The following is a 72,089-nucleotide window of genomic DNA, read 5'->3' as shown; positions in this document are numbered from 1 at the left end:
TCTAGGAGGCTGGAAAACTCAATAACATGTTTTAGGTTATCACTTTCTCCCCTAGCTTGAGGCATTTCTTCTCTTCCACTGACACGCCATGCTTAGTTTATTTTTCTCACTACCAGCTTTTATCTGAATTTTCTCTGCATATGAATGTTTCCTCCATGCTGTCCTTTTCAGTGTTCATCCCAGATTTATACTCCTAAAAGTTATTATTTTGCCTCCAGAAGTGAACTGATTCTCTTTCTTCTCTTTCTTTCTCTCTTTCCATATATATACACACACACACGGTATACACAATAAATATGTTTGTATATATAAATAATATTACATATGCATTTTATATATACAATCGTATATAATGTACAAACATACAAATATATATAACATACAAATGTGTGTATATATATGTACAAATATATATATAGGGAGTGTATATGTAGAGAGTGTGTATATATATATATATACTATATGTGTGTTTGTATATTTAAATACATATGTATTTCTCTTTATATCATGTTAGGATATATATATATATATATATATATATATATATATTGTTATATATTATTATATCCTGGCAGAAAATGGTGCTTAAAAATCTTTCTTGAGGGGCACCTGGGTGGTTCAGTCAGTTAAGTGTCCGACTCAGTTTCAGTTCAGGTAATGATCTCAGGGTTGTGAGATCAAGTCTCACATTGGGGTTTGTGCTAGGCGTGGAGCCTGCTTAAGATTCTCTCTCTCCCTCTTCCCCTCCCCTCCAAAATATAAACATAAAAATACTTGTTAATGGAGGCAGACCATATCCTTGACTATTTATAATTTTGCTAAAAACAAACTATATCTCATATCTTATTATTCTAAGACAAAACTTTGTATGTCATTTCTTTACATGTGTCTTATGACCCAGCTTGAGGAGTCAGCATGTATCACCATATCCCTAGATGGTGTGCCAAATTGGTCAAGAAGATCTTAACTTCCAGGGAATTCCTTCATGCCTTTAGCAGAGGTCTCATTCCAAAGCTAAATGGTTGTCCTACTATTCCTGAATAAGCACAGGGCAAGGCAAAATAGAAGTCCTATCTTGGAAAATGTCCCTAAGTCCCATAAGATTGACACCTAATAAAGCAGCTTACATATTATAGCCAATATCTATCACAATGAGTAATGAACCATACACAGCTCACTCATTACCTACTCAAATGAGGCTGCCAGTTGTAATTTCTGGTCTTTCACCTTGTAGCTCAAACTGGCATATAGCACTATGAGTCTCCTGGGCAAATAACATTGTTTAATTCATTAATCCCCCTCCTGAACAATGTTGTTCATCCTCCAACTGAACTATGAGCAAATAACCTGGGACTGAAAGACCTTCCACAGAGCTCCTCTGCTCTTTCTCAGCCTGGCACATATAACAAAGGTTTATGGTGCACACATGAGACTGTTTATTGAGTGTTATAAGGAGAACATTTTCAGTGTAACCTGATAGGGAAACTAATATAGTAGATATGTTTAGCTTGATGTGGTTACCAAATCATGTGTGATGTCAGGAAAATAATTCTATAACTTCCTTGTAAGGAATGAAAAGATACACATATTCTTTAGTTCTTTCTCAGGGAGTTTGAAATTAGTACATGAAAATCCACATAACTTATCAGTGTGTAGGTTAACATAACTTGAGAACTGGTCTATAATACACACTGGGATATTTAAATCATTTAAAACATTGCTTGGCAAATGGTTACATTGACTTGACAAATTAGGATTTCTTATTAGTTTCAATGTTGCTTTTGGCTCCAAGCTCCTCGACCCCCCCCTTTACTCCCAATTTCAAACTGGATAATACCGCCTTGGACATATTGAAAAGGTTGTGTGGTGGAAGTAGGGGGTAGGGTAAGATAAACTATTGTGGTATATTAAGTGTTTGAAAGTATATTTTAAATACTCTCTTTGAATAGTATAGACTATGCCTGATCTGAACGTAATTTCACTTTTCTGGAATTCTTGAAACATGAATTTGGATTACATATTAAGAGGGAGTTGTGGACAATGGAGTTCTGCCTTTCCTAAGGGATGGAATAGACATCTATGAGCAAGTCATACAGAAATCCTCTAAATATGGCCTGCCCTGAGGACACTCAACCACAGGGATGGGACTTGGCAGTGACAACCATCCCATTATCAACCAAGGCAGGTTCTGACATCAGCAAGTCAATTATGGTCAACCATAATTGGAGACTTTCTAGAGAACTGAAAGGAGAGAATTTTAGTATGGAGGAGATCTTTAGAAATCATGGTGTCCAGACCTTTTATCTTGTAGATATGGAAATATAAACTAAATGACATTAAGTAACGCCCAAAGCCAGAAAACTATGTGAAATACATGTAAGAGTCTTTAAAAAAAATGTTAATTAGTTTGAGGTAAGCTTTTCTGGGACTGGAGTTCAGACCTCTTAATGACAATATACTGATTTTCCTTACATAACAGAGTTTCCAAGGATTAGAAGGCAAATGATTTCTGAGACATAATACAACATGGCTTTCTATTATTTTTCCCCATGTGTCCTACTTAGATATTCTACTAAAATTAACAATCAGCTTAATGTAGATCATAGTACTGTTAATTGTACATTAGCCACAAGAAAGTGTAGAAAGAATCATACTCCTGGAATGCTAAAAATCTTAAAAAAAGAAACAGATTTTTTAAATTATAGGGCAAAAGTCTATGGGATTAAATTATTCAATCTACTCAGCATCTTGTAAAGACAGGGATGTATACTGAAAGGCCGCTGGAAGGAAAGTAGACAAATAGAGATGTACCTGGAGGAATTTGTGGAAAGTGACTATGTAATGATGGTCTGAAGAGAGTAAATATGCCATTAACCTTTTAAATAGCTGACAGAAGAGAGGAAAAAATACATGAAAGGTTTATTTTAAACTCAGAGTACATTGGCCATTTAAGCATAGAAGGAAAACAGATGGATAGAGGAACTTGAAGGCTTTGAATAGTCATTCTTCTCTCTCTCTCTCTCTCTTTTTTTTTTTTAGGTTAGACTGTTTGGGGAAAGTGGTAAACTTGTATGAAGAGCTTATACGCTTGGAATGTTTAATATAATGATTTTCACTGTTACTCCTCAAACAAAAGCTAATCAAGAAAATAGTGGAGGCTGTGGAATGCACACAGCTGTGGTTGGATTTGTTGAAGTATACAACAGGTAAGACAAGGAGAAGGAGACAGATTCCACTTGATCATAAGTGAACAGATTGAATGCTATGTGTATAGTAAAGATTCAGCTTTCCAGGTGGACCATGGAGGTAATATGCATGGCTGATTGCACAGAGATGGTGGTGGTGGTGCATGTGAGGGATGTAGTTGGGAGAACAATGGAGAAGATGGCTAGACCTTAAATCTCTTTGTCAACACTCTTAAAAAAAAACAAAAGAAAACACACATTCAGGAAGTTAGACTTCTGAGTAAGGAACTTGGTAGACCCTCTACTCAACCAAAATAGCGATTTAAATAGTGAAGATTATTTTAAAGCAATCACTTAAAATCCAAATTTCCTACATAGAGAAACATTCATCCAAGGAAATCTATGAAATCTTTATTTATCTATTATTTATTTATTTATTAATAAATTATTTAAAGTTTAATTTTTTTAAATAATTTTTGACCTCTCTATGCCTGGTGTATCCCCAATCTGGGTATGTAAGTATTACTAATAAATTTCATGTTTGTTTAAAAAAAACTGGAGTACCCTTCCAACATTATAATTCATTATGTCATCATAAGGAGAAATATGGGGGGGTAGGGGAAAAATAAAGGTGGGATACAAGATATAAGGAAGAAGAAAAAATAAGGAGGAAAGGCAGAAACCCAACTTATAGCTATTTAGAATTTTTCAAGTTTCAAGTCACAAAACACTTCAAAACTCTTTGTTCTTAGGTATGTGTCTCTACTGTGGTCTTCTCTGAAAAAGAAGCCCTGACCTGCTTCCTTCATACTTATTTTAAATTGCCTCACTGATAAGAACTATTCCTAGGGGTATTGCTGACCTTTTCTAATTTGCTACTGAAGATCAACTTAGCCAAAATATCTGAATCATCCAAAGCTTATTTTTAATGCATATTCATCTTCCCCATTCTGTATCCTCTTGTCTTTTTCTGTCCCTGGCCCCAGATGCCCACTACACTGTTGCAGACCAACCACCATCATTTAGAGCCACCACTGAACTACTAGACATTTTTCCAGGTTCAGTTTTTCTGTTCTTAATCCAAATATGCCTGTTTTCTTATATTTGTTGTACTCATGTTGCCCTTTGGGGGATAACTGGACCCCAGACAAACGAAGTGCAGACCACTCTAGTCTTCAGATAGTTGTTGATGTAGCTCTAGCATCTCATGGTGTGGTTTGAATATATTTCAGAAGATATATTTCAGATGGAGAAAACCCTTTCCACCCCACCCTTCCCACTAGGAAGGTGGTCTCCTGTGATATTCAGGAGTAGGTGGTTTCTGGAATTTTTGTGGTTGTTAAAATTTAAAGAAGAAATGAAAAAAATATATATGTAGATGGATGAATATAAATTATATATAAACTATATATCCATACATGAGATATTTATGGAATTTATATACTCCCATATTTTATATATATATATATATATATATGAAATTATATCTATCCCTATATCTACACAAAAAAATGCCTGGATTTACTAATACAGCTTTTAAAAGCATATCTAGGATCTCTATAAAAATTAGGTATGACTTAACTAAGGAGTTATTAGCTAAACAAACCTTAAAGAGTTCCCCTTTTGCTCAGGTGAAGCTTTTGAACCTTTGGAGGGATAATTAATAGCTTAATAAAAGAAGAGAGGAATAGTAGCAGGATTTTTTTGTGTATAGATCAGCACTCTACCTGCTTCTTGGGGCTCCAAGTGACCCCTCTGCAGTACAGATCAGTGCAGGGTTAGTAAATGTTTTTATATACACCCCAGTGGAAGAACAAACCCTAAGCCCCAGCACAGCAAGCAACCTTTTAGAATCTGAGGCTGTGGACATTTACAAGCTGAGTCGATGTCCCTGGATGACCAATAGGGAGATTCCACGTGATGAAGTACGTTTAGTACCTGGCAGTCTCCTCCCAACATTCTTTGTGGTTGTGTGTAATCGTCATGCTCAACCTATGTACTCTATTTCTCTATAGCATACAGAATGCTCAGTATAGACCTACCATTTTTTTTAAACATGTATATGTTAAAGAAAAGTTGAAGGAACAGTGCAGACAATTCTCTTCACTGAGCTCTCCCAATCGTTAGACATTTACTGCATATAAAATATACATATATATATATAACATATAAATACATAAAATATACTATATATAGTATACATACACACATACACATATAAAGAAGTCAGGGCTTCTTTCCAGAGAATATATAATATGCTCTGGCATTAATCTAACTACTGAAGTTTCCTTGCCATCAATTTACCTCTCCCCTACTCCCTAAAGTTTTAAGAATAGAAAATAAAATGCACTATGAGGCTTCAAGCTGTAATTTCCACTGAAACTGTTGAAATTATAAATTGCAAATGGGAACCAAAAGTTGAAATTACAACTTTTCTAATACTTCATCCAGGTACCTTATATTTTTAGATAATGGATGTTTCTGCCAACTCCACCAACACCAAATTTGTACACAATTGGCATTAAAAATAACTTTTTTCCCACTTTATATAAAGAAACAGACAAGAACAAGCACTAAGTTAAAAACTGTTACCACTTTCAAAAATCATTGTGAGCACAAACATTAGTTAAAAAAAGGAATCAATAACAATAAAAGAATCAATAACAAGAAACACCCCTCTATATCAAATAGTTATTCATTTGCCACATGGGAGATGGTCTAAGTAGATGTTTCTTTATTATTTTTGGTTCAGGGAAATCCTCTCTTAATGACAGTGTAAGATGAAAAAAGGAGATATCAAATGTAAATGATTTGAAAGAATATTTTTAAAGAAACTATTTTAAACATCTTATAATAGACCTAATATGAGTATTATTTACTCACTAAAGATGACAATACTTTTAACATCATGATTGCAGAGAGCCTTTAACAACACAATAGAAATATTCTATCACTTGACATGTTTTGTTTTAGTTAATATTCTAGCAAGTATTCCCCAAAACTGGGCTACACAGGAGGTTGAGAATGAAGATACTTAAGCCACTCCAGTATAAATTATAATTATACTTTGATTATAGGTAAACTGATCAAAGGACACATTATATTGAAAATGGTAAGAAAAGGACATTGGAGAACATCCATATTTAAAAGGGATATACAAAGTTGGGATTCATAGGTGTCTAGAAGATAAATGAAAGCCTATGTTAACACAAAGACTTGTATGTGATGTTCACAGTAACATTCATATTAGCAAAAGAAATGTGGAAACAACCCAAATGTCCATCAGTTAGTGAATGTATACACTCAATGCTGTGTCCATACAACAGAATACTATTCAGTAATAAAAAGAAAAGAGAACGATGCATGCTTCTACATGAGGAGACTCCTGCCCATATATAGCTGAAATAAATCAGTCATAAGAGACCACTTACTATATGAATCAATTTATATAAAATGTTCAGAAAATGCAAATGTATATATAGAGAAAGTACACGGGTAGTTGCCTCAGGTCAGAGGTAGAAATAAGGAGTGGGTGCTAATGATTCCTTTTGGAGTGATGAAGTTGTTCTAAAACTGGGTTGTAGTGTTGCTGGGCAACTCTCTGAACTTACAGAAATGATTAAACTACACACGTTGAATAAGTCAATATTGTAATATACATGTTATGATCCGCAAAGTGGAAATAAGTTCAGTTGGGATTCAAAAGAGAGAAAAATCAGTTGTTCTTACAGGCAGACTCCATGGAAGAGAAGGTATTTCAGAGATATTTTAAAGCTTAGGCATGATTTCATTTTATGTATTCATTTATCATAACTATCTCTTTATGAAAAGAACAAAAATAAAAGTTATATTTGAAATTAAATTAAATATCAATATAATATGAGAGATAAATGTCTAATTATAAGGAATGAGGTAAATAAAAAGTACTAAAAATATCTAAATTTCAGTTGCAAATCTTTGCCTTTGGATTATAGGATCCTAAGGACAATGTGGGACATCGCAAGTTTATATAATTCTCACTATCTAAGCAGGGCAGGACTTGATTATGTAAAGTTGTGAAGGATTAGCAATCATAAAAACTGATGCAATTCATAATGGCATCCAACTTCTCAAGAACAAGACTGGAAGCCAGAAGATAGCAGATTGAATTTCTTTAAAATTCGGTGAAGCGACAACATACCTAGCTAGACTATGAATAAAGTATGTTAGAGGGGTGCCTGGATGGCTCAGTCGGTAAAAGTCTGCTTTTGGCTCAGGTCATGATCCCAGGTTCCCGGGATTGAGCCCCACCTGGAGTTCCCTGCTCAGCTAGGAGACTGTTTCTCCCTCTCCTTCTCTCTCTGCCCCTCTCCCCCTGCTTATGCTCTCTCTGTCAAAATAAATAAAACCCTAAAAAAAAAAAGTCTGTTAGAACTTTTTTTTTTTTAATTTTACCCCAGTGATGTGTCTTTTCTTAGAAAGCTACTAGAGTTTCTAATTCTGAAACGTGAACTCAAACCAAGAAACAAAAAGATAAGTTGTCCAGGAAATATAATGTAACACAACACAGAGATTTCTGATTAAAACAACCAGATAAGCAATTGTGCACATGGACCAGCAGCCAGCAACTGAATAGTGAGGCTAGCCTGGAGCAGAATAAGGTCCTAAGGAGGGAGATCACTTCCTAAAAGGGAGGGAAGGAGGGAGAGAGAAATTTCAGAGATAGAAATATCTGGAGTTATGTTCAAGTATGCAGAAAACTGATGGTTGACCTAAAAATAATATAATCACTGACTCTTGATTTAACCAAGCAGGAAATAGAGAAAAAGAGAGAATATGGAAAAGGGAAGCAGAATGTGATGGAGCAAGTGTAAGAAAGCTGAGTTATCAACTGCCAAAAAGGAAGTCAACAAATAACCTCCAAACTTGACAATCAAGAAATAGCAGTGTGTATGGGGTAACCAGGTGATAGGTATTAAGGCAGGCATGTGATGTGATGAGCACTGGGTGTTATATGCAACTAATGAATTATTGAGCACTACATCAAAAACTAATGATGTACTATACATTGGCTAATTGAACTTAATAAAAAGAAAAATGGAAAAAAAAAAGAAATAGTATAGACATCTATTTAATGACATAGAGGTGAGGATTAGAAAAACATATCTAAGAGCATTGGAAGTCATTTCTTGAGACCTGAATTTGGACAACAGGGAGAATTGAGCAGCTGTATATTTTACTATAGGACTGATAGTGCTATTTAATTTTACTTTATATCAGATATATAATTTTCTTTGATAATAAATAAAAATTAATTATAAGGAATTAAAAGTACTCTATAAGAAATCTCAGTTTTGTTAACTGTATTGCAAGCAAAAGATGCATCGACAGTATGGATCAGCTGTTTTCATTAACATTTGTGTAAAACTTCCACACCAATACTAATAATGAAAAATCAAAGAGGAAAATAGCTTAGCACTACAAGAATTGACACTGTTTCATTTAAATAAGTGAGAAAGTTCTGGATGGACAAGAATAAATTCCACTATATTTTAATGATACAGAATATACTCTCAATAATAATATGACCTTAAAATTATATAAGCTATATAGTTAAACAACATATATATGTTTATACATACATTTATATATTTCTATATGACACAGATAAAGACATAGAGTAATTTACTGAGGGAGCTTCATTAAAACCCTGTGAAGTGACTTGGGATAAGAATTTGGCATGGTACTATCAGAGATATAAAAATCCAACTTAGAGAGGCTGAAGGTCCCTATTAAATGTACCCAAATGATCAGGATATAATCAACACTTATGTCTCGATTTTTCTACTTATATCAAGTTCATAGATCTTCTACCTTAATACCAAATAAGAAAAGTGAATTGTATCTAAAAATTTTTAAATGATTAAACTATAAAAGATGTAGCATAACTTGCTCTGAAATTTATTTTTTTCTCTGATGTTATAAGATATCTGGTCTGCAGAAAAAGAGAATTTCAGTCTTTTATCATGTTGGTGCTACAAATTTAGATAAAAGTACAGACATTTTATATTACCAATTTTATATTGCTTATTATTACTAAGATACATTCTTTTGTATTTTATATAGGTCATGCAGTCTCATTAATAAATGTTGAAAATACAGAAAGAGAATGGTTTCCATGATGTATATAATTGATTTTGTGTTTCTTTGGAAAAAAAAGTAAAGAAATAATGTTCACAGCTTAAAAACAAACAAACAAACTGTAGGACAGTCCTTTACTCCTTTCCACATCTCTCTTCTGAAACAACAACCACAAAAATCATCCACTATTGTACATTTCACACGCACACACATACATACACTTTATGTTTTGGTTAAAGCAAGAAGAAAAGATGAAACTCTCACTTCATTCCCATTCTTTGTAGTACAACATCCCAATGATATTTCATATTTTTCTGTATGCTTGTGTTTGTCAAGAGGTTTAGCTGAAGCATTTGTTATATAAACTTGTTCCCGCCAGATTAAACAATTCTATTAAATATTGGAGTTGACACATGCTACATTTATTTGAGAAAGAAATAAGTGATGGTTATACATAACATAAAAAAGAAAACTTGACCAACCATTCTCCTAAAGCATATCTATAAATAAATATGCATCTATCTTTCAAAAGTGAGAACTCCAATATCACATAGATAACAACTTCTGGAGTTTGAATTTGTATCTCCTACACAAAATACTGAAGTATGTAATCGACATGCATATATTAAGACTGTTTTAGGGGCACCTGAGTGGCTCAGGTGGTTAAGTGTCTGCCTTTGTTTCTGGTTGTGATCTCAGGATCCTGGGATCCAGCCCTGAGTCATAGCTGGGCTCCCTGCTTAGCAGTAAGGCTGCTTCTCCCTCTCCCTCTGCTGCTCCCCACACCACTCATACTCTCTCTCTCTCAAATAAATTAAAAAAAAAAAAAATTTTTAAAGAGTGTTTTTGTTTTGCACTTTAGAATTAAACAGAAGATAATGTCATATATCTAAGATATATATTTCTATCAGATTAAAACTTTCAAGGATACCCACTGTTTTCTTGTCAGGACAATCTTTTTCCTGCTGGAACATCCTTTTCTGTTTCATATCAACTACTTAAACATTTCAAAACAAACATATTAAAACAAAACATTTTTATTAAAGGCAAATTCGTGCACCTGGCCAAAAGATATTTTCATTCAAAGGGGAAATTGTTATTTTATGCTACTTGTATTGTCTCAGAAAGCAAACACAAATATTGTTACCATAACAACATCTGTGCTCCTGATTTATTTATTATTAGCTTTTTAGTAAATACTGTAAAATGAGCACAGTAGTTGGATTTATATCTCCAAAGAGTAATAAACAGGAGACAATTAACTGGTAATTATTTCCACCTGCTGAACTCCATTTTGAGGCAATTTGATTAATTAACAGCAAAGATCTGTCATCATTAGATCTGGAGCCTTTTATTTTTCTTTCTCAAAACACCAAAATACTGTTAATATTAGTTTGGAGTAGAGTCTCCTGTCCATTTTCTGGGTCGTTGCTCCTGAACTCATTACCCACATAATTGGAAAATGTGGCTACCGTTAATCAATGTGAAAATGTGGTTTCCTTTGAAAACTTTATAGTAATTTTGAAAAATGGAAAACGTATTCAAAAAAAAAAGAGGAAAGTAGCATTTGAGATGGTTATACCAAATGTTTTTGACTTGTTATGCATGGATGGGGGTACTTTTATTAAAATCAAATATATATTTTTTAATCAGTAAACTCTATCATGAAACTAATATTAAAAAAATAAAATGCATTTTCTTTGGAAGGAAATTTAACAATGTATTGAAATTTGCTTTTATCCTGCATGGACTTTTAATCTTGCTTCTTTTGTTATATGAATGGTACGAGGCAGTCTTTTAGGTCAATTAGATCTGGAGTTCTTCCTGATTTAAGATTGTGTAAAAACTAATAGTTGTCTCTTGGTTTGCCTTTCTTTCTTCACAGATTAATGCATTGCAATACTGTATGAACTTCCTAATCAGAGCATACTACTGGGGCCTCTCCTATCTTTAATCTTCATTATGTATGTTAGGCAATAAACAAAGGCCAGCATGAATGTTGAAAAGTAACAAAAATGCAAAGGATTGTTTCTTCTTAAAAAATTCATGAACATGCTGGCACAGTAGCCTAACTGTGAGTGTTAGGAAATTTCATAAATTTCATAAATCCAAATTGACAAGTTCAATCTCACAAATGCTATGTGAATTAAGTCGAAGGAATTCATCATGCTTTCCATGTCATTGGGAGAAAAAAAAATCATACTCTGAAAAGGTAGAAACTATACTGTAATGAGCATTTGCATTTCTGAAAGCTTAATTTCCTTACTTTTGGATTCAGAGCATAAAACTTGCCTTTTGTCATTATAAGTGCTGGCTGGAGGAGAGGAAGCATAGATTTCTCCAATCCTTCTTATGATTTACTTGCTATATTTTATCAGAATTCATGCTCTGCTTACCACAAGTACGTCATTTTGATACGTATTTAGCTAGCCTTCTGGGAGGGCAGTTCGGGAGACAGAAGGGAAATAACCCATAGCTCAGGTGTGCTGTAGGTGTGATGCAATCTTGTAATCTCAAACAAGCATGAGACAATTTTTCAAATAAATTAAAATATATAGAAGGGCCACATGCACCCCAGTGTTCATAGCAGCAATGTCCATGATAGCCAAACTGTGGAAGGAGCCGAGATGCCCTTCAACAGACGACTGGATAAGGAAGATGTGGTCCATATATACAATGGAATATTATTCAGTCATCAGAATTGACGAATACTCACCATTTGCATTGATATGGATGAACTGGAGGAGATTATGTTAAGTGAAGTAAGTCAAACAGAGAAAAACAATTATCATATACTTTCACTCATATGTGGAACATAAGCAACAGCACAGAGGACTACAGGGGAAGGCAGGAAAATCTGAAGGGGGAGAAATCAGAAAGGGAGATGAACCATGAGAGATAATTTAAAAGTGATCATTTTAAGCCAACCACCTCCAGATAGTGTCATCCTGTTCTTCATTTTCGCCTAAACGAGGAATGTTCAGAACTGAATAAATGTTTAAATTTAATATGATTACCTCCCAATAAAGGAAGTGATAGTATTGTTATCTGAATTTGGAATATACATACATAAGCCATTTAAGTCACGATTTAAAGAGAAATGAACAAGTGATGAGGTTAAATGTTCCTGAATTTCACAGATCGATTGTTGGAAAACTTTCCTGAAGCTTCCTGAAGCTAATTACTGAACTGAAAAAAAATCGGTCACTAATTTATTTTAGACATTAACTTTGCAAAACGGATCTGGGCCCATCTAAAATTAGAGTCCCCTCTCTTTCACCACCTTTCCTCCCCGCCTTATTTTTGCTTGTTTGTGTCAATTATCACTCTTTCTCCAAAATGTTTATTTCTTTCAACGATATCATATTCAGGATTTTTTTTTTAATTTATTTTCTGCAAATAAGTAGGAGAAGAGGGAAGAGGGGAAAGAAAAAGGGGGAAAGAGAAAGAAAGGAAGGTCCTTAGGTACCTAAGCAATAAGGTCTTTAGTGTTTGAAAGTGTAGGATGTGGGATCTAACCACTTGGGTTTAAATCCAGATGTTGCTGGATTAGAGGTGCCTAATCTCTGGAAAATTACTTATCTCAGTCTGTGGCTCAGTTTCCACATATGAAAAAGTCGTTTAAAAAAAAAAAGAAGAAGAAGAAGTAAAAGGAGTTAATTATCTACTTTTTGAACTTTCTGTGAAAATAATACGGATTAATTCCATTCAAACTTCTTATCACAGAATCTGGTATATAATAAACTCAGTGACTCTTAGCTCTTAAGCAACAGTGACTCCATGGTCCTTACAACTAACCTTGGTCAGGTTTAAATCTAGACCAAACTGAATTCAAAACTGGATATTCCATAAGGAAATAAGCCATCGGATATTAATACACTTTGTTGCTGTGGAATCTGGGCTCAAGATGAAGCAATTTTAATTTAGTAGTCACATTCTAAACTCATAACTTAATTAAATTCAGTACTCAAGGTGCCTGGATGACACATCTGGAAAAAATGGAATTCTTTGGCACAGAAACCATTTCACATACAGTAATGTCTGATTCGTGATACTGTTGTTTGGCCTCACAGTTGATGTTGTGATAGAACAATCCAGATGTGCAGCAAGCCCTAAGTCCAATGCAGTCTTGCTAATGCACACAGTGATGGAGCCAGTCCGGGTGATGTTATGGATAACCAGAACAGAAGAGTGAGACAATGCAGATGGTGAGCCAGATTGTATGTCTGCAGAATAAAAATGACTGCAGAACCTATATGCTTGGCAGTTGTGTTCTGTGGCCTTTCCATAATATTTTAACAAGGTGGTTGTGAATAAGCTAAGCATAAGTAATCTATATCCACCAGGTGCACCTACATCTGAGATTGGAAATTGAATCTGAACAAGAAAACATTTTTGGTGGGAAAATGCCAGCGGAGCTTTGGGAGTGGGTTAAACAGCAGGTATCGCTGGAACCACCTAACTGTTAAGGACTTTTGATGTCCTACTTCAAAGTCCACTTGTGGTGGGACTTGGAAAACTTAAAATTTTCTGTGTTTCAATTTTCTCCTCTGTGAGAAGGGGATGGCGTTGTACCCAGACACAGAGGTAGTACAAGAATTTAACGAGTCCCTGTATGTAAAACTACTCAGGATGATGCATGGTATGTGATAAACTCCAAACGACATCCAGAGCAGATACAAAATGCACATGAAGTATGTGGAGATTAGGAAGAATGGAGATGTAAAATCTACCCTCTGGTTTGTACTAAGAACTTGGCATAGTATCATATCTAACTCTGTTTCCTAGTCCCACCCTGCCAAATCAGGCCTACATTATGACTTCTATGGGTCCTTCTTCCACAATTAAAAAAAAAATTATAAAAAATAAATTATATAATTATAGTTATATAATTTTATATATATAATATAATTATAAATTTTTTTAAATTATGCTTTATGAGAATATTGATAGAAAGACTAATATACTAATATGGATGAAAACATTGTTTTTCAACCTGAAAGTTCAGCTTCTTTTTCTGACTGATTTTAAAAGAAATTAAAACGTGTTTGTTAGCCCCTGAAAGTACTGTGGGCCCTCGCCACTGTGCCTACTGGAGAAGTCAGCCTTGTACCAAATACTACCATTGCCATTTAACCATTGAAAATCAGAAAGGTTAAGAAACTGAATGCAGATTTACATATTTATTTATTTATTTAAAAGATTTTATTCACTTATTTGAGAGAGACAGAGTGAGCAAGAGAGAGAACATTAAGTGAGGGGAGGGAAAGAGGGGGAGGGAGAAGCCAACTCCTTGCTGAGGAGGGAGCCCAGTGCTGCCTGGATCCCAGGACACCAGGATCATGACCTGAGCCAAAGGCAGACTCTTAACCAACTGAGATACCCAAGCATCCCAAGACTTAAATATTTAATATGTGGCGGAACCAAGATTTTAAACTTGAATTGAATTCTAAAGTTCATGTTCTTTTTCCCTTCTCACTGAATGCTTCCCCAGGGGAGGTGTATCTGAAATGGTCCATGTTTGTCTTTGACCACTGTCCCTCATTCCACTCCCAGGGCCACCTTCTTCCTGTTGGCTGTCTGTTGCTGGCATCCCACTTCCTTCTTCCTGTTTCTGATCTCTTCCTTTAACATCTCCCCCAAATGTCCTTCTTTTCCCAGTAGCAAAACTTTCATTCTCTCCTAGTTAGTAAACAGTTACTGAATTTTTTTCAAAACAATCTAGTAGATTGCATTCTAAAAAGATATTAATGACTTGATAAAGACACATGTTCCTCATTGAAAAATAGTCTCATTAATAACAGAAGAATCCTGAAGTCGAAGGATTTTTAGGTAAAAGATTGCTTTAATAGTAGTAGTATTCTACTCAGGCTGCCATAGCCAAGTACTATAAAATGGGTGGCTTCCACAACAGAAATTTATTTTCTCACAGATCTGGAGGCTAGAATTCCACAATCAAAATGTTGGCAGGGTTCATATCTACTGATGGCTCTGAGAGAAGGACCTGTTATGGGCTTTTCTTCTTAGCCCATAGATAACTGTCTTTTTTCTCTGTGTCACCTCACATCATTTTCCCTCTATGTGTGTCTACGAATCCAGTTGTCCCTTTTTGTATAATGGGAAGTCATATTGGATTAGGGCCCATCCTATTGACCTCATTTTAACCTGATTACATCTGTAAAGATCCGGTCTCCAAATAAAGGAACATTCTAAGGTCCTAGGGATTAAGTCTTTGACATAAGAATTTGGGGTGACCCCATTCAACCCATACAAAATGTTACAGATTGAAATATAATAAAACCAATTGTGGAGAAAGTTTGATCAGAAGACAGAGCCTGGGTGGCTTGGTATGTGAAGTATCGGACTCGTGAGTTTGGCTCAGGTCACAATCTCAAGGTCGTGAGATGGAGCCTGGCAACAGCATCCACTCCAGGCTGGGCATGGAGCCCGCTTAAGATTCTCTCTCTCCCTCTGTCCCTTCCCTTCCCTCGCACCTCCTCGTGCGCACTCACTATCTCACTCTCTCTCTCTTTAAAAAAAAAAAAAAAAAAGTCTTTTCTAACCTCCCTAATACCACTTTGTGAAAAAAGGTCCCCTCATTCCCATGGGCAATGCATTCATTCAGACCCATACCTTCTTCTCCCAGACTGCCATAAAAGATACTTTCTTGTCTTTTTGTTTAACTCTATCACCACCTTTTATCAATAGATAAGCACCTATTAATACCTTTAGGCAATAGATAATAATGCACCTAAACCAGAATTTTACAACCTTGACAATATTGGGATCTGGGGCCAGAAACATTTTAATCATGGGCCATTGTCCTGTACATTGCAATATATTTAACCACATTCTTGGCTTCTGATGACCAGTTGCCAGAAGTATCCCCTCCCTGCACCCCTCCCCCAAGTTCTGACAACAGAAGTCTTCCACAAATATTAGAAATGTCCTCTTGAAGGAAGGAGGGACAAAATCACCCCCAGGTGAGAACCACTGCTTTAAACAAATACAACTGAAATACTTAGGCCAACAAGGTCTTAACAGCTACTTTATAGAAAAATTCTAATAATTAATAATGATAAACTTTAAAGAATTTTAAGATCTTTTAGAACAAATTTATTTTTTCCTTTAAAACAAAGTAGGAGGGATGTCTGAGTGGCTCAGATGTTTAAGCATCTGCCTTCAGCTCAGGTTGTGATCCCAGGGTCCTGAGATGGAGCCCCACATCGGGCTCCCTGCTCAGCAGTCTGCTTTCCCCTCTGCCCCTCTCCCCTGCTCATGCTCTCTCTCTCTCTCTCTCTCTCTCTCATGAATAAATAAACTCTTTTAAGAAACAAATAAGTAAATAAAACAAAGTAGGAGCTAAAAGAGATTGACCATTACTACCTGGTAATGAAGGCAAGGATAGAGACTTTGTGGTAATTAAGCAAAAAAGCTGACTGAAAGTAATGATTGATAAAGTGGGAATTATCTCTTGGCCTTGCTCCTTACACTGGGAGGCTAAATTTTCTGCCTCTTTGCACCTCAATGATCTTTTAGAAATTGCACATGCTTATAGCCTGGATGAATAATTCATTAGAATGTATTTGTTTGTGTCAAGTGTCAAGGAAATTGTACCATTTTGGAAGCCAGAAGGCCTTAGGTCTCTTGCTTCTATCCCCTGTCTGTCATCATTTATGACATTTATTTTTACTCACATCCATTCATGTGTTCATTCATTCATTCATTCATTCACTCATTCACTCATTTGTCACATTTGGTTAGTATCTACTAATACCAGATGCTATGCTTGACATCATGAAAGCCAAGCCATTATAGCTATTGATACATTTGTTATGTGGGATTATTTAGGACTACAAAGAATGTAGAGAGATCTGAGAATTTGTCTAGTAAGATCACTAATGCTGCAGCAGTTGGTTCAGAGAAGAAGGAAATGTAACCCATGCTTATTCAATATGAGTGTAAGTCAAGATTTTTGTCTGATGATTGAGAGAACACTTTTGTTCCTGATGGACATACATGAGGGTCCTAATGGCCTTGGTTGTCATAGGTAGCTGACTCACAACCACAGAGAGGGTAGGTCTTGGGTTAAGGAAATCAGAACTGCAGAGCAGAGAGATGAAAGGAAGCTTTGTACTTGATGGTATCATTAAGTAACCAAATACACCCTTTTTAGAAGCTTAAAATGCTGCTGCTATTTTCCAATTCTATGTCAATTGTCTCTCTTTAAAAAAAAAAAATGTATGGAGTGTTTATAACTTGCTACTAAAAGTATCTATCCAATTCAGTCCTCCTTAGACAAAGATAGCAACTTGGAGGTGGTAATGTCTTTTTTTTTTTTTTTTAACATTTCATGAAGCTCTTTATTGAAGCAGGCTAAACATCTCGTCTTGGTTGGTGTGAAGAATTAAAAAGTTTATATGTGCCCTTTAGAGTAGAAACCACACTGAGGTGTTATGGGTGGAACTAATCCCTTTCTCATCTGCTATCAGAGCAGAATTCTGTGAGTTCTGTGCAGTTTTCTCTCACTAGTGTAAAATGAAGATGCACCTTTGAACTTGCCTGATAGACTTTAACTGCACCATACTGGTGGTCCAATCATTCTGATCCACAACTTATCCTTTCCATATCTCTTCCATTAACACCTCAGCTCTCACACATCAGAATGGTTTGGGTTGTAGGTTTTCTCTGAGCTAAGGAATAGAAACTTTCTTTAGAAATAAAATGTGGGGCGCCTGGGTAGCTCAGTCATTAAGCATCTGCCTTCAGCTCAGGTCATGATCCCAGGGTCCTGGGATCGAGCCCCGTCCTACTTGGCAGGAGACCTGCTTCTCCCTTTCCCACTCCTCCTGCTTGTGATCCCTCTCTTGATGTGTCTCTTGCTATCAAATAAAATCTTTAAAAAATAAAATAAAAAATAAATGTAAATAAAAATAAAATGCATTTTTTTGGCCTGGAAAATATTTCTTACAGATTAAAATTCAGACTTCAAGACTTTGAAGAAATTATAATAAAAAAAGATTCCTGCTTTTCCTTTATGTCTGGTCTGTCTTATGATAGCCGTGGAATTGATCCTGTCCCAAGCAGGACCCTGTGGGCCTCTATATGCTCATATGTTCCCACTTCATCTGTGTTCTTATCTTTCTTTCAATTAATCTTTGGAGTCTGTGAAAACTTCTTCCTCTTGTCTTTCAGCCAACCTAATGAATGATTTTTCAAACATTTCCATATCATCCCCGATGCATCAATTTTCAGATCAGCAAGCTCTGCAAATGGTTTATTGTGATCAAATATATCAATGTAGAAGACTGCATTTGTTAGAAGAAGGTGTGAATTGTAAATTCCTAAAAAAATTGTCACATTTTTCATTGAAGGTATTTGTTGACAAAATACAAATGTCAATAAAACCAATTCCCAGGGTTTGTCTCTATAGAGTATCTATCTATCTATTTATCTATCTATCATCTATCATCTATCTATTGACTTATCTATCTAAATGTCTGAAAGAACCTTTAGCTCTCAATCATCTCACTAAACCAGTATCAAGTGAGCTATGCTTTGCTATGTGCCTGATGGCAGTGTCTTTGACGTGTTGATGAGCAAACCAAAGATATAAATTATGTTTGTGCTGTAAGTAGCTTTGAGTCTGGATAAAAAAATAATATTTGCCGATGTAATCATTTGTATGAAACGTGATTCTGATTCAACAACCTGCATCTGATGAGGGATAAAGAAGTCAGGAAAAGCCTAGTGAAGAAGGAGGAATTAAAGCAGGGTCAGAAATGAAATGATAATTCCAAATGAGTAAGAAGGATGGCCGGTATTATTAATCAGAGTGGGGAAGTGGGAACCCGACCAGACAGCGCCGTTAGAATAAGCACAAGATAGACGCATAAAGATAAAAGTAATATTAATTGTAATGGAGATTTTTAGGGGTTCTGCTCCTGTGCCAATCTATAAGGCACTTTGCATATTGTATATCAGACAGAAAGGTCATATTATCCATAAGTCTTCCACAATAAAAGATGTCGTTTTCTAAAGTGTAAATGATAATGTTCATTGTGAAAAAGCTGTGACTCTATATAAATACACAATATGTATATACATATGGAAATATACATTTTATATTATATGTCTATGTATAGATAGAAATACAAAATTACCTAAAGTCTCACCCTTGTAACTACTTAGCATTTTTACACTCAATGTGTTCATGCATCCTTGTAAAGTATAAACAATGTATAAACTCATTTGTACTCAAGCAAATTTATAAACTTAAGCAAATATGCACATGGAAGTGTGTGTGTGTGTGTGTGTGTGTGTGTATCTTTTGCAAAAGCAACATTTTGGGGGGGCTAGGGAGGGACACAGTACTGTAAGAGTGGTTTGATCTCCCTGCCCCACTCCGACCCTACTCCCTGCCCAGGTAATTTCTGCTAAAATGTCTGATGGATTACTTTTCAAACCTTCCTTTATGTTCATATAAACACACACACACACACACACACGCACATAAACTCACAAACCCACAAACATGTAGAAGATAAGGGAAGATCATTTTAGATTTTACTAAAAACCAATCATATACTATAAACACAACATCTTGCTGTAATATGTGCACCTTGGAAATCTACTTCAGCTTCTACAGATGGATTTCATATATTCATGGCTGTATTCAATGGTATGGATGAACCACAGTTTTTTAAAACCATTATCGTACTAATAGGTATCACATTGTTCCTTTTTTTTTTTTTAAATTTGGTACAAATAGTACTATGAAAAAACATCCTTATATTTGAATTCTTTCATGTTGGTGATTTCTGTTTAAATATTAAACTATATACTGACAGATTATATTCCAAGAATGTTTTAACAATTCATATTGTCATTAGCCAGCAATATTTTACCATTTTTAAAAATTTCATTGAAACTAATGTGTATAAATGAATATAGTATGATTATTCTAAGTTGCATTTCTCTGATTTTGGGGGGTTGTTCAACATGTTTTTGTTTGCTTAATTAATATTTAAATGAATTTTATGTAATAAATATTTCTGTTTATTCATTAATCAATATTTATTTGTTTATCATCATTCAAAATCTTCAACTGATAGTGGATGTATTTCCTGTGTTGCTCACCTCTGAAAGACTTTTTCCCAGCCTATAAAACAGTATTGTTAGCTAGTCACCCTGCCCATGTACTAGATCCCAAGAACTTACTTGCCTTACCTAAATGAAACTTTTTACCCTATGACCACCATTTCCCCAACCCACAGTTCCGGGGAAGGTATAGCAGCTGAGATCTACACTGGCAGAGACCATGGGTGGATGCTCCACTTCTGCGAGGTGTCTGCTGTCACAGTAGTGGTTAAGGCTACTGTTTTCCTCGGTGGTGGAGGCTGTTGGGTTCTCCAATTCTTCTGTGGACCCATGGGGTAAAGCTCTAGTCTGGCGCATCCCTTTTCAACCCAGATCCATTGTACAGACATGTAGAGAGCATCAGTGGAACTGGAATTCTGGGCTGGGGTAGAATCACCAGGGGCCTGGAGCCTAGAATACAGGTATACTTCCTCAATGGTGGAGTTTTTGTCTGAGGTGTGGGCATAGGCAGATCACCCACAGCACTGGGGTCTGGGTCTCTAGGGCTGACTTTGGTTACTCTGCCCCAGAGAGCCATGAGATGCAGTATCAGCACATGCCTAGGGATCATGGCACAGCAGCAGCATGGCCCTGGAGATGGCTGGTCAGCCTCCTGACCGAAGCCCCAGGGTTCAGGGTGCAGAGTAGCAGCAATGAAGGCCTGTGACTCAGGACCCAGAGGACATAGCAAAGCATCAACATGGCCTCAGTAATAGGGAGTCAAAGGTGTGACTTAGTGCCCATGGAGGGAGGCACAATGCCATTGGCAGCTCTGGTCCTGTAGATGGCCAGAGAAGTCCTCATCTGCCGGGGGAGGGTCAGCATCAACCAAGGTCCACGGGGACAGTTCTCACTGCAGCAAGAGCTCCAGCCTGGGGACTCCATGCAGTTTTGTCAGCCAGACTCAACATTGGTGAAGACTAGAGGGGTACTTAGTAGCAAAGACTGCGGATGTTCATGGCAGCAATGAGTTTTTGTGGGGTGGTCCCATTCTCCTTTCCCCTAGGAGGTGAAATCCCTCCAAGGGGATCCTTCTGCCAAAATTGACAAAGAAGAACCACAGTGGGATGTTGCTTCACACCTGTTAGGATGGCTATTATCCAAAAGACAAGAGATAACAGATGTTAATAAAGATGTGGGAAAAGAGAACCCTCCTGCACTGTTGGTGGGTATGTAAACTGGTGCAGCCACTGTAGTGAACAGCACTGAGAGAGGGTAAAATCCTTTCTACACGTTTCTATGGGGCCCTCCTGGATTTCTGGGCCCCAAAAGGCTCCTGATGCTTCTTTGTTGTAATCCAGAGCCTTCCCAAAGTTAGTTTTGTCAGTGTATAGTTGTATATTCATTGCTTTTGTTGTTTTTTGGGGGGAGAAGATGAGTGTTGTGACCTTCTAGCCTACCACGTTGATGATGTCACCTAGGGTCTTCTTTTCAAAGTGATCTTTCTCTTTAGTAGAAGAATCCAGCAGATTTTTATTTATGTGAAACATAATGTGTTTATACTTTCATCTTATAATCTTAATATTATACTTGTTCATACTTCCTTTACCCTATTTTTCCTCTTTTCCTGTTGCTTATGTTGATTTGAACAAGTTATTTTGTAATTCAGTTTTTTCCTTGTCAATTTAGATGTTCTATTGCACATACACTAATATGCACATTTCTTTTACCCTTACAATCACTCAAACATGTCTATGCACTATTGTATGAAAATAAGTAAGTGTAAGTGTTTTCTTTTCCAATTCACTAAATTCCCTCACGATCCTACATTTAACTGAATAAGATAAAACCATTAGAATTATTTTATTGCTGTGTTAATGTCAGATGCAACTTTTAGAATATTATATTCACCTCCATTAAATTAAAAAAAAATCAGCATATAGTAAAGAAGGACCCAATGATAAATCTGAAAATACCTTATACAAACAAGTGAGAAAGGGCTCATGCAAATACAAAAGAAGAGGTAAAAGAACCAAGCAGAAGTACTTATGATCAAATGTGTAAATTTATTTTTAAAAATAAAACATTTATTTAGGAATATAGAATTAAAAAGTGATTCATTCAAGTCATCAAAATCTGAATAACACAGATGAAATAAGCAACTACTATTTGTAAAAATAAAAATGTGGCTTTAGATAATAAAAATAAGTCTATATCAAATTGGACCCTTCCACTATGTGTTACGTGATTACTCTACTTCACCAGCCAGAGGTACAAACGAGTCACAGTCACTTATATTTTTAATTAGGGTCCAAGTTCTAACCATTTAACCTATTAAATAATTCAGAGTCTCTATGTCAAGGGTTTGTTCCACTATCCTGGCCTCAGCCATCTCCTCATCTACATTTATAAATGGCTCTAGATGCTTACTCATACTTGATTCCCATTTCCAGGGAGTGTGACAAATGGAGAGTCTAATAAGTTCACTATTGGTTTCCTCTCTTCTGTTACCCCTCTAGTTTTACCGTTGAATAATAGTGGTGACATTCATGAAGAACACCAGTCTACTAGTAGAAGGGGATTTGTTCATTCTGATACCTGTGAATAATGATGATCAGCCCTTGCATCTTGTTTATGCATTGTTTACTTCCTACTGATGTAGTCAACAACTGTTTTGATTACACTGTAATTATCCCAAGCGGTCAGATTGAAGGGAATTCTATTCTCCACATGCGCTGGAACTTGTTCTGTGATGGACTATACCTGCCTGTGCGCACACTTGCACACACACACACACACACACACTCTTTCACTGTCCATCTACTCATACCTGTTCCTGTTCCCCTTCTCTTTGTCTACTTTCCCTTCTCAGGATCCCCTACCCCCAAAGTTTTCATAACCAAACTTCACTTCTTACCACAAGTTCAGACATCATTCCCTGAGCAAAATTTCTTCACTCGGGTTTTCTTTAGCTTTTCCATATTAGAAAATCTTGGGAGGTATTATCCTGTTTTATAACAAAGTTTCTAATAATACTGAATCTCAAAAGGAAAAGGGTCAGAGAAACCATCCCTTGCCTCCCAAGAGGTAACAATTCCATGCAAACACACCAATGGCCTTCCCAGGGATCAGCTCTACTCCCAAAGGTCTTTGGTGAGTGACCTTCATTAGATCATGGCATGTCTGTAAGAGGAGGCTCACTTACCTTACCTTTGCATAATGTTGAGGAGCCATTCAAGAATTCTAGAAACAGTAAAGGGAATTCTGGCTAGGCCCCATCTGAATTATTAAGAATTAAATAATTTGCTCTCTTCTCAAGCCAAAATATTTTAAGTACTACCTTCCCAGACAAGGGGATGGTGACCTAGGGTGAGTTTTCTTCAGAATTCTTACAAGGGTTAACATTCATGAACACATGAAAATATATCATTCATGAATGGAGGATAGGACTAGGAATAGCTTTTAGATGACATATGATTTCCAACTTGTGGTTAACAAAAACAGGAAATAATTTATGATCTGTTATATGATATTTGTTTTATCTAATCTTAATTTGTGAATTTTGGTGATACGGGTTTTTTATAAAAGAAAAATTTGTAAATGTTTCTTCTTCCACGCTAGTCCTAAATAAGGACTGAATGAAGCCGAACAACATAACTAGTTCTGGGATACATTCTTAGAGTAATTTGAGGTTATATTTACTGCTCAGAAGAGAACTAGTTTCTAGAAGCTATTTAAACATCAGGGTTTGAAAATAACTGTAATGATCAGGAACAGAAGTTATCTTTGTGTGTCTTCATAACTGTTAGGAAAAATAACTTCTAGAGATTTAATTGCAGGTCCATTCTCCTCCAATACATAAAGGAAAATATTTCAATATCTAGAGGGATATAACTGAATACTTAAGTGGTACCTATGATGAGACAGTACCATCCTTTAAAGAGATGTGAAACAAAACCCCTAAAGACTGCTTGAGTTTACTGATGACTTACAAGGTCATGACTTCTTGGAAATAAAACCCAGTATTTTGGTTCCTAGCTTTCATTAATCTGTTTTTCATATGCTAACATGAGACATCTTTTTCTTAATGCTATAAGATGATTTAGAGGAAAGAAATGGGTTTCGGTAGATGATTCTGGATTCAAAAGCTGTGAAAGTCACTTAATATCTCTAAGCCTTGGTTTTCTCTTTTAAAAACATAGGGATTATAATCCTATTTGCTGTGTGATTGTGAAGGATAAATTATACCAATTATGTGCAAATATCTAACACAATCCCTGTCACATAGGTGACATTTGACAAATGATTTCCCTGACATCTTTCTTGCCACATAATTATCTGATTTCAAAAATCTAAGAGTACAATTAGCTATCTCATCTTTTTCACTTTAAATGTAAACAGAGTTCCCTGAAAAGGTAAAATAAAACAACATTTAATTTACTTTGTGAGTGTCTGTCCAAGAATCAGCAATTGCAAGGAAAAGAAAGCAACTCCAAATAGTTAAAAAAAAAAAAAAAAAAGACAGAGAATGTGGTCAGGCCTAGGAGGGTAGGAGGGGCTGGTCACAGCAACTGGCCTACCACTGGATAAAAAGGTAATGTTGTTTATCCTCACCCTCTTCAGATCAGTATGTTCTCTTCACTTATGACTTGACCTGGCTGCCCCAGTTAGTTTCATTTTTCAGTGCCCCTAATTATGTGGACATGCTGACCAGAGACCACAGCTAATTTATCTAGTTGCTTCTGGTACAATTTGTCTGCCTGATTCAGACTTTCTAGGTGAAAAGTCCACCCCTCTGGTTTCATTTTTTCCTGAGGGAGTTGGGGAGTTGAGAGGGAGGGATAGGAAGGAGTTAGCATCAGGTTACCTGGTCCAGGAACCCCCTCTCCAAGACAGTGAGTTGGTCAAGTTCTCTATGAAGGGATTTTGAGACAAGGAGAAAATGTTGACCCTTTCACACACAGTCACCTCATGAGAGGATGAGAGGTACACAGGAGGGCTGCCAACCACTCATTCACCTTTTCAGAAGAAATAGAGTGGTTACTACTTTATATCACAGATCACTAAGCTTGTATCTCAGGGTATGAAGCAAAATGATTGGAAACCCTTGGAGGTTGTGGTCCAGCTCATGTCTCAGTCATAACACTCCCTTTTTTCCCCCCAATGTTTCTTTATATTCAGTTCGTTTACATCCAAACCCAATTTATCTATTTCTTCTTTCAATAATTAGCAGATGCAAAATATAAATGGCATGGTTGGTAAAAGTATTCACCTGAGCCCAGTGAGCTATCTGGAAAATGACTAAGGAAATACAAATCCACTCCTATAATACTAAGGCCCTTTTCTCCCTCTAAAAAAATAAATTTAAATATCTTATCTCTATTTATATTTAAATAAGGGTATATTAAAATGCACATTATGAGGTGGGATAACCAGGACATCCCAGATTGCACAAATCATGCATTTTCTATGTCATTTCAAGTATATTAATTCAAAACCTAATAAAAGAATTTTTTTTTCCCTCTTGCACCTCCGTGAAGAGCTAATCTGTGAAAAAAAAAAAAAAAAAGGCAACATCTGCTAGAGCTATAAAACAAATGAAAAATTAATTAGGTATTTGAAGGTCTCCTTTTGAGACAATGGAGTTTAGTCGTGTCTTAAATCCTCTTACAGCTTAAACTGTGTGTTCAGTCTGGAAAAGATCTTTCCTTGTTTCCTGATCATTGTGTTTTCAGATCATTTTGTTCATCTTAGCTGGCCTGGGAGTTTTGGTTGGAGGAGCTGCAATGTCCTTCATTAAGTTACAAGTGCTTCCTCAGCATTCTGAAAGCCAGCTAAGAACATCTCCACATCTTTAATAACTTTCTTGTTTTTAACCTTTCAGTACTAAGATAGTTTGTGGAGGAAAATGTATATAAATATAAATATTATATATATATATAATTATTATATTTATATACATAAATAAAATAAAAAATATTTATATATATGGTTAAGTGGTAAGTATCTATTTTGTGCCCTGCTTATGGCTACTTCTTAAACTTCCTTTTGCCTTCCTGTTGGTTTTCTTAATTCTGATGTATCACATTTCAAGATACTTCCTCATGCACAAGTCAAAATACATATTATAAATATTTTTAAGTATCAAGTCACATTCTAGGTACCAGGATTATAGAAATAGATTTAAAGAACATCAGTCCCCACCTTCTAGGAAGTTTGCACAGTAAAACTTAATATAAAAATCCATTGTGTTGAACATTTTGATGAAAGTTTGTTACAATCCATGGAGGCTTTTATCTCCAGGGTCGTTAACTCGTTTGTAGATATAGCAAAGTTTTCTAAGAGGGGAAGACTCCCTGTATGTGTTTGGAAAAAGGAGGAGAAGTTCATTTGTCAGAGTGGGTGGGAAAGGTTCCAGGTACTAAAAGAGAATGGATAAACATCTGTGTTGTGAATGCCAGGAGACATCTTTGAGCATCAGAGTACTTTATATTTGGAGCCTAAATGGTGGCTATGATACAGTGAGCTTGCTCTCTCTCTCTCTCTCTTTCTCTCCCTCCCTCTATCTCTCTTTCACACACACACATGCACGCAAAGCAAGAGCAGTGAAGAAAAAATAAAGGCGTTTGAACGTTATACTGATAGAATTTCTCAACATATATTTGTGGGCTGGGAGAGGGAAGATTAACTTTCCCGACTGTCTTAAGAAGAAGAACCTTTCTTCATTCAGGAGTCTGGAGGTATGTTCCTCAAACTCTGTAACACTTTCTTCCTTCCAAAACTGTAACCACAGTGGAACACACCTCAGGGGTGTTTGTCTCAAAGACCAGTAGACCTTCCCTGGGCCTGGAATAATCTTCAAACCAAGAACCGCATGAGCCTTAATGCTGGAGAAATAAGAAAACACGTGTCATACGGTGGGACAACTGCTGTACAGTTTTCGGGTTCATAATTAAAAAAAAAAAAAAAAGATTGATTACATTCCATAAACTCATCTCCTGTGGTTAGTCAGCACAGAAAGGTACCTGACAAAGCACCGAAAGATTGTCACAAAATTCACATTTGTTTCTTTCCCTACCTCTGGTAACCCCACAGTGTTATTCCTCAAGTTAGTCCTAGAATCCCTTCCTTCCTGTATTGTATCAAAAGGGAGATATTGGAAATAACTGAGTTGGCAGGTAGTAATCTTCTATGAGGCTGAGCCCATGAGATTTAAAGACTGTTTCAAGCACTCGCTCTTGAATGAGATGTTTTGCCCTTATGGCTGATCTTCCTTGCCAAGCCCAGAAAAGTTTCAAGATTTAGGTTTTGTACAATTTGGTATCTGAAAAATATTCTTTTATGTAACATATGTTATATAATCGTATGCTCTCATTATAGAAAATTTAGAAATTATAGAAAATTACACAGAAGTAAACATAAATCAGGCATAATCATTCAGCCCCCTAGTGTTTCACCGCTCTGAGACTTTTGCTGCATTATTTCTAATATTTTACCTATATATTAGTTTCCTAGACTGTTGTAAAAAAGTACTGTAGTTAGGTGCCCCACACAATAGAAATGTATTGTCTCATAGTTCTGGAGGCCGAAAGTTCAGAATATTGGCAGAATCGGTTCCCTCTGAGAGCTGTGAGAGAAGTCTGTCTGTGGTCTCTCTCCTGGGCTTGCAGATGGCTGTTTTCTATCTGTGTCTTCGCATCATCTTCTTTCTGTGAGTGTTTCTGTGTCCAAATTTCCTCCTTCCATAAAGACACCAGGCATATTGGATTAGGGCCCACCCTGATGACCTCATTTTAACTTGATTACCTCTGTAAAGACCCTATCTCCAGATAAGTCACATTCTGAGGTAATGGGGGTTAGGACTTCAACATATAAATTTGAAAGGGACACAATTCAACCCATAACAACCTAATTGAGATCAAAAGGCAGTTTGACATTCTCTGCTTATTTTTTATCGAACATTATAATGAGAACATTTTTCCGTATTATTAACAGATCTCTAAAAGGAGATACTTAAAAGAATATGTGAAAGAAAACAAAATGTTTGTGATGAGTTAAGTAAAGGGCTTAGAATGATATCATGCCAGTTGTAAATAAGTTTAGAAATATATTTATTATATACATATACATATATATGTGTATACACACACACACACACTCTCTTTTTAAGTATGTGTGTGTGTGCATATGTGTGTGTGTTTGTGTGTGTATGTATATCCGACTGCTTGTCTCTCTATGTGGAGAACTGTGATGGAACAGGCTTGGATGGATCAGCATATGGGCATGTGTGTGATTCTAGAACTGGATGGGTTAGAGCACAGTTCCCACAAAGCTGAGAGAAAAACTTTCATTCTTTTCGCTTGTTTCCTCCCCACATCCAGGAAGAAAATAAAGTGGGGTGAAAGGGGGCACATGAGGGATCAAAGGGTTCTCCTCTTTCTCTGAGATTGTCTGTGCTGTCTTGTTCTGGAATACTGAGAGATGACCAACATTAAGAATCTGTTCCCAATTCATCTTCAATGCTGATGAACTTGATTAAAGAAAATTACCTTCTGTCTTCAACACAGTGTTTTTAGCTGAAGTTTAACTCATGGGCCTTTAATACAGTAATTTTCACTTTATAGTTTGGTGGGAATATTGTTCAGCTTTCTTTGCATTATGTTGCAATGAGAAACAACCCCCAGATTTTAGAGACATTAAATACAAAGATTTATGGATCAGTTGCTGTTACATGTTCTTCATGTTCCTGTGACTTCATTATATATCATCTTTGCTTAGAGACCTAGGCTGAGGAAGAAATCCCTACCTGAACATACCACTCCTGTGAAAGATGGACAAGACAGGTAGAGAGGGAGGGAGGGAGAGAGAAAGAGAGAGAGGTGTGGAGGAGAAAGAGTGAGCAAACAGACCTTTGTGATCTTAAAGCTCTGCTAGGCATGTCGCCCATCACCCATCACTTGCATTCATAGTGCACTGACCAAAGTTTATGGCCAAGACTTATATTCATCATAAGGAAATATAATCATCTTACAGGGAGATATTGCAATTCAGATGGTGTTGGGTGAGAATATGTTAGTTAACCTTTCACATGGATGACAGAATTTGGAAATAATAATAATAATAATAATACAATCTACCACAGTCCACCGTCTATTTATTTATTTATTTATTTATCTATCTATTTATTTATTTTGGTCATAGAGATCCCTTTGCTCTTGGACATAAAATAGTATTCTTTTTTTTTTTCAGTGTTCCAAAATTCATTGTTTATGCACCACACCCAGTGCTCCAGGTAATGCGTGCCCTCCACAATACCCACCACCAGGCTCACACCACCCTCCCCCAAAACCCTCAGTTTGATTCTCATAGTCCACAGTCACTCATGTATTCTTGAAGAGAAACCTTGCAAGGATCTCACCCCATCATAGCATTAGGCCCAAAGCCCAGAAACTTGTACTTTCCACATAACATGCAGGTAAGTCTCCTGTTGATGAAGAAATTGATGACCTATAAAGGTAAAGTATCTGTTCTCTCCCCACAGACACATTCAATGTAGCATAGTGGATAAAAGGCAACGTAAACACAAGGAACGTTCCTACTCAGAAAGAGGGATAATGGGAGGCCCACCGAGGCCTTTGGGCCAAAGCAGTTCTGACACCCTGCTGTGCCGAGGTTTGAGAGACTTGGTTGGTTAGGTTCTGGCTCTCCTCCCTGGAAAGAGCAACTTAGTATTTTGCAATTCATAGTTCTTACGCCAAAGGGAAAAGAGAGAAATGGCAGAACCATGATTTGGGTCTTAAAGTTTCTGCATAGACCGCCTTGTGCTCACTGAATCCACCAAAGCAAATCGCATGGACAAGCTTAGCATTAACCGGATGGAGATGTCTTCTCCTCTCACAGGGAAATTCGCAAGTCACACAGCAATATTTGGGGTGTAAGATCCTCTGGAATGGGGGTAGAGGAGGGAGGAAACAAAAAAAAAAAATGAATGGAATCTATGCCAGTGAATATCTTAATACAAAGTTAGGGACAACTTGGTCTTTTGCTCAAAGAGTCACACAATCTTAAATTATTAATTTATAAACTTCAAAAGTGAATAGTAACTTATGGCATAGAGAAATGGACACATCTTCCTTACTTCTGAACAGCTAATACTATACTTTGGTGCCTTTTTCCTCATATAGATAAAAAATCAGTAAAAAGTTTATATTAGAAGGAAGGCCCATTAAAAGTAAGTTCAATCTACTTTCATTTTATTGTTGATGCCGTTAGCTCTTGCAACTTTGACAGCACTAAGATAACATTTACGCAACCAGATTTTATGTGGTTTAAACAGTAACTAATAATAAAAGTATTTTAAGGGAAAAAAGGTATTTCCAGACTTTCCAGGTCCTCCTATCTTGGACAAGGTTCAAGTCCTGTGCTCCTGTAATAAGAAGTTATTTTATTAGTCGTGCCCCTGTAAGATTACAGTTATTTTTTCCCATATCCAATTTTGCTTCCAAAATCTAAGAAGAAAAATCAGAGGATTTTTGTGTTTGTGTCTTCAAAACCTATGGCCCTACACTCAATTTTATTTTATTGTTATTCTGAAAGATAGGGATGGGTCAATAAAGAACTTGAGAAAACTGAATTTCCTAGAACGCTCCGTGGCAAGGACACAAAGCTGTGCGGACTCACAGTACACTAGTTTTAAAACTATAGAGACTGCTGTTGGTCAGCAATAAAACTCAGAGGAAGTTGGGGTCAGAAGGAAAGAAACAGAAAAGAAACTCTATTATCTGATGGTAATAAAACATAATCCCTCAAAAGCTAGCATTGGTATAAGCCATCGGATCAAACCCGCCGTGTTCGGAATGGAAAGAAACAGCCTTTACCTCAGAGTCTGTTAGCCTTTGAACAGATGTCTGTCTATGCAGGAGAAGTACTACAAAAATACAGAATCACTTTCTGATATTTATTGTTGCTTTTCTAAAATGAACTACTAACAGAAATTTCATGACGAGGACTTCTGAAAGAAGCGGTGGCAGAGGGAGACAATGCCTCAATAAGGTGAATCTAGCAATTAATTAGAGAGATGGCACAAATAAATGCATACTTAGATTTATTTGTATTGTGCAAACTATCTGAGAAGAACAGATAAAAACAAAGAAACATATGATGTTACAGATGTCTTCATTGATGTCTGCACTAAGTTATCCTCATTTTTAAAATGTTTAAATTTGGGGCACCTGGGTGGCTCACTGGGTTAAGCAACTGCTTTCGGCTCAGGTCATGATCCCAGGGTCCTGGGATTGAGTCCCGCTTCCTGCTAAGCAGAAAGCCTGCTTCCCTCTCTCCCTCTGCCTGCTGCTCTGCTTACTTGTGCTCTCTCTCTGTCAAATAAATAAATAAAATCTAAAATAAATAAATAAATAAATAAATACAATGTTTAAATTTGAGATATGATTCACACTTCATAAAATTCACGAATGTAAAATGTAGAACATGTGGGTTTTAGTATTTGCATAGAGTTGTGCCACCATCATCGCAATCTAATTTAGAATATTTTCATCATCTCCACAAAGGAAATGCACCCATGAGTGGGCACCACCCCTACCCCCAGCCCTTGTCAACCACAGATCTACTTTCTGTCTCTCTATATTTGTCCATTTGCACATTTCATTAAAATGGAATCATATAACATGTATCCACTTATGAATGATATCTTTCACTTAGCATTACCTTTTCAAGGTCCATCCATGTTGTATCATGAATGCTTTTATTCCTTTTAGTTGTCAAATAACAGACCATTGAATGGGTATGCTACATTTTGTTTATTCATTCCCCACTAGATGAGCACTTGGATTCATTCATTCTACCTTTTGGCTATTAAGAATATTTATTTTATGAACCACTCTTTTTGCGTGGACACTTTTTTTTTAAGATTTTATTTATCTATCTATCTATTTATTTATTTATTTAAGAGAGAGAGAGAGATAGCGAAAGAGAGCATGAGCAGGGAGGAGGAGGAGAAGCAGGCTCCCCACTGATCAGGATACAGGGCTTGATCCTAGGATTTCAGGATTATGACTTGAGCCAAAGACAGACACTTAACCCACTGAGCCACCCAGGAGCCCTGTGTGGACATGTTTTTATTTCTTCTGTGTATATGCCTAGAAGTGGAACTTCTGGGTCATATAGAAACGATGTTTAATCTTTCAAGGAATTGCCAAATCATTTCCAAAGAGACTGAATCATTTTGTGTTCCTGTTATCTGCCTTTTGCATCTACATTTTAAACCCTTCATTTGCATAATCCTAACTCATAACAAGTGTGCTAGAATGCCAATGGACTATCTATAGATAAGGGTCAAATACCGGTTGATGGTGTAATAAAGTGAAGGTCAAATTAAATTAGCCCTGAAATCCCATAAGCCTCTTTTGAAAGTGTCAGTAAATAGTCTTCACAATTGCCATCATAACAGTAAGCTGTGTAATTATAAGTTTACGTCCAAAGAGATTCTGGCTCTCATTAATACTTACAAAACCCCTGGGATTCAGGGAAGGAGACGTCGCACTTTTAATTACAACACGATAATATAGGTGCTGTGAGTTGGTTTAGTCCTGAGTCTATCACTGGGAAAGAAGGAAAGAGATTCTCAGAACAATGACAAATTGTACCAAGTGGCTAAAAATGCTTTACTTTTCGCATTTCAAAAGAGCAACTCTTTTCTTTTAAGAATTTGATAGCATCATGATAGGAAGAGAATATTCTGCTATGGGATTTACTTAGGATCCAATATAAATGAGTTGATAATTCACTTTTGAGATGGATCTAAAATTTAGAGACTCAGATTTATCCATCTAAGAATTTAAAAGGAATACCTCAAGGGGAAATTAATTGGCTTATTAAATGACTGAAACAAGCTCTAGAAATATTAGCTTTTTAAATGTCACAACTGCCTTAAAAATCAAATACCTCCCCAAAAGTCAAATAATATTATGAGGGATCCCATTTATTTGTATATATTATTTGCCCAGATGCTCTTTATCAACCATGAGTGAGGAATGGGAAGGGCAGGACTTTGGAGGGTCCACCCTACCTCTCTTGCCTTTTCAATAGCAATTTTTATAGCCATGAGCAGTTGACCATTTTGCTATGCACTGTAAGGTATATATGAACTAGAAATTTTGGAATTGGTCCCAGTGATGTAGAGTCACAACCGTTACAAAAACTCTTGTTTTGGTTGTTGTTATTTTCTTTGTTTTGGTTTCCTATGTTCATTCCATTATTTTGTTTCTTATTACTTGCTTGATCTGTATTTTTATTCCCATCTCCCACCATTTTTCATCTTATCCCATTGCATTTCTTCCTCCCATTTACATAGAGTGCTAACTCCTACTGCATAATTCACTCACCGTTATCTTCTGTGTGGCTCCCCAGAAATGAAATGGCTACACTTAGTACAGGTGAGCCACAGAGTGGTTGTTTGTTTATGTGTCCACACCTGCACAAGTTTCCTCAAGCTCTTTCTACCTTTCTACTTTTCTCTATATGTCACACTCTGTAAGGTATAGATCTCATCCTGCTTGTTCTTAAAACACGCAATAAAAGCGAGAGTTGTCCTTGGGAACTAGTCATTAAAAATGTAAGGACTTTATTCTACTGGCAGTTATCATTCTCTTTCATATCTAAACAGAAATTGAAGTACATGTTTTCTCTATTGGATGTCCAGAGCTTGTGTTATATTTAAAGATGAAATCCTTCTGTGCATTATGCTCTTGGGATTGTATCAGGAACTCCAAAGCTCTGAATGCATGATTGAATTTCAATTGTATTTATATTACATGTAATCACACCAGAATCCAGATAAAAATAGAGATAATAATATGAAATCATTAATGCTGTTTGAAAACAGAATATAGAAGACAATGGCTCCTACTTTAATCATCAGTGACCTATTTAGTGCACAATATTCTGTATTCTATATCCAATACTATCAATATCTTTTTAGGTCTCTTAACCACGCAGACATGTGGAACTTCAGTTTGCAGTAAGGGGAGGTCTCTTGCCACTAATCAATTAAAAAAACCAAGCCATCTACCATAATAGTGATATACTCCAGTGTTTTCATTTTCAAATGGACTTGGTAATTAATGATGACTTTGCTGGTATTGTAAGATCATTATTAGCCTCCACTGCACTATCTGGCCCGGGTATGAGTATGTGTTCTGGATTGCCAAGGATACCAGAACATTTCATTTCTTACAGGGTTCTTGCTCTTCCAGGCTTCTTGCTTTTCCTGACCTGTGAAATTGTTGAGAAGTTAAGGTGAAACTTTTTAAGTGAATATAATCTTCAAATATCTTTAGTCTTTTCATGTGAAATACACCATACATAGAAAGGAAAATATTAATCATATGTGCATATTTTGGAATATAATAAAATTCATAAATCTATTTGCCTACCACCCAGATAAGAAATAGATAATTATCAGAGATTCAGAAGCACTCTGTGTGACTTCTCTGTTTTTTGTTAATAAATTTCTTGTTTTTGTTTGTAGTGCTATCATCTATGTGTGCATCATTTCACTTTGACTATTTACTTCATTTATTAAATGTGTATTCTTCTGAGACATGCTTCTTTTGAACAATAGATATTTTGAATTTATCTGAGTTGATTTGTATAAGTACAGTATAGTCACACCTACTACTTTGAATACACTACAATGTATTCATTCTTTCTGTCACAGACGGGCAATTTGGGGTAGGAGGAAGACTAAAGTCTGTGCCCTTACTGACAAAGCAAGCTACCTGAGGAGAATGAAACAAGAGAGTGGTCCCTAAGCAGAGGTAGCTGTGCTTCAAGGTCTTGTAGGTATGGAGACGCACCTCTCTTGTGGCTAACAATTAAAGGCTTGATTTTGGGGCACCTGGGTGGCTCAGAGGGTTGGGCCTCTGCCTTTGGCTCAGGTTATGGTCTCAGGGTCCTGGGATCAAGCCCCGCATTGGGATCTCTGCTTAGCAGAGAGCCTGTTCCCTCTCTCTCTCTGCCTGCCTCTCTGCCTACTTGTGATCTCTCTCTCTCTCTCTCTCTGTCAAATAAATAAATAATAAAATCTTAAGAAAGAATAAGTAAAGACTTGATTTCTGACTTGAAGTTTTTGTCATTGTAGATGCCACCATGCTGCCCACCATTTGGCACAGGTTGATCAGTGCAGGTGATTCTTCACCAACTCAGGTTTCTCCATGGGAAGCTCCTGCTTCTTGGCTATGTGCAGGTGTTACCACCGGGCTCCATACAGCTGCCTATGGCTCCTACCACAGGCCTGATAGGTGGGCAAAATCCATGCTGTGGGAGGTCTGCTGCTTCTGCCATCTTATTTCTAGGTTTTCGTGATGTAATGTAGTTCAATGAACATCTTAACATGTATCGCAAAAGAGTTTTTCTAGGGTATATACACCCTGTTTCACTAAGTCTACGATGCCATCAATATTAAGATACAGATGATTGTTTTGCACAAGAAAGAAAAAGATTCTGATTAAACTATATCACATTGCTTTTGATGCATTTCATTTCAGAAATATTAAACTGTGAAAAAAGAATCTGTTTTGAAATCAATGAAACAGAGTACCTTGGAGTGGAATTGTTGAACCGTAGAGAATGTATATCTTCAAATTTACTAGGAATAATTCTAGTGGTTTTCAAAAGGAATTTGTAGGAAATTGTAGGAATTTACACATTTACCTGCACTGTAGTAAGGTCTCTATCACCTTGGGTCTTTTTGCCCTCACTTTGTTTCCATCCACCACCTCTTATGTCAGGACAGTAATGCATTTAAATCTGCATTTTAAACTTTGCCAGTATTTTAGTGCTTCATTGCAAAACCTTTAATCTGCAGTATTGTCACAAATAGAGATCACCACTAATCTTGATTGGTAACGTATCCTTTTTAGCAAACAAACTTGTTTAATGCATTTTCTGTCATATTTTCTCTACCTTCACTCTATAGCCAAATCCTTGATTTATTTTATGATTTAGCCTAATTTCACCTTTTCTATGCTTCCTTTCCTGACACTCTCAGGAAGGATCAAGAACTAACTCCTCTGAATTAAGAAACCTCTTTATCCCAATGGATTCTATTTATATATGTACATATTTATTTTTCCAAGCAAATGATTACCATTTAGTATTTCTGATAGATCTGTATATTAGTTGATTATGAATTAAAAATGGGCAACCGTATTTCCCTCTCAAGGGATTTGTATTGTCTGGTTGTTAAGATTGTGATAATAGCCTGACTTTCCTGTTTAGTTTTTGGCTCCAGGGCCTGGTTAGATTGTAATTGCTCCTCTCTAGCTTCCCCCAGGTCCAAGGAACTCTAGCCTTTGTATTTACCAGCTACAGGCATGCACTGACCCATTTTACTATGTAAACTGGGAATCAGTAAGAAAAAGAACACATACCACTATGTGTGGAAAAGGAAACACTCATATTTCATGTAATTAATTATAGATTTTGCCTCCTTCATATTTTTCAAATCTGTATCATCTCTTCTATTGTATTAGTTTAAATACAGAACAAGAAAAGATATTCACAAATGACATATCAGATGAAGGATTAGTATCCAAAATCTATAAAGAACTTAACCAAACTCAATACCCAAAAAACAAAAAGTCTAGTCAAGAAATGGGCAGAAGACATGAACAGATAGTTCTTCAAAGAAGACATACAAATGGCCAACAGACACATGAAAAAATACGCAACATCACTCAGCGTTGGGAAAATACAAATCAAAACCACAGTGAGATATCAGCTCACACCTGTCAGAATGGCTAAAATTAACAACTCAGGAAACAACAGATGATAGCAAGGATGTGGAGGAAGAAGAACCTTCTCACTCTCTTGGTGGGAATACAAACTGGTGTAGCCCTCTGAAAACATTATGAAAGTTCCTCAAAATAGAACTACCCTATGACCCAGATATTGCACTACTAGGTATTTCTCCAAAGGATACAAATATAGTGATTCGAAGGGGCATATGTACCCCAATGTTTATAGCAACAATGTCCACAATAGCCATTGTATGGAAAAAGCCCAGATGTTCATCAACAGATGAATAAAGATATTACATATATTATATATATTTTATATAAAAATATTCTATTTTATATATATTTAATTCCATTGTGTATATGTATGTATGTATGTGTGTGTGTATATATATGATCTAAAATAGAGTATTACTCAGCTGTCAAGAAGAATGAAATCTTGTCATTTGCAGTGATGTGGTTAGAATTAGAGAGTATTATTTTAAGTGAAATAAATCAGAGAAAGAAAAATACCATATGATTTCACTCATATGTGGAATTTAAGAAACAAAACAGATGAACATAGGGAAGGAAAGGAAAAACAAAATAATATAAAAACAGAGAAGAAGGCAAACCAAAAGAGACTCTTAACAATAGGAAACAAACTAAGGATGCTGGGAGGGAGGTGGGTGAGGGAATGGGGTAATTGGGTGATGTGCATTAAGGAGGGCATTTGATGTAATGAGTACTGAATGTTATATGCAACTGGCGAATCACTAAATTCTACCCTTAAAACTAATAATACACTATATGTTAACTAAATTGAATTTAAAAAAATTTTAAAAACCATGGATTTCTCTTGAATGACTATGAGAGCTCTAAACCAGAGGCTAATTTTCATAAAACAAACTTTTTTTTTTTCTTTCATGAGCTCTTTATAAGATCCTGAGAAGGACCATGGCATTGTGCTCATGTCTTTATGTAAAATCTGCAAAAGTAAGCTGTGTGAGCCATAATCTGTTCAAAACACTGTCTTTTTCTCCTTTGATTCTTCTATCACACTTCTAAGTTGCTTCATTTGATTTGTTTATGGACATTTTTGTAATCTAGCTAGATGAGAGTTAACACTAAATACAGATATTAATGAAGATAACACAAAACATAAAATAGAACAGGATAACAGACATCAAGGATCAACAGATTAATGAGTGAATATAATTTAAGTAGCATTTAACTTCAGACACTGCACAAGAAAACTTGAAATGCTAGGAAATCTCAGAACTTACATATGAAAGACACTTGATAATTTTCATCAAATTTTACATGAGACCGAAAATATTTTTATGGTATTACTGATAATAAGTTACTAGGCTTAAAGTAACTCTTCTGAATCATCAAGCTAAAAAGAAACAAATCAAATTTTAGTCATGCTATATGAAAATATAAAGCATCATTGATTCTTCTCTGAAGAGAAATGTCATATGAAGAATCATTCAAAGAAAATGTAGCCAGGCTAAAGGAAAAAGGTATTGCAAAAGAGTATAAGTTAATTCCTATAAATAGTGTCACTCTTTATAAATTTTGTGATGTTTGTGTATAATATATCAACTTTAAGAAATTAGTATTTGTTATGGTTTCTTTCATATTTAAAAATAAATAATTACATATGAACATAATTTTGCATTTTTTTCTTAAATACTTCCCCTTATAAAAATTTCAGGTCCTGCACATTTGGAGGTAGCATTGGTACCCTTGGGCTCTAACTGATTTCTCTTCCCGTACTCACTGTTTTCAGTACATTCTCTGAGCTCCACTGACAATCTATAAAATCCAATGCTCTCCTGCTACATGTGTATGACACATATTATAGAAATGTCAGCAAATATATTTGTAGTGAAAGAATGAATGACTTAATTAAGCAAGCATTGACTTTTCCCCTTCTCTTATTAGATCAATCAGCTATTAAGGGGTTTTGCAACAAAATATACATTACATATGGTAGGTCTTCAATAAGCTTTGATGAATTAGTGAATCAATCAATAGATTAATAAATTAATAAGTTCGGGCACCTAGGTGGCTCAATCAGTCACTGTCTTCAGCTTGGGTCATGATCTCAGGATCCTAGAATCAAACCCTGCATCAATCTCCATGATCAGCCAGGAGTCTGCTTCTCCCTCTCCCTCTGCCTTTCTCTAGGCTTTTTCTCTCTCTTAGTCACTCACTCTCTCAAATAAATAAATAAATAAGATCTTAAAATATATATATATATACACACACACACACACACACACACACACACACATATGTGTTATGGAGTTACCTCTATGTCCTGGTTGATTCCTTTGTAATTTTACATACACACATATTACAATTTTTCTCTCTAGGATAACTTGTAGACATTTTTCCCCTCACTAACACTATTTTTACTCTTAATATAATTAACAATTTTATGTAACATTTCTAAACAACAATTTGTTCCTGGTCAAACTAGATCTAAAAGATATACTAAAACAAGAGACAGAATTAAAATGAAGAGCTATTTCCCTTGTATTTTTTATCATTACAGCAAAAGACAGCATATGTATTTTTTCCTTCCCTTTACCAGTGACAACTTTTTTTCACATACAAGAAATAATAAAATTATGTAAAAGCTGAAAGGCATCTATCTTCCTGAGTTAAGAAAGGTAAAAATGGGTTTTAAACTATTGCTCAGAATGCTCCTTGGTACAAGAGAATAAGATAAGGGACAGCCAGTAATGATGAGATAGCTGATTCCAGGGTGCAGAAAGGCTCTGATGTCAGTAGGTAGATTTAACAACCATTGTATGTTGAAAGAATAAAAAGAAATTGAATTCTGTTTTTAGAAAATTCTGTTTCTCTGTAAGATTTTTATTTCATGAAGTCACTAATAGGCATAGTATGGTGCCTAAAATTAGAGAAGAATAATAGTAATAATAAAAATTAGGAACTCTATGCTCACATCCATTTCCTTGGCCCTGGCTGAACTTTCTCTACCCAAATACTTTAACAAAGGATCAAACAAATAGAATAACACTTTGTTATTAGGTAGAACAAATAGAATAACACTTTTCTGGAGATAGGCTCATTTCAGAATATTTTCTTGGGTATATTCGCATAGTGAAATTCAGCTATATTTCTCATATAAGAAGTTTTTCCTTGTTAAGAGTTTTTAAATCAGTGCCCTGAATAAACTGGATTTTAAGGTTTCACTCTACTGAATTGTCCCTCCAACACATATTAATATACAACATGAGCACATTATAGTGTCAGATTGTTGATGCAATAAAAAAAAAAAAGGAAGAAAGAAAGAAAGAAAAGTGCTGAGAGCTTGGGGAAAAAAATAGCTCAAAATAGAAACTCCACTGGCATCATTCAATTAAAAAAAAAAAAAAAGCATCGAGGTTTCTGGAGTAATAGTGGAGTCCATGTATTTCTTTTGGATATATGGATACCTTCCAGGATTCTGCCCCTTCCTCTTCTTCCATAATCCTCCATTTTTCTCATATGCCATACCTTTTCCTCCTTTGAGAGACTTATATAGAGTCAATTTAGAAAGGTCTAAATTGTCCATACCATTTTTATTACTTACAAATATTAAGCTTAAATATAAGGCTGAATATTTCACATTGCGAAAGTACTTTTGATATTAGACAACGAGCATATTAGAAAGATCTGAAATTAGGCACTGCCAAGATTATTACTCTTCTCCAATCAATTTATTTGAATGGAAAAGCTTATTATCTTTAAGAGTTTTACAACTGAAATGATGTATGTGAAGATAAGTTAATTAAACTCTAGAAATATGCAAACATATTATTGCCAACCAATTCAAGTCTTACAAAAATAATGTGAGAAAGCATTATCATTATTCCCATTTTGCTCATGAAAAGAAATTACCAGTTCACTCTTACCAAGTTATTACATTATGAAACTAGAATTGGAATTCAAATCCTCTTTTCATATGTCAACCTGTACCAAAATACCAGCTGGCAACAAATTCAAAGACAGGAGACATTTTCCATGATGATGATGTTAATGTAGTAATAGAGCACTCCATATTTTTTTCTTCTGCCTAAGAGATGATCTTCCCAATTGCACTATCACTATACTTTTTGTTGTTGTTTTGCTTTGTTTTACTATAGGAAGGTATATATTTTTAATTCAACTATGGCTGGAAATATTTCTTTCAGGAGAGATAACATTGACTTTTTTTTTCCTTTGAGAATAATATTCTTTCATCTTGCCATCTTCTCTTAATAATAAGTTGTGGAGGGGTACCTGGGTAGCTCAGTGGGTTAAAGCCTCTGCCTTCAGCTCAGGTCATGATCCCAGTGTCCTGGGATGGAGCCCCGCATCGGGCTCTCTGCTCAGCGGGGGGCCTGCTTCCTCCTCTCTGTCTACTTGTGATCTCCGTCTGTCAAATAAATAAATAAAATCTTTAAAAAAATAAAATAATAAGTTGGGGGGGGCGCCTGGGTGGTTCAGTTGGTAGAGCAACTGGCTTCAACTCAGGTCATGATCCTGGAGTCCCAGGATTGAGTCCCGGGATTGAGTCCCACATGGGGCTCCCTGCTCAACAGGGGGGCTGATTCTCCCTCTGACCTTTCTTCTCTCAAGCTCAGTCTCTCTCATTCTTTCCTCTCTCACAAATAAATAAATAAAATCTTAAGAAAAAAAGAATAAGTTGGGAAGTTGATAAAACAGTGAAACAAATTTTCTTGTTTTTTTTTTCTTTCTTGTCTCCCTTTATAAAAGACAAAGGCTTGTCTTTTCTCCTCTTTCCAATCTTTGTAACTCATATTTGACAAATGTCTACCTTTTGCTTATTTAAAAAAAAAAAGAAGAAGAAGAAAAAGGAATAAGGGACAATCTGAGTACATTGTTCTTATTTTAATAATATAAGACATTAAGTGATGACTGCTAAGAATCACCTGACCACCATCCTAATAAAGGGCCACAGAACCATCCTGTTCACAACACATTAATCCCAGGGCAAGATTTCTACAGGACAGTCTCCAACACAGGTTGTTGGCTCCCTGACTCCACTCTTTTGAAGTTTTACTCCCAGTGGTTTATATGTCACTGCCTAAATCTCCCCCCAGTGTGGTTAATTGTTATAGGAAACTTGAACTGAATTTTTGTAGTAATGACAAGAATGTCACAGAGATTTTGTACCAGGTAAAGTGTAGTTGCATAGTATTACATAGTGGGTGTCTAAAGTCAGTGTCAAGGCAATCATCAGATATCGATGAAATTACTCTTGGAAAATCTCTTAGCAAATCTTGGGAGATTACCATACAGTCTTTCAAATGAGTGACTCCAACAGAGCAATTTTCTTTTAGGTTTGGATTGCACCATTATTTCATTGGTTTATCATCAGGTGAGTTAGGTGGATCAAGATTAGGGTATGTGTTGAAAAAAAAAGTGTATGTATCTTTAAGCACTAGAACACTATTCATCCAGTTAAGATTCCCTCCTTATAAGAGTGGGGAGGAAGCTCATCTCAGAGAGAAACACCAGATAGAATGGTTTGCACAATTTAAATTTTTATTTATTTTCTCTCTATGCTTCTCTGCAAAGCATATATAGTTGATTTTAGGTAAGTTAAGTGCACATAGAATGAGACTTCATGGAGATTAGGCTCCCTGCTTCGGAACGATTGCTGTTTAGAGACAATTTTGAGACATACCACATTCCTGTGGATGCAAATACTTTTCCATATTTCAAGTCATCTTGCAATTGCATTCTGACCCATTGCAAAATTTCAGGAAATATGTTATATAAAGAATCAAGAAAAACTTATATAACAGTATATATATATATTTAATGTGCACACATATATTGGTTGCTATATTTAACCATAAGCACAATTGAATTGGAGAATGAGGATATAATGGTTCTATGGAAGAAAAGTGCTATATAAATCAGAGGCTATAAATGCACTACATATAAAAAGTCCTAGTGCAATTTTAAAATTTAATAACTTTGGATGAACCTATGACAGAAGCAAACGGCAAGTATCATGTGAAAGCATATTTCACAGACTCTAATGCGAATATTTAATGCCCTTTTATTTGGTGCTTACTGGGCTCACAGAAATAATGCATTATTGGCCCATTAGTTTTCGTAAAAGCAATGGTCAACATTAAACTTACCTTCCTGTAGTTTTGTAGCATTGCATTTTTCCTGATTTTTGATGGTGGCAATTGCTACTAGTGCCTTCTTCCAGCATAATGTTGCTTTTGTTATTCTGTTCTGAATAGTTGACAACTGTGGGCAATTTCATTTTCGGATCAATTTACATGTTGACCAATTTCTTGTCATCTTGTTTGTTTATTCCCAAAGCAATGCATCTATTTGAATTTCAGTAAAATTTCACTTTACTCATCAGAGGACATTATTTAGCATGTGTTGAGTACTCACTATGACTGAAAACTATACTAGATGACAAAACTGATCTTCATTTGTACTACCCCTTCTAAATTTTCATAAAGTTATTATTTTCCTCAAAATTTAATCAGGAATGACTATCTTCTCTATTAACTCACAACTTTTTGGTAACCCATCTGTTTTTTGTTGTTGTTGTTGTTGATTTTGTGCACTTTAGTTCCACACTAATCAATCTAACACCTAAGGCCAGGAAAAATCCCCATTGTATATTCCTTTTAGCCTAACATGTGAGGGGGTAAAGATTAAAATCTACTAGTAAGAGGAAATGGCAGAAAGAGTTTTCTTTCATTTTTCCATATGGAAAGAAATAAAAACATTAATAAGAGCCTACTTTACAGAGGCGTGGGTAACATTAAGAGAACAAACAAAAGATGGTAGACACCAAGAGATTAGTGACAGAGGGAAGTAATCATACCCTGAAGCTGAAGAGATAATGGAAGGAAATAGAATTACCACAGTTCAGTGGAAATAGGACATTCGAAAGATGGAGCTGTAGTCATATGAAGATATAGCTACTGCCAAAAATGTGATATTGCTGTAAAAAGGGAACAAGGAAGACATAATCTTCCTTTGTCTCCCCTCCTGCTCCTATGTCTTACTGATAATTTTCATGGGATGAATCCAAAAAGAAACCAGCCAGTAAGAGCAGCTCGGGGATGCAATGGCAGCGTTCATCCTCCTAGTTCATGCCTCGAAGGCAGAGTATATGGAGAAGACTCCAGTAGGACAAAAGGGGAAATTACCTGACAGTCACAGGGACCCCAGGAGCTATCTCTTCACTGAGAGCCTCACGTGGTCTGTCTCATCTAGTACATCTTCCTCATAGTTGGAAATCATCTAGTCTTTGTAGAACCTGAATGACTCTCTCTCTTCTCTGACTCACCCAATCATAGCATGAGGGTCATAAAAGGGAAATATTTATTAACCTTGTTCAAACAAAAACATTCAAAATGCTTTGCATAACTGACACTTTGTCAGGGAACACTCCATTCATTATCTTCTTCAGAGAAATGTTCATAAAGGGGAATATATCAGCCATGTCATTGATAGGGATCTACATCCTCTTGGGTAACGTCATCAAGGGCATCAGTTATAGCAATGTACTGTTATCTTGAGGATTCTAATCCCTCCATGTTTCAAGGTCCTTGGGTTTTAAGATGTTAGTTCCCATGGCCAGTCAATGATCAGTCATGCTAATCCTTAAAGAATAATGGCTATGCCACCCCAGGCAATTATCTACCACCTCCAGAATGAGCCATTGATCTTTGACCTTTTGACTCCTGTCCAGAAAGCCATGATAGGTACTGACCAGATGACTGATTCATCATACCAGTAGTCAGATAAATAAAAGTAAATGATCCCACCATGCACACACAGGGCCTTCTGGAACATACTTTACTGGGGCTGCTGCTCAGAGACAAGTAGTTAGGTTTTCCACTGAAGTTCTGAGAGGCAGCTTACAGAGATCTAGCAAGGCCAAACATCAGATTCTAATAAGGGGTCCTACCTTGCATTGTTATACATTAAGATGTAGGATGATGAAGGGAAATACTAGCTTCTCCTCTATAATGATTGGCATATGTCAAACCCTGGATCTGCATTTCTACCTTATTTCAGTTATAGCTGATAGAGAGAACATCAGCCTCTCTCTGACATGGTCTGAGGCCAGATGCAAGTGTACAACATGGCAGAATGAATTAGCATATCCACCACCTCACACTTTAACAAGATGAGCTGATCTCAGATGCAGAGAATTTCCAAAGGAATACAATAGGAAGCCACACTCTATGGAGTCAGTCTTGGGAAAAATAACCTTTAACTCTGTTTCTCTATACTTTTTTTTTTTTTTTTTGGAAGGAGAGGGATGTTTATGTTCAAAAGTTCAAATTCCTTTTTTAAAAAAAAATTTAAAAACTGGTATTAATATTGTATTAATACTTTATCAATGCTTATATTATAAATATACAAAGTAATTATAGATACACTGTTATAAAACATTAAATATTATTTAATACTATAGTAATTATATGAACTTACAATAATCATATGAGCCTACTTACATATCCCACAAAGATTTATGTCTAATCTTACTGAAACCCGTAGATCTTAATTGAAAGCATAATTTAGGTCAGCTAAGTCAATATTCTGTTGTTATTTACTTTTGATCATCATTTCCTATCAGTCAGTAATAATGTGGTTGAATCTCACCATGGTGTATGTTTTATAGTTATAGTTCCATATTTTTATAAATTTGCTGCCAGTCAAAAGAATAAGCATTTTATAAGCAATTACCCTTTATAAGAGGATTAGAGAAATGACTTATGTGTATGGATCAAATAATAGTGTTACCCATTTAGGGATACCTCTTACATGGAACTTGGTGATGATTGTAGAAATGCCTATACTTTTCCTTTTTATCATTTCATGTGATTATATCCATTCATTTCATTATGGATGCATCATCCATAAAACTTAAGGTTAAACATGCCATATATTTAAGATTTAGGTAGAGTGCACAGTCACATCTCTGTTCTCATTCTTTCATTTGACAAATTGTTATTGAGCTAGTGTGAACAACTGTGTCAGTTTGCCTGGAACTCAGAGTTTTCCTGGGATATGCATCTTCTCACTATAAATTTGTACACTTGTACAAGCCCTAAGCAAACCAGGAGGAGTTGGTCACCCTATAAACCTATTATGTGCCAGCCATAAGGAAAGTCCTATTCTTTTGCGGTCATGTGCTAGTGGAAGAGAACAATAATATGCCAGAGTATGATATGTATTAGACAATAATATATTAGATATAGAAAGTGATTCTAATTTTAATTAGGGTGGCCAGAAGATTCATTGAGAAGGAGAAATTTAAGCAAAAGCGTTAAGGAAGTGAGGTAACACACATGCTGCCATTTGGGGAAGAGTTAAGAGGTTGAAGAGATCAAAAGCCAAAGGTCCTGAGATGTAGGTGTGTCTGCAGTGTTCAAGAAACATGAAAGAAAGTAATCTGGAATGATCTGAGTTACTCAGGAGATATCACCAAGAGATAGGTTGAGAAAACTAATGTGGCCAGAAAACATTTAAGCAAATGGATCACTGTAAGGACTTCAACTTTGGAAACTTTTGAGCAGATATAGAATATGTTTTCACTTAGACTTAAGAATTATTGTGTAGCTGTATTGAGAATAGATCATCGAAAATGAGCAAGAGTCAAGAATGAAGGTCTGTTTGGAGACTATTATAATAATGCACATGGAAGGTAATAATGACTTAAGCCAGATAAGTAAATGTAGAAGTGATGGGGGCCGCTTAGATCCTGAACGTATTCTAAAAGTAATGACAGTGTTTCCCACACAATTGGACAAGATATATGGAGGAAATAGAGGAAACAAAGATGAGTTTAATATTTTGACCTAAGCAACTAAAAGAATGAGTTGCTTGTTATTGAAATGGAACAACTGAGAAAAGTAGGACTATTAGGAGTGGGAAACATCAGAAGTTCAATTTGCTGCATATTATATTTGAAATGCCTATTAGCCCTCCAAGAGGACATGTTGTGTTGAAAGGCAGGTGGCCTTGCAAGTCTCGAGTTCAAGGGAAAGGGATGAGCTTGCTAGTGTTTAAAACCATGAGGCCAAGTGAGTGTCCACTAAAAGATGGGGCTACAAGGACTGAACCCTGGGCCACTCCAAAATTTAAAGGTCTAGAGAAGGAAAAAAAAAAAAAAAAAGACAAAGACAAAGAAGAGGAAGAAGAAGAAGAAGGAGGAGGAGGAGGAGGAGGAGGAGGAGGAGGGCAGCAGAGAAGGACAAAAACTAGGAGCATACGCTGCCCTGCAGTCAAAGAAGGGTTTCACAGAAGAGAGAGCCGTTGATTTCCGAGCATGCTACAGGTAGGTGGAGCAAGGGAAGAGCACAGTAAGAGCACCTTAACAATGAGAAGGTACGTTTAGCGCTGTAGAGACCCGTGGCGACTTTGAAAAGAGAAGTTTCAGTGAAAAAGCCTGAATCAAGGGGGTTCAGGAGGGAATAGGTGGAAATATATTGGAAAGAGTGAGTGTATATGAAACTCCTATCTTGCTGAAAAAGGAGAGAGATAATGGAGTCAGAAGCTTAACACAGAACATTGAAGGTTTTTAAGGGAGTTTTTAAGATGAGAGAAAAAAAAAATAGAACATATGTGTGCTGCCAACAAAGATTCGTAAAAGAGAAGGAAAAGCTGATGAGAAGGCAGAGAGAAAGGAGAGGTCCTTAAGTGAAGTCCTTAAGTAGGTGAGAGAGTACAGGGGTTGGAGCAGCGTGCCACTCAATGTTCATAGAAGCAAATACTAGGACCTACTTTAGTTTCGGGCGAGCTCCTGTCGTATGCAGGTCTAAATAGCTGGAGAGGACATGGAGACCATGGGTCGCTTCTAATTTGGTGAGGTGTGGATTACTTGCATGTGAGAAATTTCCCAAAATGAGGAAGGGCGCTCAAAGATATCAAGTGGTCAAAAAGATATAACAAATGTCTCTGCTAGTGTTGGTTCTTATATTTCAAAGTTTAAAATATTCTTGAATTTTTGAAGAAAACAAGACGAGTTTAAAATGTATTCCTATAAAATGTATATTCATGAAAATGGATTGGCCAATGTTAGAGAGCTCCATTTTTTTGGTCACCCATTTCTCCCTCCCTCCCCTCACTTTACATGTGGAGATGTGGATCTATATATTACATACATATATATTATATGTATGTATAGAAATTTTATATGTATTTCTACGTCTACATTTACTTATATACATGCATGCACACACACACACATTTTCTTATTTTCATAAGACTTGAAATGGAATCAGCACTCACATATTGATAGATAACAAAGACCTTATTATAGTTTTATTCTGTCATTCTACATTAACAGATTTAGGCAACGTTGGTTCAAAATAAGCACATTATGTCAAAAACATTTTCAGGTTCAATGTTTGTGCTTGTTTGCTTACTTTAGCTCTGAATGATGATTTTTATTTCTAGAGCAAGTGGAAGAATTTGTAGTCATAGGACATGGTTTGCACAAACAAATATATATTAAAAAGATCTTTTTAAACCTATATGCAACCTAAGCAATACCAAATAGGTCATTATTTTACTCAGTAATCCCTTGACATAAAATTCCTTATTTAAACTTATTTCTATTTAAAGTCTCTATACTAGCAACTGAATTAATATATTTGCATAATAGAATGTCTCTCTCTGGGATAATAAAACCTTATGTTTTATGCATTCAAAACTTTTAAGGAGTCATCTCTTATTTTTTTTTTCCTCCTAACCTGAAATAAAACTCTAATTAGAACAAAAGTATACTTTTCAGGAGAATATTTAACATTATTTAAACAGGGGATTTATCAGATTCTCAAATAAAACTTTGAAGAATCAATATAACATTCTTGGTTTCAACTTTATTGTTAATGACTTTTCTTTTCTAGACAAATTCACTCAGCAGCTTTTTTTAACTCAAAGATTTCTATGCAGAAACACTTTGGCTATGTATAATCAAAGGGTGTCACGTTAGCTCTGTAAATTTCCAGGTCCATTCCATGCACACATTTTTGGGAGAAACTTGAACAGGCTTTAACTACTCTGACAACCAGTCTCCACTGAGGACATTTCTGTGCCCAAAGACAAACCAACATGCCTTCTCCCCCTGACTCGTAGGATGGTTAGTAACTATGGTTATGTCCTAAACACCGTCAGTGAATTACGCTGGGAAAAAGCCTAAAGTAACAGAGACTAATTATTACTTCCAAAGTAAACTATAGGAGATAAATCTCAGTAGAGCAACCACCCAGGTGAGAATTGGTCTAGTCTGGATAAATGAAATTAAGAAAAAAAAAAAAAATGGCATTTGAAGTATGATTAAGTTGTCTACTGTCAGTTGATGGACAAAAAAAGTTAGGAAAGATTAAGAGGGCCAGTAACTATTCAGAACTGAAAATTCCAGAATCTACAAAATTGTAGAGGTATATTTGCCAGACATTTTTAACTCCACAGATTTATCCATTGCTATTCGGCTTTGGTGATAATATATATATTTGGACATATATATATATTTTTAATTATGAATGTCTTCAAAGATATTTAAGGGACCTGAGCATCCAATGGTTAAAGTTGGCTACTTGATGGGGACACCTAGGTGGCTCAGTGGGTTAAAGCCTCTGCCTTCGGCTCAGGTCGTGATCCCAGGGTTCTGGGATAGAGCCCCACATCAGGCTCTCTGCTCAGCAGGGAGCCTGCTTCCTCCTCTCTCTCTGCCTGGCCCTCTGCCTACTTGTGATCTCTGTCTGCCAGATAAATAAATAAAATCTTAAAAAAAAAAAAAAAGTTGGCTACTTGATGTAAATAATACATTATTCTTATTACATTGTTTTTGTTTGTTCATTTTTTCCACATTAATTCATAATGAAGTTCAAATAACTGTTAGAAATTTTGCAGAATTTTAGAAATGCCAAAATTAAAAAAACAAACAAAACTGAAACCTCTAAACTAAACCGGTATGAATCATGACTCTGCTAGTTCTTACTCAAGCAAAATACTTAATCTGTGTCTGAAATGCTTCATCTGAAGCATTGAGAATAATGATATCTCACCCAGAGAGTGGCCAGAAGATGAAAGTCAGTCATGCATGTTAGATAACTGGAATGTAATAGGGGCAAAATAAAAAGTCAATTATTTTTCATTCAATCTATCCTCTGGGTCTGAAAATTATGGGGGGGGGGTATGGGATATGTAAAAAAAAATTTAATTAGAGTACGACAATTTCTAATAGGAAAGTATGATATGGAAGAGGGAAAAAAGTACACAAAAGTTAAAATGAACATTTCCCTTGGGAAGGATTTATTTAACCGGTTTTTGAGATACTACAAAGTTAGAACTTTTCACACCTTACAAATAACATGTTTGCTTTAATGAGGGTTCCAAAGTGCAGACAGGAAAGATAGTGACATAAAACATTTGCTAAGTATCTTGGGGTGGGGTGCGGTGGGGAGGAGGCATTCTGTAAATAGACATCAAGACTAAGAACACCTTTGCTGACTCACTCTTCCACTAATCAGGCATGTCTCATGCCAAAATATGTGCTAGAAGCTTGGTTTCTAGAAAGATGGAAAACACTGAAGTCTAATTTAATGAATCCAAGCCTGTTTAATGGGCAATAATCTGCACCTTAAAACTTAAAATCTTGCAGGTGAGCATCAGTTTACATATATGACTTGCAAAACCATCCATCACACTCCACATACACATATGCATTTTTTTGAATTAAGAAGGGGAACAAGGTAACAAGTATAGAACATCAAGTATTGAGCTTTCATTATTTCTCTCTATATGTAGGTAAAGAGCCTCAGGGGAAGTTAATAGTTAAGAGAAGGCATATATATAATGGATAAAGAAGATGTTATACACACACACACACACACACACACACACACACACACATACACAGTAGAATATTATGCAGCCATCAAAAGAAATGCAATCTTGTCATTTACAATGATGTGGATGGAACTAGAGGGTATTATGCTGAGTGAAATAAGTCAATCAGAGAAAGACAATTATCATATGATCTCCCTGATATGAGGAGTTTGAGAGGCAAACTCCTCTATATATAGATATCTATATATAGATATAGATATCTATATCTATATATATACTCCTCTAGATATAGATATCTATATATAGATATAGATATATCTATAGATATAGATATATATATATCTATCTATATATATATATATATAGATATAGATATATATATCTATATATATATATATATATAGATATATATATAGATATATATCTATATCTATATATATATCTATAGATATAGATATCTATATCTCTTCTCTTTTTAAAATTAACATATAATGTATTATATTAACATATAATGTATTATTAGGGGTACAGGTCTGTAAATTATATATATATATATATCTTCTATATATATATATATATCTTCTCTTTTTAAAATAGATATATATTTAATATATATACATATTAAATGTGTGTGTGTGTGTGTGTGTGTGTGTGTGTATAGCTATCATTGAGAGGGAGAAAAGAAACTACCAAGGAATCAGGAAATGATCCAAGAATAGAAAAGTACCTCTAAGATTCCCAGACTATGATGAGATAAAAAGCAAGTACTAGAATTAAATCAACACACTAATTTCTTCATCAAGGTAGTATTGCTACCAAAAAAGAAAGAAAGAAATCAGCTAAATATTTGATTTACATTCTGGCACAAGCTCCTTGGCTCATTATGGACTGGTAGCAAAGACTTTGCAGACCCACAGTTCATTGATAGCTCCACTTTGAGTAGCAGAGCTATGGAGGACAAGAAAAGAGAAAATTTTAAAAGGGGTAGTGAGTGGGTAGCTATGTAAAATGCTGTGTAATTCAGGCAACATAAAGGCTAAAAAACAAAACAAAACAAAAAACAAGCAAAAATGAACAAACAAACTCACCTTATTTGGTAGATGATGGCTGGCAATCTTGGAAAGAATAGTTTGGGGAGAGAAGTAATTTTAACAGGCTGGTTACTGAAAAGAATAAAAACGTGTGTCAATCAGCTCTGTACTCCCAGTTTCTTACATGATACCTGGTGGCTGGAAATGGAAAACTTAGAAGAATGGAATGAGATAATTATGACAACATTATTATTCTACATCTCTCATTTATAAGCTATTCAAAGTAGGCTAAAGAGAGTTAACTAACCATGGTTCTGCATTCCCAAGTATCATCAGATAGTTTTGAAACATAATAACAGGTTAATTATAACTGTTATAATTTTACTGTTCAGAGGAAGAACCATGACCAACCTACCCTTCACTTACATACACACACCTACACCCAAACCTGGACTGGTAATTTGGAGCTGGTTGTGGGTCCAGAATAATGTGCTCAAAATACAACCTCTATCATATAGACCATTGGGAAGAGACAGACTTGGAGCTCCAACGTGTTTATTTGTTCCACACAGAGCATAATGAATAGATAGGTGAATAGCTAAGATTCCCTGTTAGCTTCTGAATAATTAGTGTATCTTACATACAAGAATGGACACTAAGACTACACTTATCTTGATGAGCACTGAGTAATATAGGAAACTGTTGAATCCTTATATTGTACACTTAAAACTAATATAACACTGTATGTTATCTACACTGCAACTAAAATTTAAGAAATAAATCCATAAATCAATAAATAAAATGAACACCAAAACTGAATCTAGGTATATTTGAATGATGCTGTCTTGGCTCAATCTTCCAAAGCTTGAGTCTGAAATAAGATGTAAAGAAAAATACAGTAGTTTAAGGACACAAGTAACTTGATTCTGGATGACAACCTATACCACAATGAGAATGTGATAGTGTTATTTGCAGTAGCGCCTTATTCTCTGTGATGGCATTAATTTGGATATAGTAAATTTGGATTAATTTTGGATATAATGAAGGGCTATAGGGCACATAAGTGAATCCATACATGATAGTGTGATCTCTTCAGTAAAAGAAACCATCCTAAGAACGGATTTATTGATTTAGGAAAAGAGGATCAAGAGATGCTTCCAGAGTCTTTTTGAAGTAATTTTTTTAAAAAATGCCCACTGCAAATACAAAAGATTTCTGAATATACCAGTTAGTTTCAAAGATCAACATTGTCCAACAGACTTTACTACAGTGATGGCTAGGTTGTGTGTCTGTATCTGAACATTTTATATGTGGTTAGTGTGATGGTGGAACTGAATTTTAATTTTAATTCATTTTAATTGACTTAAGTATAAATAGTTATGTGTGACTGGTGGCCACCATCCTGGACAGCACAACCCAAGACCTTAAAAAGAGATGAGCAAAGTTTGGGAATTAGTCATTTTAACTCTGATCCTGTCAATCCTGTCCTCTCAATGAGAAATTAGAAACCATCAATAAAGAAGATCTGTTGCATTTAGAAACCCAGTTCATATCAACAGCTGCCTAGGAAGTGTTTGTAGGACCTAGATCTCATTATTAGTTTGGCCAAATAGGGAAATTATTATCCTCTGGCCCTAAATGAAAGGTAATGATCTCAAGTTTGTATTTTTCCTAGCTTCTTTTATGGAGAAAGTTTAGACACAATGTTCAGCATAGTCAGAAAGGTGAAACTGGTAGGAGAGAGGGAAGCATAAAAGAAATGTTAAGTGTTATGTAGTGATAATTATCTGTCAGATTACTGTTTATCTAGGATTCTGTTTCCTTTATCCTTACTTCTGGCTTTCTAATGAATCTCATAATTTGAATTTTAACAAACAGCATATGGTCAACATGCTGTAATACATTTCACCAGCTATACATGGCCATTTTCTTTGCCTCTTTAAGCAGATACTATCCGCAAGGAGATTCCATGGGGTTCTTCCCCATGCTGTTTCACTTGTAGCTTTATTGCTACTTTCATTATTACAAATTATAAAGTTGTACATTTTACTTTTCTTTTTCTTCACAAAATGATGCTCTGGCCACATTCACCCTTTGCTCCCTTTTTTAAAATATTTTTGTATTTTTTTAAAAAGAATTTACTTATTTATTTGAGAGAGAGAGAGAGAATGAGAGTGACAGAGAGAGAGCATGACAAGGGGAAGGGTCAGAGGGAGAAGCAGACTCCCTGCCAAGCAGGAATCCTGATATGGGACTCGATCCCAGAACTCCAGGATCATGACCTGAGCCGAAGGCAGTTGCTTAAACAACTGAGCCACCCAGGTGCCCCAAATATTTTTGTATTTTTAGTCAACTCTCATATAAATGGAACTGATTGAAATTAAGAAATTTTGGGACCCATGGGTGGCTCAGTGGGTTAAGCCTCTGCCTTTAGCTCAGGTCATGTTCTCAGGGTCCTAGGATCAAGCCCCACATTGGACTCTCTGCTCAGCAGGGACCCTGCTTCCCCCCAACCCCCGCCTGCCTCTCTGCCTACTTGTGATCTCTGTCAAATAAATGGATAAAATCTTTAAAAAAAATAAAATAAAATAAAGTGTTGATAAAAATTAAAGAAAAAAATAAAAATTAAAAACATCTAAAGTGTAAGCTCTCAATTAATATATAGTTAAAATTTTACCTGATGCATATATTTTGAATGATGTTGATTTTTATTTTTGATAAATCTTACCTTAATATGCTCTTTGGGGTGCCTGGTGGCTTAGTCGGTTAAGTATCCAACTCTTGATTTTGACTCATATCATGATCTCAGGGTCGTGAGAGTGAACCCTGTGTTGGGCTCCAAGAGGAGTTTGGAGGCTGTTTAAGATTATCTCTCCCCCTCACCCTCTGCCCCTCCCCTCTGTTCATGTGCTCTCTCTCTCTTCTCTAAAACAAAACAAAACAAAAATGCTTTTTAAAAGCTTTGGAAGGAAGTTGTTTCTACTCATTCATTGAGTGGCCTAGGAAGTAGGGTATAGAGGAACATGCTGGTATTCAATAGTTTATGGTAGGCCCAAAGGGTACCCACACTCTTCCAGATGGATCTACCACCTGAAGTTGAATGACGTTAAGTTTAGGAGTTGATGCAGTCCATTGATCCTGAGACTCATCTTCATCATTGCCTGTTCAGAAATATTCTGTTCTTCCTTTCAATCACCTCCAATTTGCATAGAAACAGTGATCAGGAATGACTTCCCATGTATCCTCCGAATAAAATGTGCTTGAGAAATCATGTGTCAGCAGCATGCACCAAAGCCATGCAGACCCATATTTAGTTCCTGGTTGATTCATGGAAGGACATTGTTTGTGTAATATAAAGGGGAGTCTGGGTTACTCAGCAGTCATGTCAGGTTAATATAAACTGCACTTCTGAGAGGGTGCCGACCAGCCCCATGTCAGTAATCACCAACAAATAAGGATTTTGAAAAGGTTCCTAGATCTAGTGAATACAGTTAATACAAGTAAAATGCCCATCAGTCACACGCAGGATAAGATTCCAGCAGCAGCAGCAAATTTCAATACAGCATACCGCCCTGGAAGATACCATAAAGCCAGGGTATGTCTAATGGCAATAATGGGTTAAGTTGTCAACAGAAATTCTTCTTAGTTTCTCTTTAGATTTATATTAAATACCACCATTTTTTTTTTCCTCTCACAGAAGTACTGATCCATTGGGAGTTCAAGATCCATGCCATCCAAATGGGTTCTTTCAAGAGGAATTTGAAAGTAGTCTTTTGTTTTATTTTGTTTGTTTTGTTTTAATTTAATTTTATTTTATTTTTTTTTTTAGTTTTCCAAAAATCATTGTTTATGCACCACACCCAGTGCCCCATGCAATACACGCCCTCCATAATACCCACCACCAGGCTTACTCAACCCCCAACTCCCTCCCCTACAAAACCCTCAGTTTGTTTCTCAGAGTCCACAGTCTCTCATGGTTTGTCTCCCCCTCCAATTTCTCCCAACTCACTTCTCTCCATCTCTCAATGTCTCCCATGTTATTCTTTATGAGCCACAAGTAAGTGAAACCATATGATAATTGACTCTCTCTACTGAGCTTATTTCACTCAGCATAATCTCCTCCAGTCCTGTCCATGTTGATGCAAAAATTGGGTATTCATCCTTTCTGATGGAGGCATAACACTCCATTGTAGGTATGGACCATGTCTTCTATATCCATTCGTCCATTGAAGGGCATCTTGGTTTTTTCCACAGTTTGGCAACTGTGGCCATTGCTATTATGAGTGTTGAGGTACAGATGGCCCTTCTTTTCACTACATCTCTATCTTCAGGGTAAACACCCAGTAGTGCAATTGGAGGGTCATAAGATAGCTCTATTTTTAATTTCTTAAGGAATCTCCACGCTGTTTTCCAAAGTGGCTGTACCAAATTGCATTCCCACCAACAGTGTAAGAGGGTTCCCCTTTCTTCACATCCTCTCCAATGCTTGTTGTTTCCTGTCTTGTTAATTTTTGCCATTCTAACTTGTGTAAGGTGGTATCTCAATGTGGTTTTGAATTGAATCTCCCTGATGGCTAATGATGATGAACATTTTTCATGTGTCTGTTAACCATTTGTATGTGTTCTTTGGAGAAGTGCTTGTCCATGTCTTCTGCCCATTTTTTGACACGATTATCTGTTTTGTGTGTGTTAAGTTTGAGGAGTTCTTTTTAGATCTTGGATATCAGCCCGTTGCCTGTAGTGCCATTTGCGAATATTGTCTCCCATTCCATGGGTTGCCTCTTTGTTTTGACTCTTTCCTTTGCTGTTCAGAGGCTTTTGATCTTGATGAAGTCCTAAAAATTCATTTTTGCTTTTGTTTCCTTTGCCTTTGGAGACATATCTTGAAGGAAGTTGCTGTGGCCAATGTTGAAGAGGTTACTGCCTATGCCCTTCTCTAAGATTTTGGTATATTCCTGCCTCATGTTAAGGCTTTTATCCATTTTGAGTTTATCTTTGTGTATGGTATAAGAAAAATGGTCGAGTTTCATTATTCTACACATAGCTGTCCAATTTTCTCAACACCATCTTTTTGCAGATGACATGATACTTTATATGGAAAACCCAAAAGACTCCACCCCAAAACTACTAGAACTCACACAGCAATTCAGTAATGTGTCAGGATACAAAATCAATGTACTGAAATCAGTTGCTTTCTTATACACTAACAATGAAAATAAAGAAGGGGGAATTAGAGAATTGATTCCCTTTACTATAGCACCAAGAACCAAAAGATACCTGGGAATAAACTTAACCAAAGAGATAAAGTATCTGTACTTGAGGAGCTATAGAACACTCATGAAAGAAATTGAAGAAGACACAAAAAGATGGAAGAGCATTCCATGCTCATGGATTGGAATGCTAAAATGTCTACACTGCCTAGAGCAATCTATACTTTCAATGCCATCTCAATCAAAATTCCACCAGCGTTTTTCAAAGAGCTGGAACAAAAAATACCAAAATTTGTATTTTGTATTTGTAAACAGAGGAGACCCCAAATTGCTAAGGAAATGTTGAAAAAGAAAAACAAAACTGGGGGCATCACATTGCCTGATTTCAAGCTTTACTACAAAGCTGTGATCACCAAGACAGCATGGCACTGGCATAAAAACAGACACATAGGCCAGTGGAACAAAGTAGAGAGCCCAGATATGGACCCTCAACTTTATGGCCAAATAATCTTCAACAAAGAAGGAAAAAATATACAGTGAAAGTAGTATTCTATATTTCAAAGGATCTAAAATCTGTGAAGGTTTTCCTCTAAGTTACAATAGGAATTGAAGCAATGTTCTAGAGTCAAATCTCTTGGAATCACAGGAAACCTGATGCTTTTGCTTTAAAAATTCGATGGAGTCTGATATTGAAAGATAAGGATCACAATAATGAAGTTAAATTCTCAAGATCCTAACAATAACTAGATTTATAAAACTAGATATTTTGGCATCCAGTCTTCAAGTTTCCAAATGAAATTAATAAGGACAATGGAGTTGGGAAAGTAAACCCTTATTTGCCATTTCCATTATATTACAGGAAGGCAGTGAAGTGTTGTGTTAATAGCATTCTAGAGCCAGACTATTCAGTTTTAACCTTCAGGCTTAACCATGTACTAACCTTATGCACCACTGGGCATGATTTAATTTATAGAATCTCTGTAAAAATGCTCATGATAGGAAGAGTACCTACTTCACAGGGCTGATGCAATTATTAAATGAGTTAGTAAATGTAAACACTTAAAAAATAACTGGCAACATAGAGAAACATTTATCAAAGTATTTTTATTAATATTATAAACATAGAACTATATAAAGCCACACTAATCCTAATTAGCACTGGTTCCAGAGATTAATAAAGACATCTCCCCAAAAAAAGCATGGTTAGTCAATTTCCTGATCATCTCTGTATGCTTTTGAATTTTTCGTCTATATAAGTCATTTACACCTCCTTGAAATTATTTCAAAAAACAGCACCTTCCTCTTTTTCTTAAGTCTTCCCATTTGATTCTCTGAAGACCTTAAAATTTATGGAGTTTTTACTAAGAATTTGTCTTATGGCAGCTATGGGACCTCATTCAACAGCCTAGATTTTGCATTATCTTTGTGTAGAACAAAAAACCATGTGTCAGAATGGCATGAATTGAATTCATGAGGTTTTTTTGCTTGTTTGATTTGCTTTCCTCCTCAGAAATTATTCAAAATGGACATGTTTCTCAAATTGATTTATTAAAGAGTATTTTTTAAAAGAATCTTTCAACATCAGATGAAGACAGGTGTGAAAATAGCAAAGTTTTTTTTTTGTGGGTTTTTTTTTTTTTTTTATAATTTCATAGCATTCGGAAAACACCAGCGGTGGTGAAGCAAGAGGCAGCACAGAAGAAGTTAATGAATACATCATACATTTCAACTTAGAAAAGCTGTTTTCAAGACTTTGTAGAAGCAAAACTCATTTGCAAAAAAAAAAAAAAAATCAAGAGAATTTCATAGCTTGTATTTTGTGTCCTGTAATTTGAATACAAATGAGATCAATGGAAGTATTCTTGCCTGAACTAGAAAACTGACAATCAAACAGCAAGAGTCTACAGCCTTTGGAGTGACAATTTTGAGTAATGGTTATGGGCTAGGAAACTCATGATGATGTCAGAGCCTTTCTGAATAGAGTACTCTGGAAAAGAGAAAAAAGCCAGCATGTGCATGGAACTTTAAAATATTAATTAGTACTTTGACATCACTGAGATGTGGCAACATTTCATAAGTGGAGAAAGTAGAGACAAGCAGAATCAAATGATTTGCTTCAAGCCTCAAAGCTGTTTTATCAATAGAAGTAGAGTGAAATCATTTTGATTCTTCCATGTGAATACCTGTGTATGGTTTCTATTCAGTTTCTGTCTTTCAAAATTCTGTAGGTTCATCTTCCTCATCTGAACAGCGAAATTCACAAATTCATCATCTTCTGTAGATTCCTTGCTTCACGTATTTGTTGTTTTTAATCAGTCTGAATATGGTTCCTTTGTAAGTACTGTGTTTTCACTGACTGGATGCTTGAGAGATTTTTTTTTTTTCCCTTAAAATCCAAATATTTCTCCAGGCCATGGATTGATGATGTCATTGTTGTATTACATTTGATGATGCTCTATTAATTTCTTAATCCACATACTAAAACTTTGCATCAGTTTAGGAAAAATTGCCTTCAGTATATTTTTGAATGATGTTTCTCATCCAATTGTTTAATGATGTAATAATATGTCTGTTACTTTATTTTAACTTTCCCTTTATTCTTTTCTTAATTTCTTCAAAACATATTATCAAATTTCAACTCCTTTTTATCTCTTTATAGTTTCTTCAATGTATGTGATTATACAGTTTTCATGATATCAGGATTATAAATCTTCTCAAAGTTTCATCAGATTCCTATAGCAAATCACTTTCAGTGATATGCTCTTCAGAGAGGCATTCTTTGGTGAAATCACCTGGAATCATATTTATTTTCTCTTTTTGTTCACTATCACTTCAAAGATCTAATGCAGCTCTTATTTTCTGTTTACTCATCTCTTAATGGAATGAGATCTATTCATCATTTGACAAAATATAAACTGATCCTTCTTACACAGCATGTAAAGTGTCCTTACTTCTCCTTACTGTTTATGTCACAAAGAGAAACTTTTCTTCCTAAACATCATCTTCTACGATAAGGCTGTGATGCCTAATAATCACTAATTCATGTTAGTCATCTGTTGGACCTCCAACAGTTTGAATTTCCCAGTTCTCTGACATAGCCTTTTAGGCAGGTATAGGTGTTTATTCTCTAACATGAACTGCTCCTGATGTTCCCATCTCCACTCCCAATTATGTTTTCATTAACATCATAGGATAGTGCCTACTTCCATCCCCTTCTAAATTTTAATTTATGTTCCATATAGAAAGCTAAAATCTGGAGGAATAAGGAAAGGGTTAAGTTTTACATCCTCTTCCATTGATTTATTTATTTGTATCAGTATGTTCTCATTATGCTTATTTTATAATTGGGTTACATTACAATACCACATTATTTCCTTTGTTGTTCAAATTATCCTAGCTTTGCCTATTGGGAGCTCTTCCTGTCAGGTTCCTATGTACATTTATTATGTCCCCATCCTTTTGTTTACTTGAGTATTTTCTTACTCTCTGGTACTATAAGATTCCTGGGGCTTATTTTATATATTTCTAACCTCAGCCCTAGAATCAGACATTTCTCCAGAGATCCCTTGTTTTTTTTTTTTTTTTTTTTTATTTGAAAATACTATTTTGAAACCAAGGTACAGGTGTTAAGTATGATCTTTCTTTAAAACAAACAAACAAATGAATAAAACCTATAATAATGAGCTGATGTCTACTTTCACAAATATCTGCAATTCAAGTCAGTTTATACTCATAGTTTGATTTGTTTTTCTGCTATAGCCAATATTATATGTCACAGATCAAAAATGATGAGAGGTATAGCTTCTAGTTTACTGTTTTCTAATAGAATTTGTTATTTTACTATTTCATCTAATTTAATTGTTAGCTTTTCGTATTATGAGAATTTATTTGAACAAAATAACAAATTTCAAATGTATACACAAACTTAGAGAGAGTCTACATTTTCACTTTAAAATTTTAAACCTACAGATTATCTAACTTTATTTATGAAATACATGTCTTTAAAATACCTTTCTTTCTTAGTTCTTAAATAAAAGATCAGAAACAGAAGCTTTGAACTGGTAGGAGAAAGCCTAGTTTTATTGTTGTTGTTTTTAATTTTAGTATTTATAACCTGGCAATTATATCATTAAAATAATATAACTCAGCATATTTGGTATCTCTTATAAAACTAATAACAAATTAGTTAATGAAATTAGACAACAATAAATTATAGATTCTGGAGAAGATAACTGAACTGGGATCAGTAGAGGAAAAAAAAAACACTTACACATGAACTTTTAGAAGAATGCGTGAAGCAAAATTCTAAGGAAAACCATATTGTGTTTGGAACTTGGATAGATGGGCTCAATTCTGAATCCACAGGCAGTTGTTTGTGTAACCTTGGGCTAGTTAACAGATCTTACCTACAGTTTTCTTATTGAAAACTGAAGGGAATTTCCCACTGAGCTTATTTTCTAGCATTCTTGCAAGATCAAATAACATAATGCACATGAGGACTATTTTTAAATTGCAAAATACTATGTAAATTACTTTTGTTAGTCTTAGTGAATATGCATCATGACATTGTAAATAAGAACTGGAATTCTTGGACTGAAAAGAAAAGTGTAGATAATGAAGTGATTTTAATGGTATGTCCATGAAACGCAAAGCTCATCTTTGTAATCTTAACAGATAGCATGGTGTAGCATCAATCCCAGTTAGTAAATGCTTGAATAGAAGTGAGGAACATTAAAAATATGAGTCTTCTCTTTCTGTTTCTACTGCCAGTAGCCTGGTTCAGCCTGACCAACTTTGATGGCCTTTGAATCAACCAGTTTCTCTTTGTATTCTAAACAATTAGCTTTAACAGTACTGCAGGGATTATTCTTCTAAAGACTAGTATTTCCATGCTGTCCCATTGACCTGAAATAACCAATGTCTCCTCATTCTCATAGAGAAAAATTACACATTTTCAACAGAATATTAAAACATCCAACTTACCTTTCCGTGTCTACATCCACTATTCCATCACATAAAAGTTACGCCTCAACTAAAATTCAACACTTTATGATAAATTGTTGTTTCCTGTTTCTACTTAAGAATGATAGTAGTATTACTTTATTTATTTATTCTATTTATTTACTATTTATTTACTTATCACAAGCAAGTGACAAGTGTGTATTTACCCCTTGCTAAATAACATTACATTGACAACCATACATGAAAGGAAAGGAAAGGAAGTTTGAATAAATATAGTCAAATTACTAGCACTTGTGTTCAGTGGATTAAAAACTATTCAGAAGGAGCAAGAGACCATGGGTAATCATAGATAAGTTATTGGTTAAGATGATCAGGCTTATTGGGAATTTAAAGGGAAAGATTGCCAAATATTGAGAGGAAGTTTCAGAGAATAAGCAGGACTAAAGATGGCTCTTGATGGATGAGCTTCGGAATATATCTCTATGCTGTCTGCATACAAGGGAACATTCTCTACTCAGGAGAAGAATTGGAAAGTACCTGATGGGTGGAGATATTGTGGTGATGAATATCCTACAGTCTTTCATTGATTTATTCTCTCGTTTATTCATTAATTCAACAAATATTTATGGAGTATCTACTATGTGCCAGACACTTTTCTACCCATTAGAGATAACACAGTAAACAAGCCTCAGGTCTCAAAGAACTTCCATTGTAGTGGGAGCAGACTGACCAAAACAAAGAAACCAGTAGATGTAATATATCAGGTAACAGTAATGAAGAGAAATAACACTTAGAATAGTGATAGAGAGGATGGCGGAGAGTAGTGGCTGTTTTACAAGGGGAGGTTGGGGAAGACCCCCCTAGTGAGTGCGGTCTGGACAGACCTATGTACTGAGGGAGTGAGTCATGTGCATCCAAGGGAAAAAGTCAGTCTAGAGGACAGGAAGTGCCAAAGCATCAAGGCAGGAGCATGCTTGAAGCATTCTGGAACAATCACAGGCAGTAACAGAAAGAACCAGGAGAAAGAGGGTTAGGAAAGGAATTTAAAGAGGTAGCCATGAACACAGTCATTGGGGGCCTTAAGGTCAACAGATGGACTTTGGACGCTATTCTGGGAAAGACAGGATGTTAGTAATTGGCTGTGGGCAGACAAGTAACTTGATCTGACCTGAGTTTAAATCAATCCTTCTGGCGGCTGCTGAGAATAGACATTGGGAGAAATAAGGAGGAAGGAGGGGAGCCTGAAGAGGCTAGAGTAACATTCAGGTGAGGGAATTTGGGGTTGACCTAGGGCAGCATAGCAGATGAGCTGAGACCTGCCCATGCATGGTTTCCTGCTGCCTTTGGAACAAAGCAAACCTTCACTTGTCCTAAAAGCCAGCATGGTGTCATCTCCTTGTGTCACCAACTGCATTTGTCTGCTTTTTGCCTTGCTTCCATCATCCTCAACTCTAGTTTTTCTGCCGTCTTTCATTGCAGAATCTCTACACACATTATTTCCTCGGTCATAAATATTTTTCCTATCCTTATTCACCTAGTTGATTAGTCTCACTGTTTACATTTTACTTCTTCAGAGCACTCCTCTCCAATCTAACCAATGCAGTCAAATTCTCTTAATAGAGGCTCTCATCACATGCTGTATTTACCCTTCTGGACAGTGGCTGTGATTGTAATTTTACATCTGTGTATATGACTTTTTGATTATTATCTGTCTATCCCATCAGACTGTGGGTGCAAAGAGGGAAGAAACCATGTGGTTTTCTTTGTTTGCTGTTACCTACTTCAGTGCCTAATATAGTGCTTTGATTTGTTCAGAAAGAAGGAATGAACTTCATGTAGGTAGCTGAACCAAAGACTTACACAAAGAGAAGAGCATTGGCATAGGGATACATGAATTAATATCAGTATTTCACATTAAAACTGAGGGACTTTAGTTTCTCCATATATAAAAGTCACAGTTTGGGGGGGTCTCTGGGTTAGTACACTGTAAGTTTTCCTCTGCTTTAAAATTTAAGATAATTAAGTATTGCTACTGATGACATGAATTTCCTCTTTTGATGGTAGCATTTATGGTATTGACATAATCCTAAGAAATTGAGAAGCTGCAATTACATTATTTTTATTTTAGCTAAAGAAGAATGAGTCTAAAAAAAAAAAATGTATGCCCAATAGAAGTAGAAGAGGTTACCAGTTAAAATGGACATGAGGTATAAGAGTGAATTAAGATAGGAAAGCTTGAGAGAAGATGAATCTCATAAACAACAGTTTTAGTGGATGGATCCTGGAGGATATCCATGGGTTAGACAGGTTTCTCAATAGCCCTGAGGCAGGAGACTAGATTGCTCTCTTGTGAGCTATTTGGTACCCAGGCAAGAAGTCAGTTTAGGGGCTTACCATCTGCCCATTTCCAGAGCAGAGGAAGTATCCACCTAGTCACCATTGAACATAGAGGGCGTACCCCCAAAATATTTGGCAGAAGGGAAACAAGGGGAAGAAAATACATACTGTAGGTAATTGTCAGATTAACTCGCCTCAATCAACATATTGTGTTTGTGCATGTTTGGGAGGGAGAGTGATAATACTGAAAAGGGAAGTAAACCAGTATTTGCTCTGAACCAAATATTCCAGAAACAGTGAGGGCAATGAAAAATGCTTGAGAAGGCACACAAGTTGATTTTTTTTTCTCTCCTAGATAGAAAATAATTTTTCATGTTCTCTCATTTTGAGAAATAATCAATGAAGGTGCCTGAAGATAGACAGGAAATGGGATCAGGATGATTACAGATACACATGTGTCTTGTCACACTTGAGGTGAGCTGTGTACAGCATACAGGGGTGTAATATTTATGAGAGCTACATTAAAAATGTGATAGTTTTATGGGCAGCACCAGAGTCTGTCCTGGGAGTAAGAAAATCTGTTTATGTCTGAATGGTGGCAAACTATCTATTTAATTAAAACCCTACAAAACAAAACCAATAGCCACCTATTTAGTTCATTAGCTAGCAGTCTTGAGGAGGCAGATCACAGTCTTCTCTCGGATTCTGTCATTACTAACAACAGGACTATCCACTCACATGACTTGAATTAGATTTCATTTCGCTATTTGCTCCCATACCCAGCTTTCATGACTGGTCACTGTTGGAAATTCCATAGCATAAAACCTAGAATCAATATCAGTGACATTATTTATACCCAGAGAAAAAGAACGTCTTGAATAATGCATACTCTTATGAGTCGCCTTCCATTTCCTTTTTCCCTCTTTCAAATGACAGAATTATTTCAATTCTACCAAATTTCCTGAGAAACAAAAATTCAATGAAATTCTCCATCTGGCAGAATAACATTTTGAACCATAAAGCAACAAACCATTTTCAGTTTCCAAGGGTATACCATTTATTCTTGTCATTGATACTTTGTTATTGATAATAATAGTATTAGCCACATGAAACTTAATATCATCCAGTACAATAAGGCATAGTTAGGGAAGGAAATGACTTTAGCTAGAGGCTAAGAGGGGCTTCCTGTGTTTCTTTATAAACCAAAATCAAGCACACAGCACACACATTATTGACTACAGCTAAGGAAGCATTTGCCTTTTTAAAAAGACTGGTCTGTGAGAGTGTGTGTGTGTGTGTGTGTGTGTGTGTGTGTGTAGCAGTAGAGCAGTCTGGGGTTCACAGGAAACTGAAGGGAAGGTACAGAGATTTCCCGTGTACCTTCTACTCCATGCATGCATAACCTCCCTGATTATCAACAGTTCCAACCAGAATGGTACATGCTTTACAGTTGATAAGCCTACACTAAAACAAAATTACACAAAGTCCTTCGTTGACAGTAGAGTCACTCTTGGTCTTGTACATTCTATGGGTTTGGGCAAATGTATAATGACATATTTCCATCACTATGGCATTTCAGTAAGATCTTTTCACTACTCACCTATTTATCCCCATCTCACCTCTGGAAACTACTAACCTTTCTAATGTCTGCATAGTTTTGGCTTTTCCAGAATGCCATATAGTTGAAATCATATAGTATATCACCTTTTCAGACAGGCTTCTTTCACTTAGTAATACGCATTCAGGTTTCCTCTATGTCTTTTCATGACTTGATAGCTCATTTCTTCTTACACTGTTGAACATTTCATTGCTGGGATATACAAGAGTTTAATTTATTCATTCACCTACTGAAAGACATCATGGTGGCTTCCAAGTTTTGGCAATTATGAATAAAACTGCTATAAACACACATGTGCAGGTTTTTGTGTGGGTATAAATTTTCAGCTCCATTATGTTTGGACAAATGTATTATGTATAACCTTACACTATTATACTTGAATAAATTAACTATTTATACTTGTATAAATATAATGTATCATATATAAACTTATACTATTTATATTTGTATAAATTAACTATTTATACTTGTATAAATACTGAAGAGGAGGAGTATAACTGTGAGGTCCTATGGTAAAAGTATGTTACATTTTGTAAGAAATTGCCATACTGTCTTCCAAAGTGGGTGTACCATTTTGCATTCCCACCAGCAATGAGAGTGAGCTCCTCTTGCTCTGCATCTTTGCTATCATCTGGCGTTGTCAGTATTTCAGATTTGGGGCATTCTAAAAGATGTATAGTGGTATATCATTATTTTAATTTGTATCTTCCTGATGAAATATGATGTTGAGTATATTTTCATGTGATTATTTGACATCACTATATCCTCTATGGTCAGGTGAACATTGAAATCTTTGTCCTATATTTTGATGAGGTTGTTTGTTTTCTTATTGTTGAGTTTCAAGATTTTTTTTTTAATATATATTTTGCATAACTTCTTTGTCAGATGTGTCTTTGCAAATATTTTCTTCTAGTCTATGGATTGTCTGCTCATTCTCTTTGCATTGTGCATAGCAAAGCAATGTCATTTGAGGGAGTGCTAATGTAAACAGTATTGTGTTTTAAATTTCAAATTCCATTTGCTCAATGCTGGTATATAGAAGAGCATTCACTTCTGTACATTAGTTTTGTATCTTACAACCTTGATATGACTACTTATTAGTTCTAGGAGGGTGTTTCCTGTTGCTGGTGCTTTTGGATTTTCTATATAGACACTCATGTCATCTTGTAAACAAAGAAACACAGGAATTTTCATTATTTCCCAGTCTGTATGCTTTTTATTTCATTTTCTTGTCTTATTGTATTAGTGAGAACTTCCAATACGATGTTGAAAAAAAGAAGTGAAAGGGAACGTTTCTGCCTTCTACCTGATCTTACTGAAAATGAATGTAGGTTCTCACCATGAAGTTTAACGCGAGCTGGTTTTTTTTCTAGATGTTCTTTATTGAGTTGAAGAAGAACCTTTTTATCCTAGATCGCTGAGAGGTTTTGTTTTGTTTTTTTGTTTTTGTTTTTGTTTTGTTTTTTTCTCATGAGTCTGTGTTAGATTTTGTCAAATGTTTTTTTTTGCATTTATTGATATGATCATGTGATTTTTCCTTTTTAGTGAGTTAATGCAATGAATTACATTAATTGGTTTTTGAATGTTGAACTAGCCTTACATACCTAAAATAAATTCCACTTTTTCATGGTATGTGATTCTTTTTATACATTGTTGGATTCAATTTACTAATATTTTTTGAAGATTTTAACATTTATGTTCATAAGAGATAGCCATGTGTAGCTTTCTTTTCTTGTAATGTCTGGTTTGCTATTAGTTTAGTGGTGACTCCATAGAATTTTGAGTTTGGAAGTGCTCTCTTTGCTTCTATCCTCTGAAAAAGAATGTGGAGAATTTGTATAGTTTCTTCCTTAAATGTTTGGTAGTATTCAATAGTAAACCTATTTAGTACCGGTTGGTGCCTTCTGTCAGAAGATTGTTAGTTAGTTAGTTAGTTAGATATAGGCTCATTCACATTGTTTCTTTTTGAGTGAGTTTTGACAAATTGTGTTTTTCAAGGAATTGGTTTGTTTCATCTAGGTTATCAAGTTTGTGGGCATAGAGTTATTGATGATATTCCCTTATTAGCCTTTAATGTTTATAGGATTTATTGGGATGTCCCTTTTTATGTGTGATATTACTAATTTATTCTGCCAGACAGAGAGAGAGGAGGAAGCAGGCTCCCTGCGGAGCAGAGAGCCCGATGCGAGATGTGATGCGGGGCTGATCCCAGGACCCTGGGATTATGACCTGAGCTGAAGGCAGAGTCTTTAACCCACTGAGCCACCCGGTGCCCCAACTTGGCCAAAGTCTTATCAATTTTATTGATTTTTTTCAAATACCCATATTCTGGTTTGATTGATTTTCTCTTTTGATTTCCTATCTTGAATTTTAGTGATTTCTGTTTAAATCATCATTTTTATCTATTTTCTTCTTTTTACTTTGGATTTAACTTGCTACTTTTTTTCTTGTTTCTTAAGGTTAGAAATTATTTTAGGTACTTCTGTTCTAATATTTGAATTCAATGTTATAAATTTCCCTCCTAAGTACTGTTTTTGCTAAGTTCCACAGATTTTTGGTAAGTTATTTTCATTTTTATTTAGTTCAAAATATTTTGAAATTGTTCTTGAGATTTCTTCTCTGACCCTTATGATATTTAGAAGTATGTTGTTTAATCTCCACATGTTTTGGGATTTTCCAGTTATCTTTCTGATATAGCTTCTTATTTAATTCCATGTTGTTTGTGGATACACATTGTATGATTATCTCTCTCTCTCTCTGTCTTTTTAATTTTAAGATGTGTTTTATGGCTCAGAATATGGCTTTCTTGATGAATCTTCCCTGTATCCTCGAAAGGTATGTGTATTCTGCTGTTGTTGGATAAAATCGTGTATAAATGTGCATTATATACAGTTGATTATTGGTATTATCAAGTTCTACTATGTACGTACCAATTTTCTGCCTGTTGGAGATCTTTACTCTCTGATAGAGCAGTTTTAAAGTCCTAATTAGTTCATGTACTGTCTATGGCTCCTTTGAATTACAAGGGCAGAATTGACTAGTTGTAATAAAGACTGTATGACCCACACAGTCTAAAATATTAAATATCTGGCCTTTGGCATAAAGAATTTTCAGAATTTTATCCTATTTTTTTGTTTTGTTTTTTATTTACTTGAATTTACACCATTATTTTCCAACTAACTTCTTTTATTAAATGCTGAACTCCTTAATTTTAAATATTTTTTCTCTCTAAGACATGTTTTATTATCTATAAATGTCCCAATAAGTTTTTTTAGGTGTGGTTAAATATGTAATGTTTATATTGTTATATGCACTCACATGTATTCTGTAATTTTCATAATTATTTCTTCATTAATGTAGAAATTACTGACAAATATTCTCTCTTTCACCAGCTTATTGGAAATTTGGTTATACTTTTATTATTGATTTCTAAATTTACTACTTTCTAACTAGAGATTATGACCTATAGGATATTGATTTACTGGCATTTGTTGAAATTGTTCTGTGGCCTTTTTCCTGATTGATTTATAAATATTTCATGAGTTCCTGAAAGAACAATGTATTCCTTTATATTGAACATAAGATTCAGTATACATTCACTCAATGAAGCTATTTTTCTTAGGTGTTATCAAATTTTGAGAAAATTGTTTAAAATTTAAACTTGTGATTATGTATTTAGAAAATTATTTTTGTAATTTCCATTTTTTATATACATTTTGGCTGGTATTTTAGGTAAAAAACATATTTAGACTTTTGTATTTTATGTGGAATCATTTCTTTCTTCTTAATGAATGAACATCTTTACTATAGGTATTATCTTTCCTCAAGGTCTATTTTGTCAAAAATTAATATTAATACAACAGTACTCTTAGTTATTATTCAATAAGTATTTAACAATTTCCTATGTTCTCTTTAATCTTTCTCTTTCATTATGTTTAGATGGATATTTCATTATTAACAGAGCTGGATTTTGTCATTTTCCTCCATTTGAGAAGTTTGTCTTTGAAATGGCACTATAAAATGTGTTGTTTATTGTGCTTGACAAATTTGGATATTTTCCTACCATTTTATTTGGGGTATTATATTTTTCTTGATTTTTCTTTGATTCATATATGTATATGACTATATATGTTCAGATGTTCAGATATTCATATGTATATAAGTTAAGTATACATGTGTATACATGAATATATTAAATTTTCCCTAACTTTATAGTATTAATTGAATTACTTAAGTTTTACTTATACTCCCACTGGATATTATATGTATATAATTCATATTTTATTAGTTGTATTTAAATTTTTAACGAAAACAACATTTATTGAATATCTCTTCTAGCCACCTAAAGAATGTGAGAGCAAAGGTTGATATAATTTTTTCAATTCTGACTCATTTTCCTTAATTGTTAATTTATTTACAGTTGGGTTACTAAATTTGACTTTCCAATTTAAATATTATTATGTGTTATCATTAATGCTTACTTAGAGTTACCTAAATATTTACCAAAATTTTTCACAAATTTTTGTTTGCCTGACAATCCTTCCATGCTTTAGAATTATTTTAATATAATTATACGTGGAAAGTTCAGATTTTTTTTCTAATTTGTTTTCATAACAAGATCTTAATTGGGTGCAGAAGCATAGACATTCTCTCTCAGCACTTAAAAATACCATTCTACTATTTTCTAGTCACTATTGTTTTTTTTAAAGATTTTATTTATTTATTTGAGAGAGAGAGAGAGAGCTTCAGCAGGAGCAGGGGAAAGGGCAGAGGGAGAGGGAGAAGCACACTCCCACTGATCAGGGACCTGGAAGTGGGACTTAATCCCAGAACTCCAAGATCATGACCTGAGCTGAAGGGAAAGCTTAACAGACTGAGTCACCAGGTGCTCCTGGCCTCTATTATTTTTGATGAGACATTTCCTTTTGTCAAAATTCATGTGGTGTTTCTTTGCTCTAAATAGATGAACTTTACCTTTTATGATTATTTAACTTTTACTGATTTTGTGTTCTACATTTCCATAGGGTTTGTGTAAAGGCAAAGGATTATAATTTATCCTGTTTTGTACTTTGTATGATTCTTCAATCTGAACACTCATGACTTAGGAAATCTGAAGTATTTTATTAGTTAAAAATTATTTTTTAAATGTTTACACTTGCTAATTCTTTTGGGTTCCTCTGTTTGAAATAAGTTTAAGGATATGTAGGCACTCTTTTAAGTGTGTATTCCGTGTCTTTTAATGTTAAAAAAATTTGCAAATGTATACTCCCACATGGGTGATTTCTTCATTTAACTTTCAATTCATCAGTAGTGTATTCAGCTATGTCTAATCTTATTTTTAACTCTTCTACTGATTTCATGACATCAAAGACTATATGATTTAAGTATTCTCATATATTTTGAATAATTTTCCCTCTTTTCCACTTTCTTCCAACTTTTGTTTTTAACTTTTGAAATCATTTTTAATTATCTTCCAGATTTCCTATAATTTCAATTCAATTTGTACTATATTTTGCATTATATCTATTGGCTTTCCTTCATGTACATTATTTCTTCATGTTTTTATTCTTGATTCTGAGCTCATTTTTTTCTTGAGTTTTTATTTTCCCCAGAAGTTTCCCATGAACTATGAGTTCCAGAAGTATACCTATGTAGAAGTTCTGTACATTTTTCTGATATTATGTTATTTTTACATGAGTTTCCTTTCTTGGACTGTCTACTCCCTTATAATAATATAAATTTGGAATAGACACATACATGTGCAAACTTAGATTATTTTGTTCTCCTGAGATTTTTTTTTCCTTTTCCATCCAGAACCTAAAACAACGTCTTATAAATTCAAAGGTTGAAGAACAGAATTTTTCTCATATTTTCAATGA

This window comes from Martes martes, assembly GCF_963455335.1.
Source record: "Martes martes genome assembly, chromosome: 7".
NCBI lineage: Eukaryota > Metazoa > Chordata > Mammalia > Carnivora > Mustelidae > Martes > Martes martes.
Note: the sequence above shows the minus strand (reverse complement) of the source record.